At 45.8% G+C, this 71,025-nt stretch overlaps 1 protein-coding gene across 7 annotated transcripts; it reads left to right on the plus strand.

Annotated features, from left to right (window-relative positions):
- Nucleotides 1-15,631: 15,631 nt before the first annotated feature.
- Nucleotides 15,632-49,959, plus strand: WT1 (WT1 transcription factor). 7 transcript variants are annotated; one of them, XM_050337074.1, is made up of 9 exons: nucleotides 15,632-16,399; nucleotides 20,605-20,727; nucleotides 20,877-20,979; nucleotides 26,859-26,936; nucleotides 35,965-36,067; nucleotides 37,446-37,596; nucleotides 44,088-44,177; nucleotides 44,895-44,987; nucleotides 48,353-49,723. In XM_050337074.1, the coding sequence occupies exons 1-9, from the start codon at nucleotides 16,009-16,011 to the stop codon at nucleotides 48,472-48,474; spliced, it is 1,254 nt and encodes a 417-aa protein (XP_050193031.1). In that variant the 5' UTR covers nucleotides 15,632-16,008; the 3' UTR covers nucleotides 48,475-49,723. The 7 variants fall into 7 exon arrangements, with proteins under 7 accessions (XP_050193031.1, XP_050193033.1, XP_050193034.1 ...); XM_050337076.1 differs by having other exon boundaries at nucleotides 44,895-44,978; XM_050337077.1 differs by lacking the exon at nucleotides 48,353-49,723 and adding an exon at nucleotides 49,828-49,959 and having other exon boundaries at nucleotides 16,009-16,399.
- Nucleotides 49,960-71,025: the final 21,066 nt, after the last annotated feature.

Raw genomic sequence — 71,025 nt, forward strand, 5'->3', positions numbered from 1 at the left:
CTTGCTTCCCTTGCTTCTCCCCAGATGACAGCTGGGCAATGGTAGCACGTACTGTAGCTTGTTCTGATGAGTAAGTGGCGGGGGGAGCCAAACTGTGCAAGGAACTGCTGAGCTCACTCGGCAGAGCTTCCTTCGTGGGGGCACTCGCGTAGGTCCCTTTGTTTCTGTTGAGCTGCCAGTTTCTTGAACTTTGTGCTCACTCAGCATTGCTGGGAATGTCATGTCTGGACAGAATCTGGCTGGAACAGGTCTGAGGTTGGGAAGTTATTCGAGAGACAGATGGACTGGCAGTGCAATCGCACAAGCCTCGTTTCCTGAGGGAACCTGCCTTCAAATGCTTTGCTTGAACCAAGATGAAGTATTTTTGCTTTGTTTTCCAAGACTTGTTAACTGCTTGGATTAAACTAAATATGTGTATTAAATGACACTGCAAGCATGTTAGTACTTTTCTGTCAGTTTATGCATATTTTCTTGGAAAAAAAAAAAAGTAGCAGTGAATTTATTCCTTTACATATGTTACAAGCAAAACATGGCACAGCCAGTCCTGCCTAGTTTATGTTGGCTCCACGTAATTTTTGCTGTCACTATGCCATTTCTTTTGTATCCCTCCTCTTTCCCTCTGCATTTGATGCACCACCCAAATGTTGCTTTGTGGGAGGAATGCACAATATCTCTGAGCATTTGCTGCCTTCTTAACGGGTTATGGTATTAGTCCTTAGCAGGGTTTCAGGTGTTTTAGCTTTACTTAATGCAGGAGATCAAAAGTGATAAGGAAATGGCTAAATACACCTAAAGTATCAGTAAACTGCAGCCTTTTGACATGACAAGCCCCTAGTTTGCCATTTCCTTGAACTGGCATCATGTCCAATCACTCTGTTTGGACACACAGAAATGAATGCTGGGATGGAGTCTCCTGGCATGTATTGCCAGGTCATATTTAATGATAAAGGTGTTTAGGTTTCCTCTTTGTGAATCCATCAACGTTGATGGATTGCTTATCCTCATGGAAAAAAAAGAAAGATGACTCTTAAATTCACTAGACCAAGTTCATCTCAAATGTTTATCTTCCTTTTCCTAACTCATTCTACAGTTGTGAGCAGCATCTTGTACTGCACTGCAGGGCATTGTGTGATCCTGGTGTTTGTAGAGACAGCACAACATAATCAGGGTTTCTTTTCTGAGCGAGGAGCTGATTACCATGACTGTGCTATTATGTGGAAAGAACAATAATAAAAAGATAACCTTGGGAGGCCATCAATTCTCTGGCTTTAGAGTAAGAAGAGTTGTACAAAATGTAAAAAAGATGCAACTGGCAAATCAGTCAGTAACTCAGAATTGTGCTGAAATCCAGGCCCTAGCTGCATAGTGCCAGATGTTAAGATAAACTGTTAAGAATTAAGATTTTTCTAATCGTCAGTTTTCATCTGCTGCTGTTCTTTATTTGTACCACTGAAGCACCTGGGAGCTGTAGGGACAGACCAGTGCCATACTGTTCTAGGCACTGTATAAACACAGAACAGAGAGAAGGATTCCTGCATTTAAGGATTGTGAATTCTCATAAAATATCAGTGCTTTGAAGAACAGCAGGGATGGCATTATCAACTATAAATCTACACAGTAAATTATAGGTTGTCTTTTCATCTGTCTTCATTTCTAGATCCCATTCGGAAACATTTTTCTCTTGAGCATATTTATTAATTTTTGTCCTCTGTTTCATTTGACACGTTGTGTAAATGTACTCAAAGAAGTTATACTTTGAGAGAACTATCTGATCACTCCATGCTGCAGGTGAGCTTTAGTGCATTAGTCTCTGCATTGCCAGAGCAAAGAGATGATTACTGAGGCAGGTTAGAAGGAAATACAAATGTAGATTGGTAGGTTATAGTGTCTTTTATTATTACTGTATCCAAATCCAGTCTTGACTGTAGTAAATGCATCATTGTCACACTGCTAGCTGCTTGGCATCTGCTAAATGGAGTTCACAGGGTAATTCCTGCTCGCAGGAATAGCCAAACTTGATGCTAATTGCCAACTTCGTTGCCATGGTTATGCAGAACAAACATCTCCCTAACCCCCTGGGCAGGAATCAGGCATAGCACAAAGGTAGCTAATTTACTGCTCTGAATAGAAGTAGGTTGAATAGAAAGCTTTGGTCAGTGAGGGATTCTGATCCAGTTCCAGTCATTAAGCATCCCGTGTAGAGAAGTGATCTTGGGGCTTACAAGCTCTTAAAGCAGATGCACAGGTTTCCATTTTCTCTGTTACAAATATCAAGCCTATTTGTGCTTTTGGTTCAGAAGTTTGACAAAAGCAGAAACCAAGTTGTTTGGCCACGGCAAAGGAGAGGAATCATTTCTACACCTCCAACTGTCTGCCTTTGTTAATGGATGGGGGTGTTGGTTTTGTAGAAATTTGTTGCATTTTCATCCCCCTGCTCAGTTCTACCTTTACTCCCAGTAATAGCGAACTTTCAGAATGAAAACATCAGAGAGAGAGTTTTAGTGTGTTGTGGTCTACCCAGCTAAGATGTGGCTGAACGTCTGTGTCTGTTTGCTGCCACTCTGTTGTGCAAGTACAGCAAGTGGAGTTCATGACACAGGTTTGATGGGTGTGCTGCAGAGGTGAGAACGAGCTGAGGTGTTTCTTCTAAAGGTGGAGGGAAAATAAAGTGAGAGGAGAAATAAAGACTGGGGCGCACGTGGAAAGCCAAAGCAGCTGGTGAGGTGCCTGATGAGCTGGTTTGAAATGACAGAGGACCATTGTGCTTTAGGGAGGTTACCCCCTTCTCCCAGCTGTAGCTGCAGCAGCCCCTACTTCTGCAGTTCTGCTGGCTGCAAGAGCAAGTTTGGGAGATGGAAAGGAGATGAAACGGTGATAATTTTGACGTTTTGTAGGGCCCACTTGCTTTGGCAACATCCCTTCTGGCCTGTGCTTAGAGGGAGTGCTGTGCACAGCCATCGGTGCTCACAGCCATGCAGCAGATACAAAGTTGTGCCTCCAGTTCACAAGTGCAAAACCGACTCTGTCGATTGGCAGCCGTGTTATGTTCTGCCAGCAAACTGCACAGAAATATATTTTTAATGAACTTCTTCGGTTATAAAGGCCATTTAAATGACATATGACTTTCAAAACAAGATACTCTGTGGGGTCTATATATCTCTCCCCACTCCTGTGTTTGCTTTTCCTGCTTTGGCATCTGACATTAATGTCTGTCACTGAACATCTCAACCTCTGGATCTTTCTCATGGGAGACACAGATCAGAGCGTTTAAGCTTTGTAATTCGGCGTTGCTGGCATTTCTTTTTTCACCACAAATGTTTCTGATGAACCTACTGACTTTTCATCAGGTTTTTGGGGAAAGAAATCATTAAGAATGGAATAAAAAAAAAAAAAAACCTTGTTGATCTGAAGTGCTCTCTGAACGAGCTCTGGGAAGTTTAAATTCAGACACGGCATCCAACCTTTCCATTTGTACTAGAAGTGAGACTATGTGCAGATGCTGTTTGAGAGAAAACCAGCGCTGAAAACTTCAGACAAAAGGGTTTGGGTTTGTTCAACAGAGGTATGACTACTGATCAAAAATACATTCTGTGTGTTTCCAGTTTATTGAGGCATACCCAACTCCAAGAGCAAAACTGCTGTCTTTTTATTTTTACAGTCTTTGTTTGAACTGAGATCCACATTCATTGTTACTAAGCTTTAATAATCTAAGGGTCACTTGAAGGGCTTTTGTTTGAGAGACCTTTCAAGCCAAGCCAAGGCAGCAGTTTAGAGAACGTTTCTTGTTTGTAGACAAAAATATATTAAAACAACCAAGGGAGCTATTACTCTTCCACATAATTATTTTTAATGTCTCATTGGACATGTATGAAATGCCTTTCAGTTCCTGTGGGAGAATTACTTTTTTGTATTTTGCAGCGCAGCTTTTGTTAAATTTCTGTGCCGCTTTTCCATTGAGCAATGCTCACCCCAGAAGACTTTACAAACACGAACAGCATCTCCAGGAATATGCTCCCAACATAATCCACATAAGCACTTAGAGATTTGTCAGTGGTCACGGGCCTGATACCTCACATACCTTGTGCCATCTATTTTATTTTCTGGCCGTAGTCAGGAAAGAACGTGACCCCAGTTTGCAGTGGGAGAAGTCAAAGAACAGCCAAGAGTCCTGCATGAGGTGGGGCAGAGCCGTGTGCTGCAGCAGCCAGTGGTAAGGGGAGGAAGGCTAAGACTCCCTCCCACCCCCTTTCCCTTGGTAAATGCGTGCCAGGTAATCGGAGCACCTTTGTGTCTTCGCAATAAAAATGATCGGCGAACGCTCTGCGCTGCGTGTAGCTCCTTTCAGTTATCTGGGAAAGACTGGGATGGTGGGCAACCTTCCCTGTTAAAACAAGAATGCTTTCAGGGGGGAGGAGAACAAGCACAGAAGCTGAGGGGAGAGGAAAGAGTTGGCTTTATGGGAAGACAGAAACCATCCTGCAAAAATGCAGTTCTAGTAAAAGTATTTGGGCTTGACTTGGCAAATGCACATTGTGTGCTGTTTTAGCTCCACAGAGGTGCAGGCTTATCAGGTAGGGGCAGGTGTTCTACTGGGATATCTCCTTCCTATTGTGTATTCACAATCCTTTAAATCTGCCAGTTGCCCATTCGATTTGGAAAGGTGCCCAAAGATTTCTTGCTCAAGCACTGAGGGCTCCCACATAGGAGCTGTCTTAATCCTGCAGCCATCATCGCCCTTCTCCCAGGCACGGCACAGCTTTCAGTGACCCCAAATGGACTGGGGTCACTGTCCATGGGCTGCTGGGGTGGTCCTGGAACACTCTTTGGGCAAGAGCCCAGAGGGCATCAAGTCTTACTCCAAACCTGAAACCTTCCATGGGTTAAAAAAGAAGTTCTTGCTATTGCTACTTCCAGTGAATTTACCTGTCTTTTCTGCAACTGAAAGATCTGACTCTTGAGCTCAGGGCTCTGGGCCAGTTTTGGCACCTCACACAAACACGCACCGTTATCGATGCCTCATCACAAAGCTGACAAAGTTTAGCAAAAATGGGTATCTAGATAATTGTATTTGCTAACTAGATGTAAATCTAATTTCAAATATATAGTGATCCCAGGCTTCAAAGAGATGAATTACCACGGTCAGCATCTTCAGAGGACTAAATCTGAAATCTTTCAAGCTAAGCTTAGAGAACCGTAAGTTAGGTAGAAAAAGTATGATTTTCAATAACTCTGGTTTGTGGAATGACTTTGCCTTGTTTATGGATAAACCCCACACATTTCTAGCAGACTGTGGAAGCTGGATCTTTGAGCAGGATATGATGATAGAAGCAAGTTACTGGAACTGTGAAAGGCAGTGATGTTCTAGTGTTTTAAACACGACTTGCTCAACAATAAGTGATTTAATTGGGTAAAAAAATTACCTTTACATGAACTTCAGTGTCTTGGGATAATCATTATGTTATATCTCAAGAATATATTATGAGGCTGTAAGGGTAATATGCACTCACCGGTATCTGCCTGATGTCACAGTGGCAGAACACTTATAAAATATTTTGTACATAAAAATCCGTGCAAATATGTACCTAATAACATGTTGTTTGAGACAAGGATTGTAAAGCAGACCAGGGCACTTTTTTAATAGATCATTACTTGAGGGCTTCCTGTGAAGTTGATCTTGCAGTGTCATCCAAAGTTCCCTGTCCTGATTTGACAATTTTATGGCTTTGAACTCTCACTCAGTTGTTCAAGGTGATTTAATCATTGGGTTTGTGTGTCTTTACATTCAGAGACTGCCAAATGTAATTGTTTGCAGAGTATTTGTTCAGTGTGGAGTGCTTCTATTCGGGAGAGATGCTGTTAGAGGGAGCTCAGAGGAGTGGGCAGTGGGGAAAAATGAAAAGGATAGGAAAAGCTGGGGTGAAAGAACATAGTGGTCTATATGTAGCTGAAACATGTAAGCATGAGAGAGAGACAGAGGAGAATTATTTAGAGTTTGGCAGGAGGATGTAATGAGTAATAGATGGAAAGATGAAGGGGAAGTAAACCGGGCTGGATGAAGAAAAGCTTCCTGACCGCGAGATCTTGTTTGATTACTGAAGTTTCCCGGGGGACTTCTGTGATTTGGGAAAAGTTGTGCGAGACTGTTCAGAGCCTCGCAGTGCTCCACAATGCATAGCTCTGGAGTCACCTAATAACTTGGCATCCAGGAGTGGATAGTGCTTCCCACCTTTTAACTGTGTTTGAGGTTCTTTGGATTCCTTGGATTTGCCGGGCAGCCCAGAGCACCCCTTGTGTGCTGGCCTCTGGCTCCTTGTTTAGGTAGGGTTACTAAATAATATGACAGATCCTGAAGAAAACCCACCTCCTCTGAGCTTGTGCATGCAAATGTGTTTATTGTGGCTGTGAGACTGATCCTGGTTCTTTGATGCTGAGGGCAGGAGACTGCAAGGTTGGATTCAGCTGTCCAAGGCAACAGGATCTCTGAAGACACATTAGGTGGCAATTGCAAATGGCTTTGTACGTGTCCTCATGAACCTGGGCCCAACCCTTTGCAGTATCTGTGTGGATATCACTGATAGATGGGGTTGGAGTGGAGCATATTGCAAGTGTTAAATACTCTGAAATCCTTATTTGGCCAGAGAACTTACCCAAGAACTTTCATTCCATGATAAAGCATATGTAGCTATTATGAGGTGTTCATGTTACCCAATCATAGAATTATTTCGTTATAGATCTGGTGTCTGGCTAAAGCTGACTCCAGTAGTTCCTCTGAGAGAAGTTTATCTGATGAAAAATTAAGTGTGTTTCTAGCTGATATCCAACCAATTTGCTGAACTTATTTTGACTTCTGCCTAGAGGTTCTGAGAGTAAATTGATAATAATTGAGAGTCCATTTGGATTTGAACGATTAGGAGAGAAGCATGCAAAATCCCAGAGGTAGTGAAGAACACAAAGCTTCCATAAACTGGGGAGCCCAGATCATGGAGTTAGAAAAATGGGTTGACAGGTTGTTTTCCTGGTGGGTCTCTTCTGCTTGGCCTTCCAGTGTATTCTTTGTTTCCAAGCAGCTGCTCGAAGCAGTAGAACCCATTTCCTAAATACACGTAGAAATTGCAAAGGCTGCTGCTCCTCAGGGTGGAAAAAACGACATAAATTGGGAACAGCACTGTTTAACATCTTTGTCAGTGACATGGACAGTGGGATGAACTCTGTTCACCCTCAGCTGGCTGACAGCACCAAGCTGTGTGGTGCAGTCCCATGCTGGAGGGAAGGGAGGCCATCCAGGACAGGATGGAGAGGTGGGCTGATGGGAACCTCAGGAAGTTCAGCAGTCCAGGAGCAAGGCCCTGCACCTGGGCTGGGGCAATGCCAAGCACAAAGAGAGGCTGGGGGGAGAATGGATTGAGAGCAGCCCTGGGGAAAAGGACTTGGGGGGTTTTGGATGACAAGAAGCTCAAGCACTCACAGCCCAGAGAGCCAGAGGTGTCCTGGGCAGCATCCAAAGCACCGTGGGCAGCAGGTGGAGAGAGGGATTCTGCCCCTCTGCTCTGGTGAGACCCTACCTGCAGTGCTGCACCCAGCTCTGGGGCCCCCAACATGAAGGGCACAGACCTGCTGGATCTAGTCCAGAGGAGGCTACAAAGGTGCTCCAAGGGCTGGAGCACCTCTGCTATGGACACAGGCTGGGAGTGCTGGGGCTGTTCAGCCTATAGATGAGAAGACTCTTGGGAGACCTTCCCACCACCTTTCAGCACCTAAAGGGGTTAATGTGACAGCTGGAGAGGGATTTTTTATGGGGGCATGAAGTGATAGGACATGGGAGAGTGGCTTTAATCTGACAGAGGACAGGTTTGGATTAGATATCAGGAAGAAATTCTTTACTGTGAGGGCCATGAGGCACTGGAACCAGAAAATTTGTGGCTACCCCATCCCTGGAAGTGTTCAAGGCCAGCTTTGATAGGGCTTTGAGCAATCTGGTCTAATGGAAGGTGTCTCTGCCCATGAGGGGGGGTTGGAACTAAGTGATCTTTGTGGTCATTTCCAATCCAAAGCATTCTATGATTCTAAATATTGCTGAGAACTCAGTTTTGAAACTGCACACAATCCAGTGTCTGCTCTCCTCCCAAGAACTAATTGTTTGGAACTGTTGCAAGCCCTGAATTTTGAAACAAATCACACAGAAATGTGAGCTTTTTCATGTAAATTAATCCACTAGTAGATAAATTTTTTAAAGATCTTCTTATAAAGATATTCCTTCTTTGAAATATCTTCTTATTTGAATTTAATATTTATTATGTCATGGGTGCATGATTAACTCAGTATCAGTAGGTGCATAACTTGTACATTCTGAGATATATCTTAATGTCTACCAAAGGAAAAAAATAAATCATTTAGATCTGGAACAGTGATCACAATGGAAGTTTCATTTGCAAAGGATTTATGGGGACTTGAAGTGAGTATTATGTTTTGAATAAATGCACCATTGACCAGTATCAGATTTCCATAGGCTTTATCTTGTTTTTCCTAAGCAACTGCTCATAAACTTTTTTAATATCTTGACTAGCATGATAGTGCTACTTGCAAATCTGTTCATAGAGCTATTAATCTGTGATACTGCAAATCTAGAGAAAGGAATCACACTTCCTTACTTGTTCCTTTCACTATTTCATTTAAAAAACATAAATAACAAGTTGAGGGGGTTTCTTTGTGCTTCTGTCTTTCCAACTGACATGTTAAATATCTCAAGAAAGGTTTGTCAAGGCATCACAAAAGTCGGTCTCAGTTCTGATCTGAACTTTACTGAACTCTGCTTTCATGTCACAGGAAGGAAAAACAAGCGGTAGATTTGATCAGTCTGACTCAATAGCTGCAGCAAACTCTCAGTGCTTTTAACTCCTGTGTCAGAGCAGCACTCAGATGAATTTAGTGGAATCAAACGTACATAAAACCTTAAGGGAAAGGAATGTCCTGTGTCTCACGACGAAGAAATTTGACTTCTAAAGGCAAGTTCAACACGTGGGCTTCCTTCCCTCCTCTCATTTCTTCCCTCACCTCTCGCTGCGAGCTTAGTCACTAACTGTCCCTGCACGTCCCACTCGCAGCGTGAGCCTTGTCAGACAGGTCTGTTGGTGGCAGTAGGGTCAGCAGAGGCTGCAGCTGGACAGTGACAGACACAAATGTGAAAACAGCCCAGTCCTGCATTGACAGGCTGATGAGAACCATGCAGGCACCTCCAGAGCCCGGTAGGATTGTATTTGATTCTGTGGAGGACACCGGGCCTTCTTTCCTTGCTGGTAGCAAGTCTCTGTTGGGTTGATGGCCTGAAGCCATGGAGTTATCAGATGGCTGTTCAGCTCGTGGCCAGACCAGACATCCCATGCAACAGCATGTGATACCTACACAAGGAAGAGAGGCAGTTTTGAAATAAAAAACCCCAACATATTAAGTGGGAAGGCTCAGAATCAAGAGCTAGGAAAACTTTTGTTTTGGTTGGAGCTACATTTTTGCTGCCTGTTGCTTCCAACCAGCTAGATGAGAAAAATGATCTTCTTTGCTTTTTGTGTCTTGCTGCAATGCACACGTATCGGTACATGTGGTACAGAGACAGAAAAGAGAAATGCATCTTCGTGTAGCTGTGGTAATGAAGGACTGGGTTTGCTCAGTTGCTAGGGAAGCTGAAGGGCTGTGCTGGAAGAGTGGGGGCAGTGGAATCACTGCCCAGGCTGTGAAGGAGCCGTGGGTGTTGGCGGGGCTGTGCTGATGGGGCTGGGAGGAGGGACTCGCTGTGTTGCAAGAGGTCTCCAGCTCCGAGCCCTGCCACCCCCTCACGGGTCACATCACTGACACATCACACAGAGCTGTGCTGTATAATGCAGCCATCTGCATTGCTTTGCTTACCCGAGGTCTCCAAGCGCTCCACAAATACTTCTGGAGTCTCCCATGGTTCTGGCAAAACTACTGTCAGGTCCTCCAGTTCTCTGGAGCGTGCAGAAGGTATTGAACAGAACTCAGGAGCTTTTGTTTCTCTTCTGCTTTAGGCAGTAGGCACATTGTCCCCACTGCTTGTCTTCTACACTCGCCAAACATCTGTAGGCAGAGGACATGCTTGGCTTTCCCCACTGCCTGGGCGAGGTCCTGGTGGACTGACATCCTTAAGCACTGATTTCAGTGGCACCACTCTTGCTGTACAGCACCCTTAGTCAAGGGCTTACAGGGCAGAATTCCTGTGTGTAGGATGAGAACAAAACCCTGTGAAAAGGGATCCTCAGCTAAGACAGACCAGCTTGCTGGAGCCCCCTAGTTTCCCTCTGAGAAGGACTGATCAGGAGAGTATCTTTGCACAGGGCTGCAAAAGGACTTTGCAAGAGCAAGGTGAGATTTGGACGTTGCTTGCATTGTTAGTTTGTTCAAGAACGAAGTTGAAAGATAAAGGCATGGATGGTTAGTGTTTAGGAAAACATGTTCTTGGCCAGCCTGCTGGAGAAACTGGTAAAGGACAATTCATCTTCTGCCCCTGTCCTGTAACACCCAACAGTCAGTGAGACCTGAGGTACCAGGGATACTGCAGTGTGTGCTGGGGACAGCAGGTACACTTCAGCTGGAGCCTTTCTCTTTGGAATGTATAAATGTTTGGTTTATGTTTCTGATGTGTACCCATATTCAAAGGTGGTGCTCAGGTGGCTCAGTGAATTCTTTGAATTGGTGTCCGTGCAAGGTGTTGTTACTGAATTGTTTCTGTATTATTCCATTTTGAGTTCAGTGTGCCTTTAGAGTGGGATCTGCATTCTGCAGCCAGGGAGAAATTAATTCCTTAGATTTTGTCTTATGTCCATTTATAATGTACTAAGTTTTAGAATATTTTTATTTTCCCCTGCAAAACAATAATTTTAGTACTTTCAAAGCCATTAGAGGAAATGCCAAGAACTGAGCATATTACCTCAGAACCTTTCCCCCTCAAATTTCTTTTGCATGTTAATACCAAATACCTATAAAAATTCTATGTAATGGTTTTAGTATATCCCATAGTATATCTAAGACTTTAAAAACGTCACACGCGCCAGATCTGAAAGATGTTACCGATACCCGGCTTTCCATGAACTCCTATTCACCAGAACCCCGGCGAGGGCAGGATACACGGGGATGCTTTATGGCCCTGTACAGCCCCGGTGATTTATACTGAGCCTCGTCTTAGCAGCTCGCTAATAAATTTCTCGGAGTGGTACCTCGCCGCTGGCTGAAGCCCCACCTCGCAGCCCCGCGGGCACCGCCCGGGGGCAGGTGCGGGGGGCGGAGCGGGGCCGCCCCTGCGGGTTGAACGCGGGGTCAGGGCCGCGGTCCCGCCGGGGCCGGGCCGGGCCGGGCCCATCAATTTCCCGTGCTCGGTGCCTGCGTCCCGGCGCGGCACTAATGCGGAACAAATTGAGACATATCCTCTCCGTAATTAGTTCCAGCGTTTCCCAAGATTTACGGGACGGTAATGGCCCGAGCCCGGCCCGCCGCCGCTGCACGGCGGGCTCGGCGCTGGGGATGGGGGGGGGAGGCCCTCGCCGCGGCCAGCGGGGGAAGGAGCCGGGGCGAAGGGAGATGTCCAGCACCCCTCGGGCTGTTCCCCATCCCCGCCGCTGCCCGCCCGCCCCGCATCGCGCTGGGCCGGGGTCCCGCATCGGAGGGACCCGCCTGTGCCCCGCTCCCGTCAGCAGAGGGACGGGGAGAGGTCACGCATCTTCCCTTCTTTGTGCATCAAAAAAAAAGAAAAAAATCCAATTTCCCCTCACCGGATAAACAAAATGTCCTCTATCCAGCTCGAAAGCGTTCCAGTGCCCCCGTCAGCCCGGACGGGGAAGGCCGGTCCCGCCTTGCCCGCAGATCACGGCTCCCGCGGTGCCCGCAGCGCTCGGCAGCGAGGAATGCGGGATCGGGCCCGCCGTGATGGGTTCCTGCCCCTCCGCGCCCTGCGCTCCTGGAGATGCTTGGCAGCTTTGCTTCTGCTGCTCTTGGCGCTTAAATAATCAAACTCTGCTCCGCTCCCTGAGTGAAAGCAGACAGATCCCCCTGCGTGCTGGGAGCGGCGTGAGCAGGTGTGGAGGGGCTGGGGATTTATCTCTGTTTAAGTGAGTCTCCCCCACCTCCGAGCCGCGCGGGGATCATTTATGAGTTTAGTAAAAGTGTAGTAAGAATTACCGATCCTTTAATTGGTTAGTATGGCGGAGGGAAGCGGAACGGGAAAACATCGGCTGGGGAGGTGCTTCAGCGCTGCTCAGGTTGGAGCAAGTTCCCGATCCTGGTTTTCCCGCGGTCAAGTGGGAGCTCTCAGTAGAACATTCCTCCTCCGGTAAATATCTGTTGTTTAATCTTGTCGAGTATGCCTTAGAGCACAATCGAAGATTAAGCATTATCAAGAATTACCATAGCTATGGAACAACGGGCAGCACAATGAAGCCTAATTGCTGCCTGTCACAGATTTGGGTAGGGCCGTGTTTGGAGGGGAAAACGTTCCGGACCGCCTGTGTCTGAACACGGACAAAGGAAATGTTGTCCCAGAACTGCCCCCTCTCCCCGGCCATTGCTTTCAACTGGGCACCCAAGGCCGGTGTGCGGGACTTGGAGAGATTTACGCCGGGTGTGATCGGAATCGGGGTCGAGATCCCTGGGGAAGAGGCGGGCAAGCGTCCCCTGCATGGGGGGAGCAGCTCCTCTGGGCTGCCGGGGCGCTCCTGAGGGCACCTGCCGCCAGTGCTCCCGGCCTGGGCTGCAGGAGATTTTTCACTCTGCCCGGTGCTGGCTAGAAAGGAACGGCTGCGGAAGTGGCGCTGGCCGTTTCCCAGCAGTCTCCAGCCCGTCCCGGAGTAGAACGGTCCGGGCTTCCCCCCCCCCCCTCCTCCCGCTCCACCGCTGAGGGTTTCTCCCAGGATATCCTGGGACGCGCCGGCCGGGCCCTCTCGTTTCCCCGCACGGCTGAGCAGCCCTGGGTGCCGGCGCAGGGCTGGGCTGGGCTGAGCTGAGCTGAACTGGCAGTCCAGGAGTCCCCCGGCCGAGCGCCGCTTTCCCCATCCTCACTGGAGCTGCAGGCAGCCGCGGGGAGGGAGGATGCTCTGATGGACAAGGGGTCTTCTTGTTTCACCGCTGGCATATGCGAGAGAGGAGAAGATTAGGAAAGGCTTCGGCAGTTCTTCTCCCCAGGTGGAGTAACGGCAGACCTAAGCGATCAAGAAAACATTTTTTCCTTTCAGGAAGATTTATCAAGCTAGGTTATTTCAAGAAAAGAGAAAAACCCCGCAGTGGTTCAAAAAACAGCCCGCCGCGGGAAAGGCTTTTTCTGTTTTTACCAAGAGAGGTCTAGTTTTCATGGGAATTTAAATACTCTGCTTAGGCTGCCCTAAGACTTCTATTTCTGTGTGTGCATTGTCCATCGTAGAGCCGAAGATCGTAGAATCGAATATAGAATCGTTTAGGCTGTAAAAGACCTTTAAGCTATCGCGTCCCCCCAGCCTCATGTCTCCGTCCGCCACCGAAACGAGCAAACCCAGCAGCGGCTCCGCTCCCGATCCCGCACGGCCCCGCAGGGCCCCCGCGGGTACCGGGCAGGGGGTGAGCGCGGTGTGCGGGAGCCCCGGTGCGGCCAAAGCGGGAGGCAGAGCGGGAGCAAGTGCCGAGGCCGGCGGTGTCAGCGAGGGCAGCGCAGTCCCCCCGCACGGCCATGGTCTGCCTTCGCAGGCACTATCCGGGGGTGCTTTAGTTTGCTGAAGACTCTTTAGGAAGCGGCAGATCCTGTAAGCTTAGGGGATATTTACTATCGGCAAAGATAACGAATTTTTCGCACTTACGCTATGCGTAGATTTCTTGCAATAAGTAGATTTATGCATCAAAAGAGAGATTTTTAAGGGAAATTATCTGAAGACAGTTTGTGGAAAAATAATTTCACTAATAACAAAATCCGACTGTTATGGTTAAATAGTTTTAAGAGAAAATGAAATTATACTTGGCTGCACCAATAACGACCTATTTTGATTTCTTTTGCTGTAGAATTTACCCTTTGAATCTTCTAACATCGCTTCACATCGCTTCAAAATTGGCGATGCTTGCGGTAACCTTTGATGCCGCGGCGGGAAGGAAACACCGAAAGTGCACATTATCACCGGGAAGACAAGGGCGTCGGTCTGTCCTGCGGCAGGTAAGCGTTCACGGCGTCTCTGACATTGTTTTCGCTGCAGAGGAGGGTGATGTGCGGGCAGGACGCGGCTCTGCGGTGTGAGGGTGTGGGAGGAGGGGGGACCGCGGAGGCATCTGCGGTGCCGCGGTTTAAAAGCGGCCGGGGACGATGTGCAAGGCACAGAGCGGCGGGTCTGGTACTTTGCGAGTACCCTGCCCCGGGAGCAGCCCTCGAGAGCTGTCCCACGTGTGCTCGTAGAAGCAATATCCCCCACCCCGGCTGATTTTTAATGAGTAGGTCCAAAGGAAGGGGGCAGGATCCCTCTTATTGCCTGTAGCGAGAGCGTGTCCCGCGGGGGCAAGAGAGGCTGCGGGCTCGCCTCTGTCCCGGGTCCCGGCAGGCTCTGCCGCCCTCCCCGGGGGCTTCCTGGCGGGACAGTCGTTCTAGATGGACTCCCGCACCGCCAGAATCATGGCACCCCTCGCTGCCAGGGCCGACCCCAAACCCGCCGTGTCTCCCGGGAGGATGGGCCGTCCGGGGATAACGGGTAAGGTGCCCTCGGGGACCCTGGCGCCGCCGCCGCTGCCCAGGAATGCGCGCTGAGGGAGCTGCTGTCCAGGAGGCTGGGGAGGAAAGAGAGACTCCCGGGCTTCCCAGGAGCAGTGCCAGGTGAATCCCTCAAAAGCAGGTTGCTCACAGCGCTACCATCCTCCCCCGCCTGTCCAGCCCTTCCTTCCCTCTCACATGCAGACAAGTCGGAGGGACAGAGCCAGGACCGGGTACACGCCGATCCTCGTCCCCTTGCAAAGGGCGCCCACCCCTCCCCTCGCCGGCGGAGCCCTCGGTGCCCTGGCACGGCCGGCCCTGCACCTCCAGGGACAGAGAGACCCGATGTGCGGGGCGGGACCGCGAGCAGGCAGCCCGGACCCCGCAGGAGCTCGTGGAGACGCGGGTTCCTCCCGTAGCGGGAGAGAAGCACCTGGAAAGACACTTTCCCCTCTCAGGAACGGGGTCCGCCCGCACTAGGCTGTGTCACTTCCCCTGGCTCCCGCAGGGGCGGAGGTTTCCCCGGGCGGTCCCCGGGCCTGCGACCCCACTGGCCTCGGGAGTCCCCACGGACATGCACGGAGCTGGCGGGGGAAGTCATCCAGCACGTACTTACTGGCCACCTGGGTCCCTCTAACAGTGTTGCGAGACTTTCCTAAAGCGAGGGACGTTAGGGTGAGATTTAGTGGCGCTTGCACCAGAAGAAGGGTGGGAGTGATGCGTAGGGGAGATATATTCTCCCACAGTCACCTCTCCCCCTCCATCCCCGGCTCTCCTCGTCTCCCCCCTCCCCCCGGCGTGTCTGGTCCGGCTGGGTTCAGCAGAGCGGGCTGTGGGCAGCCCCTCGGTGGAGGTTGTGTGAATGGAGGATCGGCGTGCTGACTCCTCCTCCCCTGCAAGCGCCTCTATTTGAGCTTTGCAAAGTTGAGGGTGAGCAGGCATCCGAGGTGAGGCGTGCGAGGCGGCTGTGCCCCCCTAGCACGGACAGGCGGACACACGCGCAGACAGACACACGCGCGGACACACAGACACGGGCGCACCCCACCCCACCCTGCCCTGCGCTGCGAGCGGGTGCAACCCCGGAGGCGATCCTGGAGAACAACCTTTCCCTGTCGCTGCTGCCGGCTCCCGCAGGGCTGGACCCCGGGAGCTGCGTCGCGGAGCAAACTTCCCCCAAAGGGCTGAGCTCGCCGGCCTGGTGCCTGCAGCCGGACCCGGCCTCCGGCTTGGCGGGCAGGGGCCAGGTGTCCTGGAACAAGTGCGGCCCGGGGGGAGACTGGCTGCCCGGCGGCAGGCAGAAGGTCTGCGAGCAGATGGGCTCCGACGTCCGAGACCTCAACGCGCTGCTGCCCTCCGTGCCCTCCCTGCCGGGCAACAGCAACTGCACCATGCCGGTGAGCAGCGCGGCGCAGTGGGCGCCCGTCCTGGACTTCCCCCCGGGGGCCTCCTACGGCTCGCTGGGGCCGCACTCCTTCATCAAGCAGGAGCCGAGCTGGAACGGGTCGGACCCGCACGAGGAGCAATACCTGAGCGCCTTCACCGTCCACTTCTCCGGCCAGTTCACGGGCACGGCCGGCGCCTGCCGCTACGGGCCCTTCGGCGCCCCGCCGCCCAGCCAGCCGCCCTCGGGCCAGGCTCGGATGTTCCCCAACGGGCCCTACCTACCCAACTGCTTGGAGAGCCAGCAAGCGATCCGCAACCAGGGTAAGGGCCGCGCTGCCGGGCGCCCCGGGCTCGGGGTCGGCCCCCGGAGGCGCCCGCTCAGCCGGGCCGGGCCGCGAACGATGTAAACACCAAGCCCGGTCTCCGCTGCAGCCGAGCCGGGTTAGGCGAGCCAGCCTCCCCCTGCCTCCCTTCCCTCCCTGTGCGGCAGCCACGTCGCTCCGGGGAGTTTTAGGAGCCACGATTTGCTCCCTCCCACCCCTCCTGTGGGGCAGCGGATGGCTCTGCCAGGCGGCTGGAGCCCCCAGGCCCCCTGCCCGGGTTGGAGCAGCCTCTCGCCTTCGCAAAGGTTTGTTCGGGTCGGAGACAGCCAAGTCCTGGAATGGAGATGGGGCTGGAGGCTCGAGACAATTCCCTCTACATATCTTGGGGGTGATGGGGTGGGGATGTGTGTGGGGTGTACCTTCAAACCTCTCCCTGAATCCGAAAAGCGCTGTCAGCACGTTAGTGTTTTCAAGCCCCTTGCCGAATTGACCTCTGGAGGGTTGAATGCCCCCTTGCCGGAGTGCACAAGCAGGGGCTCCTCGTCGTTTCTTGTCAGCATCTCCAGGACCGGCTGCGCTGTAGCTCTCTGCGGTCCCCGGTGTTTGCACCTCCCTGAGAAAACTCCCGTGGGCTGAACGGCCGGGCGACGGGTCACCTGCCTGTGGCACCGGGATCAGCATCTAATCGTTTTTCTTCCAGTGGCTGCCGTATAAATATGTGAGGGTGCAAACGCGAGGAAGAAGGGAAGAGGGGACAGCCTGCCAGGAGCTTGCCCCAGACCTTTCGGGTCTTGTTCCCTCTCCTTCAGCTGGCCCCGGAGCCGCGGCATGTCGTGGGCTGCCCCGCACTCCCCGGGCGAGGTGCCGAGGGAGTCTGACCGAGGGGAGTGGGGCGGTGGCGGCCCCGAATCCCAAGGGACAGGGAACAGGCAAAGGGTGCGTGGCTCGGCCGGAGCGGGATGAGTCGCCGGGGTCTCGCCGCTTTTGGCAGCCCGCAGCTCGGGCTTCCTGTGCGCCGCGGGGGCAGCCGCGTACCCACGGAGAGGGGCTGGCACCGACCATCCCCGATTCGGGCTGTCCCCGCTCGCTGGCGGCAGGGCAAGGGGCAGAGCAGAGGCCGAGGCCGGGCGGACGCTCTCGATGCTGGCCGCCGAGGCGCTCAGGGGCGATGTTTGCAGCGAGGAGAAGGCGTTGGAGGGAAAGGGATTGTTCGGCAGGGCGGCCGCACACGGGCCCCCTGGGCAGTGCCGGGTCTCAGTCCCTGCCACTGCTCCGCTGCCCCTGACTCTCCCGTCCCTGCCCCCGGGGTCCGCCCGGAGCCGGGATCCGACGTCGGAAACCGCAGAGCCCTGCAGCCGATCCCGGCTTGGCTGCATCCCTGCAGCTGGGGAGGGACTCGGCCTCGCCGAGGCCCTGGAGCAGCTCCGTGCCCCGTGGGGTCCCAGGCTCCAGCTGCGGGACGGGAGGGGAGCGGCACAGAGCCCGCCGGGACAGGGGCTCTGTCGGGGGATTTCAAAAGACATCTGAAAGGATTTTAGACATCGGAGAGCATTTGTAATCGCTGGGCCGAAATAGCGACGAGAAGGTGGAGGGAAGGGTGAGGGTAAAGTAAATTCGGCCCTGGGTTAGCGAGGGACAAAACAGCTGCGACCCTTCGCCGTCCTGCTTAACCACCATCGTCCGGGTTTGACCACCCCGAGGAGAAAGGCGTGCTCGGCCCGCGGCATCGCCAGCCCCGCACACCCCCGCACCTGTGCGTGCCCGGAGAGCCGGGACAGAGGGGCTGACACCTCCGCACTTCCACCGCCCTGGGCACCGAGGCCCCGCAGGAGCCTGGAGAAGGCTCCGTGTCGGGGAGCAGGGACGGTGTCCCGGCTCCTTGCCGAGCTCTGCCAGGCCTGGGTGCCTCGGTGCGGAGCGAGGGGGTTCCCCTCGGCTCGGGGCTCTCTCCCCGCACGTGTAGCACTGCGGCTTAGCCACAATTATTTTCGGCAACACGCAGAGAGGGTGCTCCTCCTTCGGCAAGGAGGAATTCGGCAAAGGGTGTTTGCTTTCTTTTTTCTTTTTTTTTTTTTTTTCTTTTCTTTTTGTGGATGGATAAAATGTTCTTGCTTTGGCTCTCCTCAAGGTTGAACTCTTTTTTTTTTTTTTTTTTAGACGGTTCCTCCGACCGTGGGAAAGACGCTACCTTGGCTCTGTGATGACATTTCTGCCAAGTCTGGGATGGGGTGGGGGTTAGGAAACTAAGGCTTTGAAACCTCTGCCCAGTTTTCCTCTTCTCGTTCGCCTTTCATCCAGCTGGGCTCCTCCAACAACTGGATGCCTCCAGCAGGCCCCGTTCTCCAACAGATGTACAACTTTCAATTATTTTCAGCACATTTTAATCAGGACTGGTTCTGATAACGCCCTAATTAAAGAGACCTCGCTATCGGCATCTCGGTTCAGAACTCAACTTTCTTATCACATTCCTGAAGCTTTGGGTCAGGCAACACCGGAAAATGCGGCCAAAACCTCGTTCTGCTCTGAGCTGAGTTTTGAAGGTCACCGAAACTCTGTGGCGGGCCAAAAGTAACGTAGAAAGTGTCAGTGTTTTCTGAAAGTTAAAAAAGAGGCACAGGGAAATGGGGAAAAGGGAGTTGAAGGTTGAGCCTCCACCCCGAGGGCTGAGGGAGGAGATAACGAGCGAGAAACAGCTGTGGGATGGGAGCCCGTAAGGTACCGGCCTGTCAACGCTCCTCGCGTCGCCGCGACAGGAGCTCTGCTCTTAGGGTCGGGGGGATGTGAGGGACATTTGGCCGGGAACAAGTCAGTCCCACTCCTATCCTAGCCCCGCAGTCTCAGGACCGACTTTAAATCATGGCGAAGGTGAAGGTTTCAAAGTCTTCTGGCTTAATTTTTTCCCCTCCCCGTTGCTCCCTTAATTTCTCCCGCTCAGCCGTGCAGGTTAATGAAGTCCTGTGATGTCGCTGGATCCAGCCTGTCTGCAGAGAGAATAAAATGGAGAGGCAACATTCGGATGCCTTTGCTGCCTCTGCATTTTATTCTCTCTGAAACCCGCTGTGATCACCGACCGGCGGCGGTGAAGCAGAGACCTGCCCTGAGCCGAGCACCCGGCATCGAAGGCGAACTGAGAGAGGCGCCTGAAAACAGTCCCGAGTGCTCCCTCTCGACTAACAAAATCTCTCTCCAGCCACACAGCCCATCCAGACGGGTCTGTGGAGGATGGCCGTGCTGGAATAAGCAGGTTAAGGGAGAGGAGTGTGAGGGAGGAAGCGCTCGTAGTCCCTTTGGTTTCTTTTCCCAGCCCGCGTCGGACTTTTTGTTTTGTTTCGTTGGTTTTTTGTTTTGGTTTTTGGTTTGGTTTTTTTTTTTTTTTTTTTGAAGAGTGACTCTCGGAGGAGCTTGGTTCTCGGGGTAAATGCTGATGAGCTGAGAAGCCTCTGAGATAATATTACTTTGTAATTACTTTTTTAGCTGAAGTTGTTTAGCCAGCTCCAAGTCATTAATGAAAGTTGGTGTCCAAGCACCTGATTTACGATTCCGTGTCGGCCCGGGGTCAGCAGAGGTGGTCTCTTTCCATCTGAATCTGCTCGGTGTAGGAAACAAAATAGGCTGTTTATTATTTTGGAGAGCAATTTTCACTGGAAGGAGGAGTTTTATTTTTGCATGTAACATTCCGCCTCTTTATTGCAGACTCTTCAGAAAGCTGCTCTTAAAAAAAAATAAAGAAAAAAAAAAGGCAAGATTAAAGGGTAACTTCTAAATTGGAAACGCCAGATGAGTACACTGAGCAGATGGGAATCTTCCTCTTTAATATGAGCAACAATTAATGAAAACATCCTTTTTATTACCGAAGCCGATCTGTTCTCTTTAAACACGAACGAGACTTCCGACTTTCCGCCCCTCGGAGCGGGCAGCCCGGCTCGGCTCTCCCCGCAGCGGGGAGGGGGGGGTCCCGCGGGGGTCCCTGCTCCCGCAGCCTTGCGATGTGCGTGTGCCGAGAGGGGCGGTGGGAGAGTGAACGAAGGGGGCACGGTCTGGCCCTGTCTTGGCGTGGGCAGCAGCCCCGCCGGTGCGATAATCGCGAAGTATTTGGGAGCCCGCGGCGCTCGGCCGGGCGTGGGCTCCTCTCTCTCGACGCCTGCTCGGAGCGGGGGTCTTGGCGGGGGGCGCCTGCTAACCCCGCTGTGCTCTCTCCGGCAGGTTACAGCACCGTGGCGTTTGACGGGACCCCCAGCTATGGCCACACGCCGTCCCACCCCGCCGCTCAGTTTACGAACCACTCCTTCAAACACGAGGACCCCATCAGCCAGCAGCCCTCCCTAGGTAATTTCAGCCTCCGCCCGCCTCGAAGGGCTTTGCCGCCCGGCTGGCAATCCGGGGTGGCTCCGGAGTGGCACCGCTGCCCCAGCCCCCTGCAAGCGGAGGGGCGGGCGGTGGCCGCGGGGGTTAACTCTTTGCCGCTTTCTCCGCAGGGGATCAGCAGTACTCGGTGCCTCCCCCGGTGTACGGCTGTCACACCCCCACCGACAGCTGCACGGGCAGCCAGGCCCTGCTCCTCCGGACCCCCTACAACAGGTACCTCCGCCGGCAGGGGAGCTTTGCCTTCCCTCCTTTCGCGCGGGTTGTTGCCGGGACGCGGCCTCTCTCCCCCGCATGCCGTTCAAACAGCTTCTCCTTTATGCAAGGGAACAGATTTATTTTTACCCTTCTCAAAAAGAAAAAAAAAAAAAAAAAAGATTCTCACCTGAAAACCAAACGTATCAAACAAACAAACACCACCCCCCCCAACCCAAACAAGCTAAACCATAAACAAACAGGCTAAACCCCAAACAAAACAACACCCCAAACCCCACAAAACGAAAAAAAGACTCCGCGCCTTCCGCCCCGGGCCCCGACGTGTCCCGGAGATTTCCCCGGTCCCTCTCGCCCTCCCGGGCCGGAGTTCGCGGGGGACGGCGGTGCTGGCAGAGATCCCGGGGGAGCCGCTCTCCGGTGGCAGGTCCCAGTCGCTTCTGGGAGAAGGGAGCCGGGCTGCCCGTTCTCCTTGGAGCACGCCTGCCCCGTACCCCCTGGCGCAATAGGTTTGGGATTTACCCGGGACAGCCCAGCTGAGCCCCGGCGTGCAGGGCCCCGCTGCCGGCCTGGGCCCTGCGCCTTCTTCCCGCAGCCCTGGAGCTCTTCCCCGAGGCCGGGAAGGCGTGGGAGCACTGGCTGGTGAGCAGCAGTGATGGGCAGAGCGTGGTACACGCAATTAAAACTCGGCTCCGTCCGAGGGCTTCGTCTAGCGGACCAAGAGCCCTTCCGATGGCTCCCAGGAGTGATGGGAACTGGCCTGCAGGGAGGTTATTTATTGAAATCGGGGCAATAAACCTATCGGATTTCCTTGCTGGGAGAAAGGTGCATCTGGAGCTTTGCTGCAAGCAACGAAATCTCTTTGCCAACAGATGGGCCCGTGGCAAGCGCGGCTTCCCGTTTTGATTTGGGTTTTTTTTTTTTTTCGGTCTGACATGGAGGCTGGGCGTTGGAGTTTTACAACGTGTTTAGTGAGTAAAAGAAGTTTCCCAAAATTTATTCTTCAACTTTTTGTGAACTTGGAGCCAGTCCCGTATCTTGGAGTTGCTAAGTAACTCTCGCACACAAAACAATGTGCCTCTGAGAAGGAAGCCGCGAGCGGCTCCTCTTGTAGGCCGGTTATATCATCTCTGATTAATCAACACTGGACGTGAGACAACAAAATTCTGTCACTTCCAGAAGCCCCTTCGCTAATGAACGTGAGTTGACGTCAAGGGAAGGAGGGAATGAGGTAATGAAGGAAGGAAAGAAGCCTATCCAGAGAGATTAGCTTGCAGAATAATTGGCGGGGCGAACTCCTGCGCTGAAGTGACAGAGATTGCTCGCCGCGCAGGGAAATCTATAAATATGGTTTGCAGGGAGGCTCGGAGACGGCAGTCCCGAGCGGCCGCGGGCAGACCCCGTTCTCCCCAGTCCCACCGGACCCCGGGGCTCTCCGTCGCCCCGCTCCTGGAAGCGGCAACACCTGGAAGGTGTGATTCCCGTAGGAGACCGCTGATAGCGTCGAGAGCTCTCTCCTCCATGTGCCTCCACCGAGGCGGCGTCGGGCAGGGGGTGAGCACAGCGGTGTCACCGCTTTAACGCGGCCACCTCCCGCCCAGCGCTTGGGGACCCGCACCTGAGGTCGGATTTCCTCCCGACCTCAGGCTTGATCCTGCCCTGCTCCCTAGAAGGTTTACGGTTTACTCTGAGACGATAAGAATTTAAGCCCTTAAAGCTCACAGGAGCCAATACTGCTGTGTGGGGTGTAAGCCAGGCAGAACTTGTAAGTCGAGGGCAGCCCTATCGAGCTCCTGCACTGAGGCCCGCACTGAGGTGGGCGAGCTCGGTGCGGCCTCCCCTTAATAAAGGAGATTAATAAATGTCCCCCTAAAGAACATATTCAAAAACGCCTAGGAAAAAAAACCCCGATCTTCCTAACACACGTGTTCTTCCTGTGGATGAGTAGCTGTGGTGCAGAAAGGGAGGGGACTCATTTACCACATCCCCAAAGCCCTGAAAAAGGTTGCTCTGTCCTTATTCATATTTATATTGATTTGGCGATTTTTTTTTTTTTCTCCCAAGACCATATTTGTTCCACACCTCCTTTGTGAAGGTTTCTTTTCGCAGTTCAGGTAAAGTTTGACAGCTCTGCTTTGACGAGTGATTGCTCGGTCGCCGCATTCCGAGCGCCGGGGCCGGCCGTGATGGATGCTCATCCCCGGAGTCGGGGGAGGTCCGTCCTTCCTCGGGCTGGCTGGGGACGGCAGGCGCTACCGTTCGCTTTTAGCAGTGGAGAGGGGGTGATGTGGCGGAGGAGACGAGGTCGGGGCCGGGAGGTGTTGCCTCTCTCTCCCGCGGGATGCGCCGGCCGGTGTTCGCCCTGCACCGCCTCCTCTCTGGAGGAGGTTTGTGGTCCCTCACCCACCCCCAGGTGAGGCTTCGGGTCTGCTCCTCCTTGCACAGGGTCCTGTCAGGGCCACCCCTCCGTCACCCTCGTCGTGTCGAAAACGACCGGAGGTGTGATGCTTCGGCGGGCAGAGGTGAAGCGAGAGAGCACCGCGAGGAGGTGTACAGGGAGCCACCTCCATCCGATGCTCTCTTCCCGCTGCTTGCCATCTCCCCAGCTGGCTGCAAGGGACAGCTCTCGGCTTCCCTGCTCCCCGCGGGAGCCGCACAGGGTCGCTGGTGGGCGTGGGCAGGAGGGTCCCTCCGCCAGCAGAGCTCCCGGCCCGGCTGATGCCCGTCTACAGTGCGGGGGCACTCGGGGAGAGAGCTCGCCATCCCTCCCGGAGCGAGGCAAAGCAGTGGGGAAGGCGGCAGCTTGAAGGAAATGGTTAAAAGATTGTAATTCTTACACTGGAAGCAAAACCATCTCTGAAATCTCTCGCCTCGGCAACTACTTGCTCTCTGTTTACAGCACGGCCCGCTGTGCTGCCAGGGAGCCCTGCGCCTGTGGTTGGTAGCTGGCCACGGATGACAAACCCGCGCAGATCGCAAGTGTGCGTTTGTGGGTCCATTAAGATGGTGATGTGAACTTTTCTACCTCGCGCTGTTTAATGTAGTAAACATGCTCGATGTTGAAAATTTACTGTGAGTCACACTTGCAAAGACTCTAAAAGTGGAGGAGTCTCGGTTCAGATTATAGCTGTTTCTGTGCAGAGGTCAAGAACTCGGTAATACTGCAGTGCAGGCCAAAACAAACTCTATATGATCTACTACTGGTTTCCTTTTAAGTTCCCTTTTTGCTCAGCGTTGACTTCCTTTTATTCCACTCCAACTTACATTAATCCCCGTTGTAGAAATGTTCCCCCCCTTCCTCTCGTTTCTCTTTAAAAGCATCTCTGTAATGAAAATAAGTTATTTTTAGTGTCTTCTTTGTGGCCGTTAGAAGGGCCAAGGATTCAGATTGGAATCAGGGCAGGCATATCCCTGGAGACCCTGCTTTCCTCCTCATCATTCAAACCTCATCCAACGCCGAGATTTTGAGCGGAGCTGTTAATTCCATGAGATCATTTCACGGCAGTGTCAATAACAGGCCATGGCGAGGCGTAAATGGCGTTAGGGACACCCTGTTCTCTGTCACGTCAGATGCGAGGAGTTTAATCCGAGTCGGTGCCCGCTGGACCCCGGCGCGGCCGTTCCTGCCTCCGGGTTTAAGGGGCGCGAAGCCCGGCAGTGCCCACCTGCCTCCCCCCCAGGGCCGATTCCCGCGACTTAGCCAAAGCTTGGGCAGCTCCGGTTTGTTCGGGCCGTGGCTCAGCATAGAAAAAGGCTTTCTCCCCTTAACCACTGCCAGCAGCAGAGATCGCACAGACCGCCTCTGCAGCCCGTGCGAGGGGCTTGCGGGTGCCCTTCCGCGGGCATCCCTGTCCCGGGGTATTCCCCACCCGCGAGTCGGCAGCGCATCCCGCGGGAATCCGCTCTCGGGGCCTCGAGTTAAACTTCTCTTTCTGTTGCAGCCGCGCAGCTGAAACGCGCCCCCGCCGTGCCGGGCTGGCGTGGGGTCCGGCCCGAGCACCTGCTCCCCCCGCACTCATCCTGCCGCAGAGGGAGGACAAGCGGTGCGAGGAACCGGGGCCGCCCCGTTCCGGAGGCACCGGCTGTGGTAGAGCGGGGTTTTAGCCGAAGGAGCGGAATTCTGCTCGCCCTGTGTCTCCCAGTGCTTCCCACGACGCCCAGCTTTCCCGGGAGCCGCTCCGGGCTCCCTTCGGAGGCTGCAGGCAGCTCGGGCTCCGCCGTTCAGCTGCGGCTGCACAGCCAGGAGCGAAGCGCAGCCGAACCGCGGGGGGGTCTGGAGGGGGTTTGCCCGGGGGGGCTGCAGTGTCCCCTGGCCGCGGGCACTGCGCTGGTTTGTTTTGGACACTGTCACCCAAAGGCGGCATGGAATACAGTGGCTGCGAGCTGTGACAAGATGAATAAGTGTATTGCTTTATGAAAAAGCAAAGGAGAGGGAAAAAAAAAAGTGGATATTGTGGGGGAGGCTCTTATAAATGAACTGTCAAGCGAAAGAAAGTTAAAGGGAAATCTCCTGCTGTAAATGCATCGGGCGGGCACTTCTAATAAAAATCAGGGTCCTGGAGGAATTAATTACAGCAGCATTACAGGAAGAATTCGTGGAATTGCAAAACGTAGTTGGCACAGACCAGCACGGACTGCTATTGCAAATGGGGAAACTGCAGGAGAGTTTAACAATTCCTGAGCTGATATGCAGGACATTGTAGTAGCATAATAGCACTTCAGACATACTAATGAATAATAGTGTCCAGTGATACTGACAAATGATATTACGCATACTTCGAGATTGAAGTCACTTAATTTGTTTTTATATGCAAAAGCTTCCCACTGGATTCCGGCTTTTTTTAGGTCGCTTCTACCTGCCACGAAGTAAAAAAACAAAACAAAACAAAAGAAACAGAAAAAGAAAAAAACCCCCTCTTCTAACAACAGAAGGAGATAAATTCACCGCCTAAATCAAGCGATTTTAGGTGTGATTAATCAACGGGGAGACTTGCGTTTATTGTGAGCGGCTGTTCCCCGGCATCAATCACATCTCCCGGCTGAAGGGCCGGGGGCTCCCGCCTCGTCCCCCCGCCGCTCGCCGGGGAGCTGCGCTGCGGGGAGAGCCCGGAGCGGGGGAGCCCCTCAGGCGGCCCGGGGGGAGCCTGCCCCGGGGGGAGCGGCACCTCCTCGGCCCGGTGGAGATGTGCCTGGCCGGGCGAGCGCTCCCGGGGCTCCGCGTCCTCCTCCCAGCGCCCCGCACCGCGGCCGCGCTGCCCGCGTTGGCCGCTCCGGTGGCGGGGAAGCCGCGGGCTGCTTCTGCCCGGCTGCCTTCGGTGTGTACCGGCGGGGAAGGAGCCTGTTCCAGCGGCGAGCTTCGTTTATCGCTCAGCCACTCCATTTTTCTCCCTCTTGTCAAGCCCCTCTATGTAGTAACATCCATCATGAGTCACGATAGCTGTTTCGCTCCATTACCCACGTGGTCCCTCGCACTCCTGGTTAAAACAGTTAACAGATTTGCCTTTTTTTAAAACAAATAATCCGCTGCGTTAGTACGCCCGGCTGCCTACATTCGTTTCACTCATTTCAATGTGTCAATATCGGATATTATTTTTCTGTAAGGAAAAAGTTTTATGTCTCCATTTCCAGCTGTTTAAAAACCGTCAGGCTTGCAGATTCAAAGGGACTTTTCGTTCCACAGTCTTTATCTATCTTTTATTTCCTTTTATTTTTTTTAAAATTTCATAATACTTATATAAAGGGATTATATAAAATAAATTCGCTTTCTACTGTTAGATAATCATATTTAAAACCAATAACAAAGAAATTGTTGATATCTCGATGTATTGTTTTTTATTTGATATCTGTAACTTTGGTTCTAATTCTACATGTTTTCACAACAGTGACAATTTGTACCAAATGACCTCGCAGCTTGAATGCATGACATGGAATCAAATGAACCTGGGATCCACACTGAAGGGGTAAGGAGCTTTTGTTCTCTTCTAACCTGTTGCCCTGGTGTAGCTGTGTTACCGAGCTAACTTTGTCTTGTGTTTTACGATTTGAATCCCACCACTTGCACGAAAAGGATGCCGTCCTGCCCTGAGAGCGGCTCATTTGCCGGGATTTTGATAATCCCTGCAATGGGCTGGGGTGCCGCGCCCATGTGAGCCCAGCCCTGGGTGTTTCCGAGGCGAAGCAGCCGCCCTGTCCCGCCGGGGCCGGGCTGGGGTGCCCGGGCAGGGATGGGCCGTGCCCATTCCAGCTCCCTGGACCCGTCCCAGAGGAGCAGCCGCGGCCCCTTCGCGCTCTCCTCCTTGAGCTGTCGCCCCCTTCCTACCATCCCTCTTCCCTTTCCCTGCCTTCGCCAGGCCCTGCGTCCTGTGTCCCGGCCCGGCCGCCTCCCGGCTTCCTTCCTCCCGGCCATTGTCGCCCTCCCACCTGCCGGGAAGAGGCTCCGGCCCGCCTCCCCCGCGGGGCTTCCTGCGGCTGGGCGGGCAGGAAGGCTCCGAGGCGCCGCGGGGCCCCGCCGGGGTGGCGGCCCATGGGCGGCGGGTCAGGCTGCGGTGCCTGTGCCCGCTGCCTCCATCACCCCTGCCGGGCTCAGGGATCCTCCGGCGAGCGGGGCGGCACCGAGACCCTGCGAGGCTGAGGCACAACCGCGTCCTCACCATCGTTTGGTCTGCGATCACCACCCTGAGTGAAAGAGCCACCTTTCCATCTTAGCCAAGAGAAAGCCACAGAGTTTATGATTCACTGCTCTGAGTAGATAATTGGCTGCGAAAACTCTCCCCCCCCCCCCCACCACCGAAGGCAGGTATCGCCACCTTTGGGATGTTCTCGGCGTCTAAGCTTGTGGTGCCTCAAGTGAACAACGACAGAGGCCTAGGAAAGCCTCGATTAGATCTGAGCTTTCATGCGCACTCGTCCATAAATGTGAAAATTCTGGTTCAAGGTGGGCTTTGTGTACAGTGCTGTCGTGTGATGAAGGAAAAGAATGTTACGGATCTGCTTCTAGCTCATTCACAAGTGGTGCTTTGAAGGTTAGAGGGAGAAGATACTAACATAGTAAACTATCTGTGTTGAAGGGAAGGAGAGAATTGAGCCTGAAGATGTCTGTCAAGGAGCTCTCTCATGGTTAGAGAAGATCCAAAAATCCTACAGTTGTGTACAGTTCACTGTCTTTGCTGCTGATCCCCTCTTTTAAAGATTATTTCCTACTTTTTTTTTCCCCCCATAAGTGTTTTTGATTTCCTCTTTAAACTGTACCCTTTAAAGATCAGTCATTTCAGTATTAGACACTGTTTTGTCTCTTCTGAAGAAAATATCCTGCAAAATGGAGAAACACATCAACCTTGACCGAGGTCCAAGTTATTAAAGCAAGGAAGAGGTTATTCTTTGGGGAACTCAGTGAAAAAAAAAAGTCACAATAGAAATATTAAAGGAGTACTGAACAAAATAAATGGCTTCTTACTTGTCCAGGAGTCAGACTGTTAGCAGTGTAAAGTATGTGACCTAGGATGCATGAAAAAGGGGGAAAAAAAAAATCAAGATGAATGATCTATGGTAGAACAAAGCTGAACGTTTTGGTATAGGCCAAGATTGTAGAATCTGTGGAAAATCAGTGCTAGACATAGCCTCATCACTGGTAATATGAGCCAAAATAGTTATCTGTCTTTTCTGGCCGAGAGTTACAATACACAGTACCTCCAATCTCAGTTGCCATGAACATAAGGTATTCTTCCCCAGATTTACATCTTTAAAATATATGAACTGTTCATAAGTGATTCCCAGGCGTTTAGTATTTCAGATGCTTTTCTCAACCTTGTAGTTGTAATTTAAGAATTTTGGAATCAATCTTTCTGTTGAAATATAGAGCTTCTAGATTCTGTCCAACGATGACAGTCCCTGTTTAGCTCCTCGCCTTCAGTTCTCCCCAGCAGTTCTTCCTGGCTTCAGTAAGGCTTTTGCACGTTATAAGAAGGAAGAACACACTGCCAGTAGGTTCTGCAAACAGTTAGAGAACTCTGCAATGATACAAAACTTACAGGTCATACACTTTATACTTGACAGCAGCCCAGGTCAGTAGCTTGGTTTCTGGGTTCATGTTCCAGCACAAGTTTAACGCAGTGAAATGAAGCTGTTGCCATGCATTTCAGGTAGCCTTAGTTAGCAGTTTCTATGCTGAATTTACCCAGCAGTTTATCTGAGAGCATTCTGGTTTTAGCTCTTTACATTCTTGCCAATATTTAAGTGATGAGCTCCAGAATCTCCTCATCCCCAGATCGAAAGTTTGAAATTGGGCAAGGAGTACTGCCAGGTGTCCACAACTGTGTCCTTTTCGGTCGTGAAAATCGTTCTTGTTGAGTTGCAAGCTTAGGAACAGTCCTCTTTGTGTGTTGTCAGAAGCAAGAGCCTGGCATCTAAACTACTGAATGATTTTATCTGCTCAGAGCCTGCTTCAGCTTATGTCTTTAGGGCCATAGAAGTCTGCTTTTCCCAAATGTTTTTTCCTCCATGGAAATTTATTTTAATATTGGATATTGGAACTGACAGCAAGAAGTTCCTTTGTCTCAGTGGAGTTTGGTCTTTGAGTGCTTTCGGTAGCTGTAAGCCTTAGGAATCTGTGGAAGGTGTGGCCTGAGGCAAGCAGAGGTGGGAGTAAAAGGCATGGAATAGAGTCCCTGACCAGCCATTGCTAAGTGGTGAAGAGAGACATCTGAGGTGAAGTGAGATGTTGTCTTCTGGCAGAGTACAGCAACGTGACAGGCTGGCAGGGGAAGGGGAGAGAGGTGTAAGTGGGGAAGCACATAGAAAAGGCTGCAGCCGTGAGTTTTAGATGCTTCTACTTGCTGGTAAACCAAAGGGATGTCTGATGGCCCAAGATGAGCTTCTCTCCGCAAGGAGCTGTCCCTGGGGAAGAAGACAACCCACTACTTCTACTAAAGAGTCCAAGTGACTTGAATCTGCGTTTTAGATTTTCATTTAGGTTCTGAATGCCAACTCAATCGAGCTCTGATTGAGCTCAGGTCGTTCTTATAACTCATGTGAGGGAAGAACAGTGCCTTGTGAACTAATGTGTTGATTGTGTTGCTTGTTTGTCCAGGGACCTCTCTGTCACCTTCTGAACTTTGGGTAGACAAGAGGGAGGGTGGGCTTGTTGTGTGCGAGCTGGCAGCTTCAAGAATCCGAAAGGAAAGCTTCATTGCTAAGGCAATAAACACCCCTGGGAGACTGGATTTTATCTCCTCAGACTGTTTGCTGATGATTTGTTCCTAATTTTGTGGTATTTTGTTTGGAGCAGCTGAGATTAGATTTATACTGTTGCAGGAAAGTCAGTGGGTCCTTTGCTTATTACCCTGAGAACTCAGGTCCCAGACATCTCAAAATGCATGCCCCACATTAGTGGACACCTTTTCAACTTGTTTCTGCCCTTAGCATTTGTTTGTTTGTTTTTTAATTTTATTTATCCAATATGAAAAACACTGCTTCCTTGCATAGGAGTTGTAAGGGTAGACCTCATGACTATAAACCCCCCCTTGATATTTCAACGAGTTATAAAAGTGACATGAAAATAACTGATAACAAGCAGGAAATGATATGGCGTTGTAGACAAGAAGTGTAGCTACATTCCCAACAGCAATACTTGACAAAATTGTCTCTTCAGCTGCTTGAGCAAAAATCTTTGATCCATATTTCCCACAGTCATCTGAAACCGAGTGTATAACCAGACAAAATGTTGGTTTTCCCCTTTTGGTTTTGGTTGGGTGTTAAGTATTCATCATGTTCCATGGAAATTGGTATTTATTGCTGTTTTCTCATGCTCACTGGAAGGCGTATTAGGTATGATCTCTGTAGAACACTTTTAAAACTGCCTCTAAAACAAGACAGTGAAAACTTGTTTTGTTTAGGAGTGAATTGCAAAGGTTTTTCTGTTTAGCTTTGGTGGTATTATTAGTAACATTTTGAGGTGCAAAACTTCTTACTTAGGTTCAATTTTGCAGTCAAGATGAACTGGAAATGGACAATAACCTACTGTCTCTAATACTGAATTGATCCTTTCCCACTGATAGCTGAGGGTCTCATTTTGAAGGGAATTGTTGGGTGAAATCCTGATTCCACTCAGGTCAATGGTAAAAATACCCAAACCAAACAAAGACTATTGAAGTCAGAAATACGAAGGTCCCCTGAAAATCCAGAGCCTTCCTTTCATCAGCCAGCTGGTCCTCTCATTGAAGATGGCAGAAGGGCTCTAATCTGTGAAATCATGTCTTTTAATATTCCTTTGCCTTGGAAAGTACAGATAAAAATGCAGCTTTATACTCCACCCTCTGTAATAGTATTAGACAAAAACCAGGCAGAAACAGGCTCTTCTATATAACTAATCAGAATCTTTTTGCTGTCTCCATATGTATTTTTCCCAGGGTGCTAGGATGGTAAATATTTTAGCAGAGGGAATTAACTCTACTTCTCTTCCTTTATGTTCTGTTATCAACGGGACTAGCCCACACCCTCACTTTGCCTCATTTTTGGCTCTGTTTCTAAACCCTAAAATTCCTGTTCCTGCATTGAAACACAATTAAATTGAGGCTTAATGTGGTGCCTGTTTTATGTAATCTTGCTTTCTAGCTTTTTTTATTCGTCCAAGTCTGAATCTCATGAATCAATGTGTATTCACGTTTCATTTGAAATTTTCTAACTCTCCTCAGTGTGCCCTAAAGCTTCCCTTTTTTGGTTTATGAAATAATAATAAAAAGCTTAACTCTTCAGATTAAGTTGTAACTGCTTTTTACATTAGACAGGCAATTTCACTCTAACAAAGTAAAAATGGTGTGAGAGAGAAATTGCAGCTTGATTATTTTTTAAAATATTCAGATTAGAATGTCATCTTTTATGAGGTTTTTTTTTTTTATAACCACTTAGATTGATACAACCCTCTAAAGCTGCTCTGTTTTTCGTCACACATTCTCATCTGTAAAACCTTCATTTTTATTAATCTTTGTACAATCTGTACGACTTTGAGATTAATCATTTTAAAAGAGCTACTCTCCGAGTGTTAAGGATTTGCTGGGCTAATGGTAAATGCAAGCCCTTTAAATACTCTACAACTCAGAGCCTTTCCTTAGCATTCTGTGTTGTGCAAGTATCAGCCTTTGTTTCCCAGTTATCTAAAATTACATTTTATGGCTCTGTTTCCAGATCTGTTTCTGGCTGTCTAGATCCAGAGAATAAAATATACCGAGTCCTTTTTTAACCAGCTAACCCGAACTTGAAATATTTATGGTCCAGTTCTGCCTTTGTATTGAAGTTAAAGGGAGTTGTGTATTTACAAGTAAAGGCAGAACTGGACTGTGAGGCCAAATCCTCCAGTCCTTGCTCCACCAAAAATTTGTGTTGAATCCTGGCAGGCCCGTTTGGCTGCATCTGGCCTTGCTGAGCTTTGAGTCCGTTTAGGACCTGTGGAGGGATCAGTCCAGTGTTTCTCCTGACTGTAACTCTGGGCCTTACTGGGGATATTTTTTTTTTCCAATTGCTCCCTGATCACCCCCCTGGCTTTAGCTGGTTTCTCCTGGGAGCTGCTCAGCCCTGGGAGCAGGGTGAGGCACAGCGCAGGAGCCTTGGCTGTGCTCTCGGAGTGCACTTGCAGCGGGGCAGTGAGTGGCTCCACTGGCAGCTCTCCAGGCTGCTGTGGTGTTGTCTGAGCAGCCCGTCCTGCTGAGAGAGAACATGTGCTTTGGTGGAGATCTAGGCTGTCATCTGGTCCTGGGAGCCTATCAGGATAATTTTTCATTATTATTTGTATGGATTTGGTGCCCTGAGCATTTCAGGCGTTGTCTCTTTGCCTGGTTAAACACAGAGTGCCAGACCAGAAAAGATGACAGTTTAGAGATGTCCTGCCCTCTGGAGATTTCCATTTAGTTAATGTGCTGCAGATATGAATTCATCAGTTACTTGTATTGCTCACGTTTGTGGCGCTGCATCTGCTCATTATGTCTTGCATGCGATAAAGCGGCTGTTTGAGTTTAATCATGTATTTAGATTTATATCGGCTCTTCTACCACTGCTTTTATTATGGCATATAAATTCCAGCCATATGAAACAACTGTGCCAACTGTGGTGCACATTTTGGGGCATATGTCGTGGGTGCACGGAGTGAAGGATCTGGGAGAGAAAGAATTGTCTTTCACAAGGAGTTTGCAATCGATGCAGAGTGAAGGCTGAAGTTCGAGGGAGCAGCATTGTAGGGAGTGGCTTGTAGAAAAATCCTCCTTCAGTGTTCCAGTTTCCCACTGACTGGAAAGAATATCCACCTGTTAATTTCTATCTCCCCCAAGGTCAGATTATTCCACAGTGCTTCATAATGAATAAATAGTATTTTAACCAAGAAATCTCTCGTGATCCATTTTGCTGTCATCAGCCATATGGCCACGCTGAGTACCAGCCAAAGCTGATGGAAATGTGCCCAATATTAAGTGGGAATTAGGGCTTCTGATTATTAAAGTGTCTTTCCTAGGGAGCTGGTTAAGGACTTTGTATGTTATGAGTCTAGAGGCTCAGGTTTTAATCTTCACAGCTTTGCAGTTGTATGGACAGTTTAGTGAAGTATAACTAGGAATAACGTGAGGAAATATGTAAGAGGCAGAATGTTCAAGAAGGCTACCCGACTGTGCAATAAAAATTGAGATAGAGATCATCTGGAGGGTACCTCTCATTCATAGAGCCATTCCTGAGGGCACAGGCAGGGTCTTTCTTCTGTTTCTTATTCCTGGGAGGAATTATTTCAGAACTGACTGGTCTTTACAAGGAAGGTTATCACTGAAAGATGAAAACCATGAGAATCTGGAGGCACAGTGGGGCTGTGTTTTACGGTGTGAGCTTTTACTGCATATTCCTGCTTCTTCTTCTGAAGTTTCTGTCCTGGGAGTTCTTCTTATCTGACTTCGTGTCTGTTGTTTATTGTAGTGTTTAAGGTTGTTAGGACAGGTGTGAATGGGAGGTTTCATGGTTACTCAGGGTGACCAGCGCTGAAGTTCATATTTACCCTTGATTGCTGCTGTGTTACAGGTCAGCAATAGCTTCTGCTGCAGAACCTCCTCCTTATTGATGCTGGTTCTCCTTTCCTTTCTGTTTTAAAATGCACTGTGTAATTTTTGATCAACACGTGTATCACCATAGGCTGGGTGTTTTCAACACCCTTCCTCCTCCCCTTTTTCTTTTTAACATGTACAGACTCTGTGCCTTTAAATAGAGAGGAAAAATTGATGCTGGTGCTGGGAACCCGAACTGATCAAACGGTGACAGCAAATGGTAATTTGTGACTTGGTTTAGGGTGCAAAAGGCCACATCTGGGCCCTGGGGAGAGAGGAGATCCTATTTATTTGGACATGGTGCATATCTACAGAAGAGTTTAATCCATTTAAATCAGATAATGGCATCTTCTTTCTCTGTTATTACAGACATTGCTACAGATCAGAGATGCCTTCTTGCTGCCCCTCTATAACTTTTTTCATTATGGTTACCATGTTTACTGCTTAAAATTGAAATAAACAGAGCATACCCTCCCAAAAGGTGTAGGCTTTGCTTTGAATGGTCAGGTGGAGCCAGGATTTGCAGCTGGTGTTGTAAAGCAGCAGAGGAATTGACCCCAGAGAACCCATTTGCCAAGTGGCAGCCAGCGAGTCGCTGTGGGGCCGAGCGATGGGGAGTGGAGCCCACCCGCTGCAGCGAGAGCTGCTCCCAAACACTGCTCCCCTCCTCTTTACCAGGGCTCACAGACCCTTTAGACCTGTCCCATGTTCCAGTTCCACTGCCTGTTCTGTGAATCACTTAAGAGGTTTTAAAAATTCCTTGTAATTCTACTCTGCACGTGAACTTTTGAGTGAAGAGAAAGGAAGGAACCAGTGAAATGAGAGTCTGGGCCTCAGGGACCCCTTCAAATTGCTATTGCAAGCATTTGGCAAAGCCTGGGATAACATCCTATATATCCATCTTTGTCCCTAGATGTGTGCCCTTGGGCTTTGTTCTGCACTTTCTAATTTCTAGTGCTGTGTAAGACATGTACACTTAGCACTGCCAATATATATTTCTACATGTGACAATGTACACATTAATGTAACATACTCGTTCAAAAATGAAACCTAAATGTATTTATAGAATTTTGACATTAAGAAGGCTGCAAACAGGAAACACAGCAATGTTCCAACATTCTGGACAGGAGAACACAGGATTCTGAAGAACATAATTAGGCAAAACGTATGGCTGTGACACACACAAAACACAGCAAAAGTTGCAAATTTTTAAAATCAATGTGTTGCATGAGGAATCTTGAAAATTTATACTTAGTAGGGACAGGCTGATTTTAGGTTTGGTTTGTTTTTTTTTTTATAAAGGGTTAATTTGGAGTGCATCCTGCAAGCTGATATGTGGGATAAATAGTTTAGACACTGATTTGTAATCTCTGTTTATGAGTACATGACTGCTATTCTTATAAATGTCATCACTTTCTTGGTAGTATCTGGTAATATCTGAGTCATGAGGTGCTGACAAAAATCCACTGCACTTAATGTGAAACTTGAGGCATTTTGCTCATTCCAAAAGATATTAGCAATAGCCAGCCCCACATTTAACTGATAAATAATGTGTACATGTGCACATGACACTGTTATGCTGCTATGTGAATTTTTCCCTCTTACCTAAAATCTTTGTGGAGATTCATCAGAGTTCAAATCATGACAATGTCTATTTTTTCCCTTTTTTTTTTCCTGGACTGTCTTGATGGATACTAATAGATGTATGTACAGAGTCAGTGCATTGTGCCAGTGGGAGCAGATCCATCTGAAGGCAGAGCAGGTTTCCTTTGGTGAATTTAATTTGAACTTGGATAATATGGCTATAAAAGTGAACTCTGCATATGTTATCATTGACGTAAGAAATGAAACCTCTCACCTGGAGCTGAGTACTGAAAAATATTTAATTTAATTTCTCCATTATTCCCCTCTCTATTTGCAGCCATACAGCAGGATATGAAAATGAGAACCACAGTGCTCCCATGTTATACAGCTGTGGGGCCCAATACAGAATACACACCCATGGAGTTTTTAGAGGCATACAAGTGAGTATAGTGGGGCATCCTCCTTTGGAGAACAGTAAAACTGCTGCCTGTTTATAGCGTTAATTTAGTGTTTCACTGGTATTTATAAATCCATCCTTGATTTGTGGTTTCCCTGCGTTACCAAGAAATGCTTTATGTGAGTGTCCTGGCTTCACTGGAGCCATTGAACTATAACTTAAGATTTCTTTCTGGCCCAGTAATTTAAAATTACTTATTTCTTCTTCTAAAGTTTGTCTGCAAGGCAATATTCCTTCCGTGCTTCTCAGGACGGTCCCAAACACACGATCCCGTTTCCAGCTTCTGGCTCCAATCACTGTGGCCATGTGGAGCCTCTGTGGTTGCAATGGACTGTGTCTGATAACTCTATATGTGTATGAAAGTGTGAGATGACATTTTGCCTTTATGTATTTCTGAAACCTTACACATTTAAACGTATTCCCTTAAAACCAAAATAGAATATGTGACTCTGTCCTAATGGCTAAGTAATGGGTGAATATTTGGAAGGAACTTAGCGTTCAAGGGGGTTAATTTCCTCCTTTCTGAGGCAGCCATATCATTAATAAATACCATTGTAACAGATATACCTTCTTAAAACTGATGGCAAAGTCGTTACAGAATATCTGTCTCTTCTTGCTTTGTGTTGTCAGCGTACATCGGTGTTTTTAGATAGCATCTTTTCTCCTTTTCCTTTTCTGTATAGTTTAGCAAGTCATAATTCCGTGTCAAGCTCTCAGAAACAGGTTCCCGAGCCAGCTTTTGTTGAGTGAATAAAAGTAAGTGGTTGACATTGTTTAAGGAAGTTAATTGTCCCAGAAGGAGGAGATCATCTTTGATGGAACATTGTGACAGCGGCCAAAATGCATTAAGGCTGGACTGTTCATCAGCTCCACCTAGGCAGTTGTTTTTGTTTTGTTTTTAATCAGGTTGTGTTAATCCAAGATGTTATTTTCCTTGCCCTTTAACTTCATACGAGTATTTGAAATAAAGAGGATAGCAATACTCTGCCTCTGTCTCTTAGAGTGGAATAAGCTTAGAACTATTTTCTGTGCCAGTAAGAGTTCTGCCAGGATTGCGTGGCTGTACGGGAGGTCACAGTGTGAGCCATTACACATAAAATATCGGTGAGAGAATTCACTAAGTAGAGTTCACTGTATTTCACCTTCGAATAACCGTGATACTCTGCCGAGAACAGATTAAGGTATGATAAGGTCGCAGATCGTTAATGTAGGATCAAACAAAACTGCCTGTTTACAGCGCGATCTCTTTTTTTAAGTATCTCTTTGTCCTGGCGAAGTGGCTCTGATTGTTTGTCTTTGAATATGCTAAGTAAGAGCTGGAAAGCACGCAGGTTGCATTAGCAGGTCTCTTGTCACTGCAGGATGTCCGGCGGGTGCCAGGAGTCGCTCCAACCATTGTCCGATCGGCGAGTGAGACGAACGAGAAGCGTCCCTTCATGTGTGCCTACCCTGGCTGCAACAAGAGATACTTCAAGCTGTCCCACCTGCAGATGCACAGCAGAAAGCACACTGGTGGGTGCAAATCGCGGTGCAGCACTGCACGGCAAAGTGGGCGGGAGGGTGTGTGTGTGTGTGTTGAAAATAGCATAGGGGGCAAGAAATGAACTGCCAGCTCAGGGACCACGAGAATCTGTCAGAGGAGTGCCTAAATCCTCTGTCATCCGGGCAATCCCTCTTTTGGAGGCAGAAGACCCTCTGAATCTAGTGAAGAAAAACACAGAGCACCACTGACAGCAAGTAGATCACCTCCCTCCCTCCTTTGCTGCTACAGGGCATCATTCAGGGCTATGACTTGTTTTTTCACATTTAATTTTTTTTTCCTTCTTTCCCTCCTCGTTTGGGAGCATTGACTCTTTCTCCAAATCTTATCTAATGTTAACTATTAAGAAGTCTCCTCTGCAAGAGGAATCTAGACATTTAGCATCCTCTTGTTCTCCTGGGTAAGCCTTTTCTGGTAGGGGCTGGAGGCAGGGATTGGCAAACAACTTCCTGGCTATGGGATCTTTCCATGAAAAATTGAGCCTGAAGCCATTCCTTTGCAGGCTAAGGTCTGGATTCTCTCTGAGTTCAGGCAATAAAAATTACATATCAAAATGTGGAAATCAAATGCTCTCCTGCACCTTGCCAGAGAGTTATTTCCCCTTTTGAAAGATTTATTCTCCTGCTCATGTAAAATTATGATATGTCTTTAGATATGATCATTACAAATTTTTTCGGATTGCCTATCACATTTTCATTTATACAGTTCTTTCTGTGCTAATCTAGAAATCTGTGGGTAAAATCTGTGAATTTAGATGTTCAGTTACCCATTGATATGACAGAAGGTTGAAGGGCTGAAAGAGAGAACAGAAGGGCAGTCCAGGCTGTGGTGACCTAAGAGATTGTCAAATATTTCATAAAAGAGAGTTGCAGACTTTTGCTTTTGGAGGTCATGTAGTTAGCTCATTGCACAAAACACTTACAGGTGAGAAATGAACACAAAGCACTTCTAATTTCTGAATGGGCAAGTGAGAAACTATTCAGATAGCCATCTTCAGCATTGCTCAGATTGAACATTCAGGATAATTTAGACTGTAAGTGGAATTTCTTCTTTAGAGATGGACGTCTGCAGGAATGCTTTTCTGTCTTCTGTAAATAAATTGGAAACAAGAAAATTTTAGAGATCTTTTGCATTCAGTGGTTTTCTGCTGTATGCCTATCCAGCTCTGGATTTTTTCCTAATCAGTGTTTCTTTCATTCCTAAATTGATTTACTCCGTATTTTAACCGTCATTATTTGTTCTGGTCCTGTATTTTATTCCATTTAGTTGCTTGGCTTTCTCAATGTTATTTCTGGATGAATCACAAGGACCTCAGCTTATATATTTCAATTTTTTTTTTCCTTAGCTGTAGAAGGTTTTGCAGAATGATACCACATACAATCTAGGCTTGTAGAGTCACAAAAGCCCCCAAAGACATTGGGGATATGCTTGTGGCTGCCTAACAACCCTAGAGAGACTTCTCCCATTGTCTTTGAGGTCATCCATGCCCCACATTTGGTTTATGCTGTAGTGGAACAAGGTAGAGGAAAGACATTTTTTTCCCCTCAAATATCTTTTCTGTACAGGTGGGCCCCAGACCTTTCTGCCCGCACATTTTGATAGGTCGACAGCAAAATTTATTTATTTCTCAAATCTTTTCGAGTTGCTTTCCACAAGAGGCCAACTTGTTTCACAAGGCTTGGATTTGCTGATGCAAACATTGCTGCGCAAGCTTTTAGGGTTGGGTGCAGCTAAACAGAGGAAGCAGGGGATGGTGCACTGCTGGTGTGAAAATTGCTTGGGTTACTTGCCTGGCTGATGCATTCAGATTTAGGATTAGAAAGGAGTTCTCCCCTCTATCAGCTGGCAGGGTGTTGTCCTCAGCCTGTTGTCTGGGCACTAGACATTTCCTATAATTACGATCTGGAAATTCAACTTGCCGAATTCCCAGGTGCTCTAGAGGCTTAGAATACGATGCCCTTCATTTCCTCTCCCCTGCTGTGGTCTTAGTTCTTGGGAGTTTTTGGGAGTGCTTGGGGTGAACTGTACTGTATGGGAGCATCTGGAGTGTGTAGTCTGCAAACACTCCTGAATTAACTTATTTTCTTGGCTGCTTGGTGTGTGGATGGTCTGGACTTAGGGGCCATAATGGTCATTTCCAGTCCCATGCTCTTCAGGGCAGCTGGACTGACTGTTGTGATGCAAATCCGTTTCCAGTCTCCTTTGTAATTTCATGTCCTTGTCTAACCCTGATTTGTGTCTCCTGCACGCCAAAAGCAAAATTTGGAAACCAGTTTTGCCCAAGGGCAGATCAGTCATCACTATGAAGAATGTGTCTCGTTGATACAGGTTATGGTAGATACAGTTCACACTTCTCTGCACCTTCTTTCTTTTCTCCATCTGCTGTTTTTATCTGTCAGGGGCTACCTTAAGAGGCCAGTTCAGTGAGGCTGTTGGTTTATGTTGATAATTGTGGGGGTGTCCCTTGGGCTTTCTGATCATCTTTCTGTTTGTAACCCAATGAACTCCAAACCCCAACTCTAGAGTTCTCCACTAGGTAGAAAATTGGGCTTGGTGGAGTTAACCTGTTAGACAGAAAGCAGTTGGCAACCATAACACCTAATATTCTTAATAAACAAAGGGATGTGTCTCTTCCCCTTCTGTTTCATTGTTTTGATGAGAGTTGAGCCAGTCTCAAATCAGGAGAGCTGTCAAAAGTCAGATGAAGGGGAGGATAATTGGGCTGTGGGGTTGTTTATTTTTTTTTAACCTCTCCTCAGCCAACATAAAACTTTGCTAGTCCTCCTGTAAGGTGGTCCTGGGTTCACTCATGGGTTTGAAGCTCTTCCACCTTGAAGTTTTTAAAATTATGAGCACGTGATTTGAAAACAAGCTGTTACATATATCTAATATTAAACCAACAGATATTATCTTTGCAGAATAATGTTTGCTTTAAACGAAAATGTTTGGGTTTTTTTCTTTTCTTTTTTTTTTTCCTATAATAGATACATACAGAGACTGGCTCATCAGATCTTCCATTCTTCGCCAGTTGCAATATTGCAAAACCAAACAAGGCCCTGAAACACAAAGTTGGATTCTGTAATCAGTTCTTACCAATGTTTCAAACAGCCTTATTTGAAAATATGTTAACATTTTGTACCCTGCAAGACTGCTTATTCATTCTTAACAATGCCTTTATTGAAACATGTACAGCCAAAAAAGCTTTTTTCTTATCTTGGTCTATTTTGCTGCAGCAGATAGGCCTCTGAAAGGAATTGCAAAAATACATCTAACTTTTCAACAGTACAGCAAATAACGTGAGTTGTCATTCTGTGGCAGACTTCAGACACTTCCTTTCAGAAACAAACTGATGTCTAGGCCTCCATAAATTTCACTTGTGGTGGGAACATCAGCATTCTTGCCAGAGACCCTTTGGGTTCAGTGCCACTCACTGGAAAAACGAGATTTCTTCTACACAAAGCTGAGCACATTTGCAGAGGAAATATGCTCTGCCAGGGATATTCTTTTGCCTAAATGTGTTCAACTCCAGGCATGATCTTCTACAGGGAAGCATGAGAACCTGTAGATCAGGAGGGTTGTCCTTTCTTTGGTAGGGGACTCAGGTCTTGGTGGGGAATTTCTGAGGCTCTGGGAGATGTAAGTGGTGAAGTCCAATAATCATCTAACGATGATTTCTTTGCTTGGACAAAAGGAAATACCCTTTTCCTAGGGCGTGTGTGCCACTGTGGTGCTGAATGCTTCACAGTCATCAGTGCAGTTCATCACTGCAACACCTGGGGAAGACAGAGCTGTGTCCTCTGTACACAGGGATGATGGATTGGTCAATTGATGTGCTTGTGCCCGAGCTGGGGCTCTTAGGAGTCTGGAGTAGCAACTCCTAGGATAGCACCTTTTCACTGATGTTGCTTTGAAATGCTGACCTTCACAGCTGAGCCATGGAATACCATCCCTGGAAGCTGAAAGGTTGCTTGGGTTAAGGAAACAACTGGGCAAATTATTGGAAAGAAGCTTCACTAACAAGTGTTAAACAGAAAGCCCTCTTTGGCTTAGAAAGCTGATAACTCATGAGCTGCTGGGATCTAGGACAGCGTCCAGGGAAAGTACTGCTGCATCCTTGCTGTCTTCTGCTCTCCTGCAGGCATCTTGGGTGAGCCAAGGTGGGAGACTGCTGGGCTGGATGGGCCTTTGGCCTCACCCAGCGTGGACTGCTTTTAGGCTGTCATTTCTACAGAATAAAATAGGAATACTTTTGAATTTAAAGTACAAGATTAGTTTCAACACAGCAATGACATTCACAGCTGAACTATGGTGTGAAGACGACAGAAAATCTTATCTATAAATGCTCCTTACTAACTAAATAAATATATATTTTATCTAAGTTTGCTAAACCAAATTATATTAAATAGAAAAATGTTATATTACCAAGGCAAAGTTGTGATCATGAGGTTCTGTAAGAGCAGAAGCCCATCACTAATAAAGGGAAATTAGGATTTCTGTCCAAATACTGCCCCTCTTTTTGTTTATTTGCTTTTTGTTTTCCTCGCAGTGTCACCATATCCCTACGTAAACATTTTGGATTGATTCCTTTAATACATGCATCTGGTGAAATTTGTCTTTAACTCAATCAAAACTATTTTTGGGAGTATTTAAAGAAATACTTTCATGTGCATGCCATCAGACCTGCTATGCTGTTTTGTTCAAATACTTCCTTAACCATCTTTTGCGTTTATATTGCAATTAGCAGACAATCATCCTGTCACTGCATTCTGCTCTGCTGACATTCCCCCTCTTAAATCTGCCAAAGGGCTGAATTCCTTGGAAGTAAGTGGTTTCTGAAAAGCAGGCACCCCCCAGGGAGTCCTTGCGGTCAAAGTGTATGGAACTATTTCAAACACCTGTGGCAACTTTAATCTCTCCTGCTAATAAATTAAGCACAGCAGACATGGAAATTGTCCACACCTAGGTCTGAGAATCAGTAAAACTCCTCTGGGTGACTGTCACAGGAAGTTAGCTTGTTTTGATTTTAGCTGTACCAGTATGAATTTGGAATGCTCTCCTTGATATGCTTCTTATTCCTTGTCACCTGGATTGGAAGGCATCTGCTCTAAACTCAGCTTGCTTTGGTGGCTCAGAATACCCATGAAAGCAGAGTACATTTCCTCACCATAGTAGAATCAGAAATGTAGACGTTTGCTACGGACATTTATCAAACTCTGATATGTTTTTAAAATTGTACAGAGAGAGATTAAACCCACTGATTTAATAATAAACCACTTCAGCTGATGTTTTTTCTGTAGGTGCTTCCTACTGAACCTTTGGTTTACATCTCAGCTTCCCACAGTAGACAAAGCAGGTCCCAGCTGCACTTGTGTGTACCTTCCAGATAAAGCCCAGGATCCTCCCAGTTTTGCAGTGGGAGATGTTTCATTACTGCTTGTGCTGAGGCCTCTGTGCTGTGGCTCTGTAACCAGGCTTCATGTGGGTATAAATGTAACTCTATCTGAGGCTTTGGAAGGTATTTCAGTGTTGTGCAAAGGGACCTTAGATGAGAATCAGATCTGTTTTGGTCTGTGCTGGCCAAATTTCCCCAACTCTGTGCTCTGCTACATGCTGGCAGTATTTCCCTTTTCCCCTCAAACTCCTTGGTTGCTGCATTTCTTTTTTGCCCATTTGTGTGGTTGGTGAAGTCCCTTGCATTGCAAACCACGTTCATTTGACACCAGCTTGTAGGGATTTCATTCTCTAAACAATTCAGAATCTCACTTTTCGTCCCGGAGAAAACCCACCCTGGGAATCTCTGCTGACCTGGATGGGAGGAGGGGAAGATTTTATATTTACATGAGGCTTTGCAATAATTCATAGCCTTGATGTGGGAGCTGCACAACTACATGAGAAATTCCACTGAATGGAATTCTTCTTTATGGAAGAAACCTAATTTGTGTTTTGAGGAAGAATATGCATTTTTCCGTGGTTGAATTTTGCTCAGTTTCTTTTAATTAATTCAGTGTGGTTAATATTGCCACCTACATGGATGTTATTTGTTTCATTTTTGCTTTAAATCCAGTTTCGAGCAAACTATGAGTTGATCCTTTGTAGAAATGACGATTTACTGAGATAGCTGGAAAGGGTTTAATGTGGTTTTTGCAGAAATATAAACCAAGAGATTCCTCTTCTTTTCCAGCAGGAAAAACAAAACCTAAAAAAAAAAAAAGGCAACCCGAAATTTTTTTGTAGCTTTAACCTAATAGACTATTTTCTTAGAATGGGCAGATTTAGTATCAGTGTCAATGCAGTAGAATTATGCCAGCCTTTCCAAGATGATTTAAAGCAAATGAGACCTGGTGTACCACTAGACTGCTACAGAGAGAGAAGACTTTCAGAGGAACAAGTTTCATCTTCTGATTCTAGTTGACATGTTCGCTTGTTTAGCCGCATTTTCTGATAATCTGTTTTTCCTTTACAGGTGAAAAACCTTATCAGTGTGATTTTAAGGACTGTGAACGAAGATTTTCTCGTTCAGACCAACTCAAACGGCACCAAAGGCGACACACAGGTTTGTTGACAAGACTTCCCTACTAATTACTCAGCTCATTTTTATATGTGGGTTGTGATCCCAAAGAATACTCCTGAGCAGTAGTTCCTCACAGGGTGATTTCTGCCTTTGAAAGATGTTCTATCTCACTCAGACAGTGTCACTGAGAGATGTAGGAAGTGTCTCTGAAAGCTGGTGGTAAAATTACTCTATTGGCATGACAGATTTTTAGCAACTGCATGCTAGAACACACCTGTGTGAAGCAGCACCCAAGACCTGTGTGTCATGTGTAAAAGTAGAAATGTGGAGTAAGTTAAACCTGGTGGGAGCATAAGAAAATACACTTGTGCACCTCGATTCTTCTCATGGCACATCTGCTCATCCACGACACCGGCACTGCCAAACCACAGGATCAGGACTAACAACGTTTTGCAGATCCTCCTTTAGTCCAGCAGTGCAAGTGGGTGTTTGTTTATGATGTTCAGATGCCAGACACTGGAAGATGAGGTTACAAAGGGGTGGTAGCCTGATTAATGACTAATTTAACTTTCTGTAATGTGTAGGCACAGAGCAGGGAGGAGCAGTTACAGTAACTAGTACAACAACAAAAAAAAACACAACAAAAAAAACCCCCAAAAATCCAGGCTTTTGAAATTTCAGAAATATATGATTTCACCTACCCTTCTAAAAGGTGTTGGGATATAAAAATAGATTTTTTTTTCTTTTTTTGTCTCTTAGGTGTGAAGCCCTTCCAGTGTAAAACCTGTCAGAGAAAGTTCTCCAGATCTGATCATCTGAAGACTCATACCAGGACTCATACAGGTAAAACAAGTGCGTAAACTTTTCTTCACATTTATATTTCATTATTTTTTTAATTTTTAAACCAATGTTGTTGTATGTTACGTGATTAGAAAGTCTCTGAACCAGGAGTTAAGTATTCAATATTAACAGAAAGATTTTCAGGGTGTGCTGATTTTTCAGTGTGACTGTATTCCCCAAGCATGATAGTCACTTTTCACAGAGGGATTTAGGTGATTTTGGAAACTATGCTTTCTTCCTTCGTGTTTAAAGAAATTTCAGCTTGGCAAAATAAATTTTGTCAGCTAGTATGAAGTGAACGTCATGGTCTCAGCCCACAAATGTCAAGTTGATCTACTGCCTTTACTGAAAAAACCCTACAAGATAGAAATTTTAATTCTGGCTTCAGCCAAAGGTCTGTAATCTAAAGTATTCCTGCCTACTCATGCTTCTCCTAAGTGTCAGTTGAGCCTAATGCAGGATAGCACGGCAAAGCTCTTGCTGTTGCTGCTTGTACTGTAATCTCTCCAGAAGATAAAAGGAGTGCCTTTTGCAAACTCACACTGACAGACACTAAAGTAAAAGCTTACTCAAATATTCAAGGGCCTTTTCTGTAGGAACCGTAGTATTTCATAGAAATACAGGGGGAGGGGGAAAAAGGAGGCCATTTCAGTCTGCTCTGTCCTCACATAAATGTAAACACCATTAAGGAGCAACTGCAGCAACCTCTATTTTAGTTTTTAAGTTTTAGAATGATTCCTGTGAACCGACATTTTCTGTTCCCTCCTCTATGTATGCAGTGTTTTTACCAAGTAATTGTTTACTGACCACTTTTGGCATGTTATTAGATTTTCTATACTGGTGTTAACCTTTTAAATTCAGTCTCTGTACAGATGGACAAGGAGCCTGAAAATCTTTTTCTCCCCGCTATGAATTCTTTTTTCTCTTCCGGACCATAAAAACACATATTTCAGACCTTCAAAAAAAAAAAAAAAAAAGAGAAATCTTAATAAAGGAAATGATTCACCCGAGAGAACCAATGGCATTTTCTGTGGCACTGGCCAAATAAATGCTTCACCTAATGGCCATATCTACACTCGCAGTCCGCACACGGCAAAGGGCACAGCCGTGTTCCTGGGCTCTCCCCACGGTCTCCTGCCGAGCTGCAGGGCCTGGGTCTCTGTGCATTTGCCTGAAGAAAGATGTTTTCTTAACCAGCAAGAGGTAACGTTGTGGGAGAGACAGAGTGGCAAGACGTGGTGGTCACGTGCCAGCCAAGCTGGGATGAGCCACAATTCTCCATCACGTTTCTTTGCTAACTGATCTGCCAGTTCAGGACTTGCATGACTCCAGTGGGGTTTTTTTTTTACCCCAGATTAGCTAAAGTGAGGAACTTGCTCTCTTTTTTTCCCCAGTAAACCTCATCTCCCCGTTCTAGTTCCTCCTTGCTCCCTGTGGTCCGGGCCGCTGTTGCTGCCTGCAGGTTCTGTGCAGCCCAGCTGGGCGCTGCTGTGGGGGTGCTCCTGCTGGCATTTGGATGTTGTCGTGCTCCTCTGACTGTAAAATACACATGTCCTGAGGGGAATGAGCACGAGTGGTGGGTGGGGATTTTTCATATCCATCTAGCCCTGTAGCTTTGTTCCTCTTCCTTTCTTGTACCCCCTAAGTCGTGCAACGAAGCACCGAGCCCAAGTTAGCTTGCTCCGTGTTAAATCTTGATGAACCAAAGCACAGGTGTCTTCCATCTAATTCCAACCTAATTTTAAGTCAACTGCCAAACTATTCGTTCAGCTAAAAATTCAGGCTCTTTTTTTCCCCACGAGCAATTTTACTGTGACAGCGATCTTTGCTGTAGAAAGCAAAAAAATTAATTAGAGGAAAGTTCTCTGCATCCATATACATGTTTAGCAGTGAAAGCATGATTTCTGATACCAGTCCCACGAAGCTGTACAAAATAATTTGTGCCCAGCACAGAACTAATAGAGATTGCTAGCCCCGTGTTGTGAGAGGACAACCAGGGCTGCTTGTGAAACAGCAAAACTCTGTGCTGCTCTTGCTGTGTTGGTGCATGAAAAGCTGGCCAGCAATAGGTAACTCACATCAGTCCATAGGATGGTTTTGCTAAGCTGCTTGGATGAAAAAAAGACCAGTTTATACAATCTGTGATTTTAATCAGTAGCTCTGACCAGATCAGTTTTGTCCCATACTGTTTTATGTGCTCGTGTGAGAGATTTGTTGCTTTGTCCAGCATGTATGTTAAGTGGATAAAGTAGATTTTAGGCACCTTTCGTCCTGCCTAAAATATAGTGCATGGGAGTTTGCAGTCAGAAATACTCATCTATGCCAATCCCAGATCCCCTTTAGCCTGAATGTGGATGTTTGTGAAGTGCACAAAGTGTGAGGCAAATAAGAAGATGTCTGGATGAGCTTGTACCACTCCAGTGTGTCTTGAGTGCAAGGTGTGTAGACAGAACTGAAAAGCCCAGCCCTGGAGCTGAATCCACTTTAAAATATTGCATTTATTTTGAGGGGAAAAGAAAGAAAATGAAAGAAAGAAGCATGAGTCACCAGGCACTGCTCTGAGCTAATGAAAGCATTCCATCAGCATTCCTGCGGCATCAGAAACCCAGCCTGAAATTCCACTTAAACGTTGTAGAAAATCAAGAGACCAGATTAAACTGCTAAAAAGGGATAGCATTTCTTGTTGAATTTGAATGTGCTTCGCTTGTAGAAATTTGTAGTGAATACTATGCTCACGGAAATGTTAGAACCATACCATTCTGAGCGTTTAACATCTCCCATAGATGGGAATCCACTTTATTTAGGCAGCAGTGGAAAACTTCGAGTCTGGCTCAGCAGACTTCATGCTGAACCCTGCCGCTTCTACCCCATTCACTTACACTCACCAGTTTCAAAGAACTTCAGCCAAAACTCATTGAATTAGCTGGAAAAAACTCTCCTTGACTGGAGGTCAAGCTCTAAATAGTCACTGGCAGTTTTCACAGTGACTAACAGTATGTCTGCACCACGGCCCGAGGTGCGGCTGAAGCTTGTGCGAATGCCAGAGTGACTTTTAAACTCGTTCACTGGAGAGCTGAGAGTAGCATAGACATGGTGTTCAGCAAGGGCCTCTCTCCAGGAATGAACCACTGCAAAGTGTTTGCACGTCATCCGAAAAGGCTGTTGTTAAACATCAGCTGAGGGAGATGCAGGAAAGCACCGAGCGCTGGCGCGAGCGGGAATTTGGGGCAGTCCCACACCCTCTCAGGACAGCCCAGGGTGCCTTCCCTCCTGACAGGGGCCCTGCCCAGCTCCTCGCAACCCCACAGAGAGAACAAAAATAGCAGTGTCTCAGACGAGCTGTGTGCTCAGTTAATAACAGGGTGTTTTGTTAACAGGTGAAAAGCCTTTCAGTTGCCGGTGGCCCAGCTGTCAAAAAAAATTTGCCAGGTCTGATGAATTAGTTCGTCATCACAACATGCACCAGAGGAACATGACTAAGCTGCAGTTGGCCCTTTAGACAGTTCAAACAAGTGAATAAACCAGATGGGACATTATGAGCTACTGCAAACTTTGTCAGCCACCTTCGATCACCTCTGTCAGAGCTGCAGCTGTCTTCGCATCCCATTTGACACAAGTTAACTAAACCGTAGGATTCTGCTCAGCCTTGCCTTCCATTTGGAGTTACACAAGTTCCTACTCCATAAGTTCAAGAGGTTTTTTACCTGTGGTTTTGTTAAAAAGTAAGCAAGATTGCCTCAGTTTCAAGATTTCCGTAAGCTGTTCTTAGCTTCACGTCTGTCTCCATTTTTTTGGGTTTTTTTTTTTGGTGTTATCCTCACTTGAACTTTTCCGGGTACAAATTGTTGTACCTTTTTAAGTCCTGCAGTGGGTAGGGTGATTCCTCCCTGTTGAAGGTTAGTTCTGTGCTTACATCACCTGTGCACATGCTGAGGTTTCCAAATGCTAGTCCATCTATCCTCAGAAAACGAGACGGAACAGTCACCTGAGATACTTTTGGTAAACTTTGTACTCGTGCTGCCAAAGGGCAGGCTTTTAAAGTTGGAAGCTCTGCTTTTGAATTTCACAAATCAAACCTTTTTTAAAGGATGTCTTTTTAGAGCAGCTAAAGCTGGGTGAACCAGAGCCTCTCTGTACAGAAAATAAGAATCTTACCATTAAGTTAACTTGTTTTTTAAATAATCACATATTTGATCTCTCAAAACTGTTTTGTTTGTCAGTTAACTCTTTCCCTTTCTCTCTCTCTTTTTAATGTATTGGTTTAAATTTATTCTATCATAGATCTCCTTTACACAAAACTAATTCAGATCATTGTAGACATTTGGGATTTGTTTACAATGTAAAGCCACACTGGTTATGTGGCTCACAAGCTGTATAAACTTAAAACTGAACTTTTAATGGGGCTGGTCCAGGATCTCCATTTAACAGATTACTCTTAAGATAAGTAACTTAAAAAGACTCTTTGTCAAGTATATGTGAAAAAGACATTATTAGTGTAAGGAAATATATTATTTCAGGGTTTTGGGAGGAGGGGTTTATTATTTACTTTTAATTGCTTGAAATTGTGTGTATATATATATATCTGATAATGTATTGCTCTTAGACATCTCCAATTAGAAAGTGTATAAATATTAGAAGCATCACTGTTCTGATGTTGTTGCTGTTAAAAAAAACTATGGATAACACTAAGAATGTAACCTGCATTTTTCACTGAGCTTTCAATTAAAGCCCATTCAAAGAGAAACAAATGAGAGTCCAACAGATGTCTTGTTTCATGTCTGGTATTAAATTTCAAATGCCCTGTCCAATAGTATCCTTTTTTTTTTTTTTTTTTTTTTTTTTGTATATAAAGGTACCACCAGCACTGATGACCACTAGTTAACCTGTCCAGGTCTTGACCACAATTTATCCATCTCACTTGGGAATCATACTGGCAGCAGAAAACAGTGTCAAGTTTCATATTGTGCTATAAAGCAGTTGCTTCAATCGTTCGTCTTCTCTTACCCAACTCTTCCTTCTCTTTCGACCCGTGAGATTTGTATAAGAACTTTATAGAACAGTAAAAAAATCCCATTTATAAATAGCAGTACTGGCCTTCTGTAGAACCGGGCTGAAACCATAAGCACAGATAACTTCTTAGATTAGGATGTCATGGACCGACTTTTAAGTAAAAGTTAATTTAGGGTTGGGGTGGCTTAAATCAGTTCAGCAGGTTGAAAAAGACAGTCCTTCTTAGATGATGAAGTGTGAAAATGAAGATAAAAAAATATTACTGTTTCTTTGTCATACTGCCTACTTTTCTCTGGAAGTAAGTACAGCCTGCCTCAGCGCCCTCTGCCCTTGCAAAATATTTGTATCTCTTTAGCAAAAATCTTTAATGTATCTTGCCAAGCTTTTTTTTTTCCTCTAATGTACACAATGGAGTTCTATGATGGGTCGAGCTTTCTCTCTTAAAGTGCAGCTGCATCGTCAAGAAAACTCAACAGTTAATTCTTCAAGTCCTCTTTTTCGCATGGGTATTGCATCACTGTTAATTACTGTCGGGGTACTGTGAGTCATTTGTATCAGTCAGCTTTATCTTTTGCTGTCAGAAGACCGCATCTCTCTGGAGAAACTCATAACAAGTGTGGCAAACATCAAATATTTGGAGCGAGCGGTGTACATAAAACTGCACAGAATTAAAAAAAAAAAATAAAGCAACTCCTCCTGCTTTCTTGAAAGAAAAGTTCAGCTGCAATAACAATGTCCTGTGGTTTACCCAGCAGCCTCCTGCAACTACAAAACAATCTGTTTTTGGGTCAGCATCCAAAACAGAGAGCTGCCACGAGTGTTTACACTGAAAGCCAAAAAAAAAGAAAAATCAGCCTCCAGTTGTGCCTGCATCAGTCAAACATAAATAAAGCCATCTTTTGTGAAATACAACCAAAACTCCACTGCAGCACAGGCCAGACTTCCAGTGACCTGTAAATAGCTACAGCCTTGGTTTGCTGCTTGGGGAATCACATGCCAAATAATAACGGTAGATGGCTACAAAAAATGAAGCGTGGGTTGATGAGTGACAGAGCATGTCCTTTTGCTTCTGCTGTTGCCACTTTTCCAATGAAAGACTTACTGCTACTCTGCTACTTGATGAGCATTACATCCCCCAAACCGCCAAGAACGGTGAGGACAAGGGTAAATGTTTACAAGATTTTTGAAACTTTTATTCCTAGTTATTTTACAGTCTCTGTCATGAGAGACATTTTATCTCTCTCCCTCTCCTTTCCCTTCCCTGGTTTTCAGGATTCTATCAGCAAGGTAAGGCACCTTTATGGAAGTGCTTTACTACACGAATTTCTCAGAAGCAGCCCCCAGATTCTGGCTCTTTGCAGCATGCAATTCCTCAGTTTGGGACAAGCAGAGACTGCTCAGCAGGCCGAGTTTCTGTGAGCTTGACCTCCATAAGAAAGATGTGGGGGCTGCGCTCTATTATATCTTACAAGTATCCTTAGCTCTCTGGAAAACTTTCAATCCCACGATTAACTGAGCAAATCTTTTATGCCCCTGCCCTCTGTTCTTAGACTGAAAAGGGTGACATGTAATTTTGGCTGATGGTTAATGTCTTATTGGTATTGGCACACTGTTCCTGTCCTGTGGCTTCCATAGCCCCCCACCCCCCGCATGGTAAATGGTAATTATATAGATAACACTTCCACTTTTGCTTGCCACTTCATGAGGTACAGTGTGTTAAGTAGGAAAGGGAATGTGATCTCTTCCCTCTCTGATGGTGCCAGCTGGGATCCAGGGGTTGACCTGGACCAATATGTTTAAGGTAGGTGAATCCAGCAAAGTGCCTGTCTGCTTTAGGAGAGCACAGGAGGGTTGTAACATGCCTGGGTTGTAGCCACATGATCTTCTTCTGGTGCACGTCATGGTCTTCAGGGCTATGGATTGTAGTGGCCAAACAGGAGGTACCAGGGTGTTGTCTTGCTTCAATTAGGCAGCCCACCTGAAGGCAATCTGTCCTTTCAGGCAGGTGATGATTCCTGTAAGGGAAGGGGAGGGACTTGTAAAGAAGTAGCTCTTTCCTTCTCTCTCCGAGGTGTGTTAAGCAAGTTGCTGGTTTTAGGAGCCGCTCCAACCAGGCCTGTCTGTTTCAGGATGTCAGTAGGATTCATTTCACTGCTCCAACAACTTACAGCAACTGGGAACAGTTCCTGAGGATGCAGGTAGGTGCCTTAAACCAGAGTTTCTTCCTCCTTTCCTTTCCCCAGACAGTGACCTGCACCTTGTCTAAAAGCCCAACAAAAAACTCTGGAGTGGATCAAGGGACTCCAAGAAGGTCCACTCCAAGGTGGGTACATAAAGGCCACCAGCAGGATGCTCCCAGAGCACATGAAAAAGTTCTACTGCTTGGTCTTGCTCTTGCCCTGTTTGTACCTTCCCCTTGGAGCAAATACAGGCAGGGAGAATCACTCAGCTTTTCCTGGCTTGAGGAAAATCCTTGTTCCCCTCCCTGCCCTCCAATTAACCAAAAAGTAATTAAAGGCAGTGTGTGTGCAGTTCAGAATGGCACTAATGGACAAGAAAGCCCAGCTGCAATATTTGGGAAGATCCAATAAAAGATTCATTAGGATTCTTTGAGTTATTGGAAGTCCTGATGACACAAAGGAGCCTAGTGAAACAGAAGACCTGGTCACAAGAGTGATGAGTTTAAAAAAAAAAAGCCCAAACCCAAAGCCCAACCCCACTGACACCATTCTAAAAATTAGACAATTAAGAGTAAAACCAGGAATGTAGCCAGAACTATTCCACCTCAAATAATAAACACAGGGATAAGTTGCCAAGTGAGGTCAAAGAAGCAAATGGTAAAGTGAGTTTAAGAGACAGCTAGACACTTTTATGGGGAGAGAGGGGATTGAAGGATACAGTGACAAAACCGGGGGTAGAGTTGAGATAAACCCAGAGGACAGTGGTGGGCCAATAGCCTCAGAGAGTGCTCAGAGCCCCAGTTGCTCTGCAGAGAGGCAGAGCAGCTCTTGCCATTCAAGGGAGACTTCCCAGGGCTGTCGGCCCTACCCAAGAAGCTTGTCTACTTGCAGGTTCCCAGTGCAAAGCACAGAAAGAGATACCAAAAGGAAAAAAACCCACATAAACCAGAAACAAACCCCCCTTTTTTTTTTTTCTTTAAATTTTCAACTAAAGACTAATTGTAATGCAGGAAAGAACAGGGGTGACTAGAATATAATTCAAATGAGGCAAAGACAAAACATCCAGAGGTTGTATTTTTCTCTTCTTGTGTGAAGCTTTGCATATTTTCATGTTGTTAGCACAGCCTGGGTCGATTCCCATAAAATAAGCTGGCAGAACTTCCTTGGCTTCACACAGCAGGATGATGAAGCCTGGTTTGATGTGCTCAGCTTGGCCATCTGTGTGCTCTGACAAGCAGGTGTGGTTCCACCAGCACAGTGGAGTTGTTAAGTGATGGTGGTGAGCGAACCAGGACCAGCACAGCCAGTGGAAGTAAGACAGAGCATCAAATAAGTGCAGATTTCTGCATAGGTTGCAATCCAAACACCGGCTTCTGCTGTTAAAAATGTTAGCTCTGACAGCTCAAGGGCTCTGAGCTGTGAGGATGGTCTGAAAGATGGTGTTGTTGTCCTAGAAATCACAGATAACATGGACAGATCTTGTGCTAGGTGCTATAGGAGCACTGAGGAGCAGGAAGACTCTGCCCTAAAGAGGTTGCAAGCCACAGATAAGGCTTTAAAAGACAGGTGTTGAAAGGGTTCAACGCTTCAATACCCATCCCATAGGTATAAATATAATTTAACTGCATCACTTATTTATTTATTTATTTTTAAATGATAAACAGGCTAGTTGTTTATTTTCTGGTGAGCTCTGGCAGAACCAAGATCCTAATCTGCAAAAATAGGCTGAGCAGTAACAGAAAGTCCTGGCTGATCATGCTGGCTTGAATGACTAGATAATTCTAATATAAAACTATTTGTCCTTCCCAGCATCAAGCAAGCCCTTTTAGTGCAAAGGAGTTAAAAGAAAACACAGGGCACTGAGACACCTCAGCATGGAGGCGCAGGAGAGAAATACAGCTGTGTTTGTTCTCAGGCTGTTCCTTTTTATGGCTCATTCTCATCTGAGTCATGCTCCAGAACTCCCATTCATTTGAATGAAATGTTGAAAAACATAACCACAAGAAAAAAAAAAAAAAAAAAAAGTAACCTCCCTGCCCGGAAAAAACCCTGCCCCAGAGTTTCTTGGGAAATGGTGTGTCCTCATGCATGTGCTCCGCTCGTACAGTAACCACATCTGCTTAGTGTTTCCTCTCAGGAAGGTCTCTGACACTTTTAACTCTATCGCTGAGGTTTTGAGGTTAAGTTATCGGGGGAGCTGTGCAGTAAAGGTACATTGTAAAGGCAAATAAGGAGGGTTTTTATCTGCTGCGTGGCGGCCACTCCAGCCTAACAAAGCCGTGTTCAGCTCAGTGATTTCCCTCTCAGCCACTAGACGGCCCGGCCCGGAGGGTTTGCTCTCTGCAGGGAACAGGGATGCAGCCAATCCATCTGCCGGAGCTGGAGGAGTTTCCCAGCTTGCCACAAAGTTGCCGGCCTCGCAAAGCAGCGGTCAGAGCCGAAGAGCATCGTGCAGTACAGCTCGAACCGTGGTTCAGAGCCCGAGCGTGGTGCTGTGCTGCTGTTGTAATTACAGCGTTTGTCCCAGTGAATCTGGGTAGCTTCTGAGGATGAGAGAGTTTCAGAAATCTGTTTGCCTGGAGCGTTCTTCAAAGGCCAAAGCCCCTGCTGTCCTTGAGGCTGCCTGGGATGGTGCTTGGTGCTCTGCAGTGGTGAGTGGTGAACCACTCCCTGCTCGTTGCCTCAGGAGTGTGGAGATGCGTGCCTCTGTTGTTAGGAGGGAGGATTAATCAAGAATCAGAGAAAGGAAAGGCCACGTGGCAGCAGGATTTGAACTGCCTGCAGTGGATATTGCCCTGGTGAAAAATCCACCGGCCCATCTGAGATACAAACCTCCGATTAGTTTTGGTGCTCTTGTGGAATGGGTGAAACCCTTCAGTGAGCGAGCTGCCTCCTCACCAGCCCTGAGCTGCAGGAGCTCTGTGTGCCTCACTCCAGGCTGCCCTTTTGTGAAGCCAGGCTGGGCAGGGTGAGCTGCAGTTTGCAACACTGAAGGTCATCACACAGGACAGGCAACCTAACAAACAGTCCAATATTTCTAAGCCGTGTAAATTCCTGGTGTCTGCTGCAGGCAGAATCCAAACACTTGTGTCAATTCTGTACCATGCCCCAGACTGCCAAAAAACATTAATATAAGCATATTTATCTGGGCTGCAGTGTGTTACAAGAATTCATTAGGACAATATGTGATATGGTGCTGAAACAGAAGGCTGGGTTTCTCTGGCCAGAGATGAGGAAGTCTAGTCCCTGCTGAACTTTTACTACTGATAAAGACAATGTCTGCTGGCAGCATTCATTTTTTACTAGGCCATCTGCGTCTAGTCAAGGATAACTTGACTTTCTGAAAAAGCCATTCATCAGAATCAACCCTGTACAACTTTCTCTTGATGAGTAAAGCAACACAAAGGAAGACCAAGATGGTTAATAAACTTCTTTGGGAGCAAAAGGTCAATGCTGGTGTAAACAAAGCAGTGTCATAGTACTATACAGAAGCATTGAAGTTTCCTGTGTGTTTATATGGCTGATGCCCCATTTCTTTTTTATCAGTGTTTGTTATCATTTATTTTGCTCTGCTTTAGCTGATCTATAAATCTTTATAACAGTGTTCTTTATTTTCTTAATTTTGTCATCTCTCTTATCGCCTTTTATCACCTGTTTGTGTCCAGTATGTTTGCTACTCTCTGCTGCTTGATGGCTGCCCATGATTAGTTTTTTTTAACCCTTTAGTTCTCATCTACCACACACAGCTCTAATAGGTAAGTCTTTCAGAACTTTTTTTTTCTCTAAAGCTGAATCAAACACTGAAGAAATTTCCATTGTCTCATTAACAAATCATTAACTATTAAAGGCAAGAAATGAGTGAGTGCACTGTTGGGGAAATATTCCTACCCCAGGTGACAGAGCCTTGCTTTTAGCTACACAACACAGAGAGTAGGCAATAACCAGGTATTTTTCACTTCAGGCCTGTACAGCTGTACTTCAAGTCCAGTTGGAGAGTCCTAGACTCTGTGGGAAGGTAACAGGTTGCTTTTCCTGCCCTCCCAGTCTTTGGCTTTTGTGCTTTGTGTTTGTGTTGAGAACACAGCCACTGGAAGCTGAAACGAAGTCCCCAGGCTCCCTTGACATCAACCACCGATCCTCCAGCCAAATATTTTATTATGAGCTTGGTCCAAATTAAAGGCAGGAGAAGATTTCAGATGCGCAGTGACAAAGGTGAAGCAGCTCATACCTTGGCAATGTTGTTTGGCTACTCAGCAATGATGTGCTATAGAGCCATAGCATTTTAAACCTCATAGGTACATGGATGACATTTGCTTAGAGAACAAATATTTTCTTGAACATTTCAGGGAGAACTAAAATTCTTCATTAAATAATGTCACAGAAATACAGAGAGCGAATTTTTCACAATGAAGAACCTCTAGACTTCACCTTTCTTCCTTTGATGTGCTCTTTCGTTTTTATGGGATTAGATTACAGAAAGTTTTGTGTAGACTGGATATCCAAAATCACATAAAAAAATTGTATGACCCAAACCAATTTTTGAGGGATAGCCTCAGCAAAACATTTACTGCTCTTTTTAAGGATTTACATCTTGAAATGTTTTGCTTAATAGACACTTGGCAACGTAATTCCTAATTGCACTGGAGTGTTTATCGAGGCTGGGTACTACAGGGAACCAAAAAATGCCAAAGGCTCTGAATTTCACAATTAACCATGGATTTTGAGACCAGCCAGTTAAAACATTCTTTTCCCTTGTTAATAAATGTAATATAGTGTAATACACTTCTGAATAGTATGAGCCTCTGCTGGAATTGCATTCTTAGACGCCCTGCTTAGAAATGCTCCGTGTTCACAAAGTTAATACAAGTAAGGCTTTTAACTGAGAAAAAAAAATTGCTGACTTGAGATTCAAAACTCACTGGTTATTCCAGATTTAGTGTCCTAGTTGTTCCACATGAGTATACAGTTAGAGGATGTTCTGTCAGATTGATAGCAAGACTAGAGGAAGATCTATGTGTTGGGATTATATTCTGGATGTTTTATAGTGCAGCTGGATTCCAGTGCCTCTGGTATGAGTTTTTTCTGCATTTAACATGCTAAGACTTGCAAATTATATAAGTAGAATAAAATTTCAGGTGATGGAGAAATCTAGGGCAGGGGTTTTGTTGGTTTTGTCAGGTTTTTTTTAACACCCTCCTCCCCTTTCTGCCTGGAATGAGTATTTAATTTTAGAAGACAGTGGTGAGCTAATCTTCAGACCCAGTTGAAATACTGGCCCAAAAGCTGAAGTCACTTCACAAGCAGTGTAGTGAATAATCATGAAGTATATAACATTGTTTTTAGCCAGGGGAAATTTGGTCAGTTTGTGTTGTTTAACTTGGCCATTTGCTGGAAATATCTTAGTACATTCCTGGCTCTTTTTGCAGAGATTCATCTTTAAAGGCATGCTGTTGTTTTAGATTTAAAACCAAAAAAAAAAAATCTCCTAAGTAACACAACTGTATTTTTCAGTTATAATTTTAACTCAGAGATTATTGTGATTTAATTTTTAATTCTCCTCCTTTGTATCAGCGCAATTAGAATTCTGACCTTTTCTGAAAACGTTTATAACTGGTGAAAACAATTTTGCCTTCTAGTGGAGACTCAGGATTTCTGCACACTGCACAGATTGCTTGAGCTGACTGACATAAAATTTAATCTGCATCAGTCAGCCACAGGCAAGGGCAAAATGAAACGACTGTGACCCACGAGTGTAGGATTTCAGAGCACTTACAAAATTCTGCTTCTGAGCAGCATGGAGAACCAATGGCTGGTGCAGGGCACGCTCTGCCTGATTCATGAAGTGAATCACCCTCATCCAGCCTGGTTGTCAGAAGAATTTGGGCTGTGTTCCTTGAGCCAGGGCCCCTTCAGCTGCGGTTTGACAGCGAACATAGGGTGTGACACTGGGGGGAGAATCTGCCACGGTGAATACAGGTTTAAACCCTGCAGTTTCAGCAGGTGTGTAAACCCCCAAATTAATTGAGACGTGAAGTTTTCCACCGTATCCCAGTGCTAAGTCCAGCCAATGTTTATATACTGCAGTATAAATATATACATGTCTTTGTAAGTACCTACCAGACTAAAGTATTCTTGGAGAGCTTTTTCAACCACACTTGGTTTCCTTTCTACACTTTACCCAGAGCCTGCACCAGTCACAGACTACGTAACAAGCAGTGGATAAAGAGTGTTTTAGAGATACAGAATGTAATTGTGAACACTTCACAGAGCTGAACATTATGGTGACTGTTCATTGCATTTGGTGCTGCTCAGTGTAATTGTGCAAGGAAAACATCACCACTGTGTTTCTATAGGGAGATATTAATTTGATCCATAGCATTAATTCTTCTTAGCTTCTGGTGGGGAGTTGATGGGTTGTTGTGGCCTTGATGTGGCTGTGAACCCTGAAACACTGCAGTGTGAAGTACATTGCTAAGTTAATTAAAGGTATGAATTAATGTTTCAGATGAGCAGCCAGTCTTAGCTATCCAGGTATCCATCCCAGATTTCAATTTCTTTGGGCCGAATTTTAATTTAATCTTTTGGGTCTTTTTTTTTTTTTTTTAAAGAAAAAAATGCTGAAAAGTGTCAAGTCAAGTTGAACAAAATGTTTCTCTCAAACCCCAAACTGAATGTTTTGTTTCAGTATCTTGTGAGAAAAGCAAAGGGATTGAAGGGTACAGCCCTGCTTAACAAAGAAGTCTTGTATTCAGAACTATGGAATGAGAGCATTTAGGCTGCAGAACGTGCAAGTTCAATTTTTTTTCTTTTCCTTTCTCTTGTGTAATTCCAGTGAATCATTTTCATAACAAACAAGTACAACATGGAGATTTCCACCAGGCAAGCAAATCACATTTTTATCTACAGATACAGGAATGCTGGTGGTTTTTTTATTTTTTTTTTTTTTTTTCATTGCACCAGATAAATCAGCAAAACTGATACTGGTGGTGCTGGAAGAGCTTGGTCAATGACCGCCTACTCCAGAGCTGGCAGGCACTGAATCTGTCAGGTAACAAGACTGCAGACACTCATGGTATCGTTAGTGAATTACACCTCAAATCACTTCGTTTTGATTTACTGGTCGAGGTCTCGGTGAGAACAAAGACGAACAGGAATTGTTGCTCTCGTTGGTGCACCTGAAACGAGGCTTTTAGTCTGTGCTGAGCTCTTCACAGCTGAGTTCTGTTTGACAGCACAGTGAAACTCCAGAGCTGAACTGCTGATGTCACCACAACCTCAGTCCACGCATACCTGCAGTTAAGAAACTGTCTCAGTGCTTGAAATATGAAAGGTGCATCATTTACAGAACAGTAGCATTTCACCTTTCAGAGGTCTACTGCTTCCTACAATAAACGAACAAAAATAGATCATGGTAAAACATGGATAGGTGACACAGTGGGAAAAGTATCTGCTGGAGAAAGCTTTGGATAGGGGTCACTAACTTGAGGGAAGTGCTGATCTCCTTTATTTGTTTCCATTCTGTAACAAGCAGTGCACAATAACACTCCAGTATCCCATTGTTCCTGAGTTTTGTTTTTTTTTTCAAAATAGAGCTCACAGATGTGCCTCTATGACAGTTCTCTGCAGCAAACTTTTTTTTCTCTTAGTTAGGATATACATTGCTTAATGTATACCAACGTTTTAATAAGAACTAGGTGATGATCTGAAAGGCTGTTTCCCTTTGCAATTTTTTTTTTTTTTTTTTGAAAGTCATGGAAGCAAACAATTTTTGTAAGTGGCATCTCTCATTTCACTCTGCTCTGGTAATTTATAGAGGCTCACAGCCAACATTATTTCAAAAGATTAATATTGTTTAAATAGACAATTGAGCAGAGCAAGACGTTAGTGGGATAGTTAGCTACGTGTCACAATATACTAGATAAAGGATTATACCCCACTTAAGAATTAATAACATTTTAAACCTCTACATAAACTATTTTTTTTATCAATAAACATGTCTCTGACAGAGGGCCAGATGCACTCACAGGTCTTAATTGTTCAGTCCAGTGACTAATCCCCACTTGATCAAGATTTTACTGACTTAGCAGCTGTCTGGAGAGTGACAAATTTATGATTCAATTGCAATTTCATCTTAAACTTGAAACTGCCACGATCATTTGTGGGAATTAGCTACCTGATAAGATAACGAGGGTGGAAGAAGCGCACATAATTCTGTGCAGCAGAACCAGAGTGTTGCAGAATTCCTTAGGATGCAATGGAGAGACACAAATGGCCATTAAGGGATTAGCCCATCACTGATTGAGTGGCTGCACAGAGTTGAGGTTTGCTAAATCACTGGAGGGCTAGGTCATTATCCTTGGATACAGGAGACAGTTGAGTCTGTGTCCAAACACATGAACAGTAAATTGGAGTGAATGGATCGTGCCAAAAAATGAAAAATAAAAAAAATGCTGAACCCTCGCTCTTCGAGTGTTCAAATTTCCAGGTCATACCCCAAGTTTTTTCTTTCTTGGCATAAAAAACATTTTTTTTTAAACTGCCTTTAGTATCAGCATATTCTTGTCTCTGTAATCTCTTTTGAGTGTATTGCTTCCCCTCAATGCTATCAAATTTGTGCTTAGTTAACAAATGCTGAAACTTAGATAACATTTTAGAAACCGATTAGGAAAGCAATGCTAGGAGTTTCCCCTCTCCAGTTTTGATGGCTCATGCACAGTTACCATGAAATATGTAATTAAAATAAATGAGCTTTCCTCATTTGGGTTTTTTTAAATGATAACAGTTTGGTAAGCCTCTTCAATTGTTTTATGTGCTATTGAAGTGAATCAATAGCGTGCCGTGATAGTTTTGTTTATTTTGAAGAGCTACAACAAAAGCAATGCTTTTGTTATAAATAAATACAGACCCAAGTGTTTGGGGTGTTTTTTCTCCTGGTGGAGGTAATAATAAAATGTTGCAGGAACAGCACAGCACTCCTGCCTTCCTTGAGCATGTGTCGATGCAGCTGATGAGTAAAATGAACTGCTGAGCAACTCCACTTCAGGGCTCTGTAACAATATGTCTAAAGACTATTTGGCAATTCAAATGAATAGCTTAAATATGTCAAATTTTGGAATTTTTGCAGTGCTGGCTGTGGCCTTTGGCCAGCCTGAATAAGCCCAAGCTCCCTTGGGGCTATTTCTCTGTGAGTTGAACTTAGTGATCTCTGTTCCCAAGGTATAGATGCATCTAATGTTGTTCAACTTATCTCAGTCTAGAGGGACACATAAGTTAAGAGGGGGCTCATTTCCTGAAACATTTCACTAGAAATTTGTGAGCTGATAGATCGGAAAATTCACCTTCACAGAAATAGAGTTAATTTTTATCGTGCAATGAACAGTTTTCACTTCTTAACATGACAATAGAATCTGCAATATGGAACAGAGATGGAGCTGGAGGCCAAACTTGAATATTTTACTCACCTGTAAGTAAATGTGGTTTTTTTTTAATATAACTGTACTTTGCTGAGATTAGCAGAAGAGGAAGGTGAAAGTGTTCAGCAATAAAGGTCTTAGGTAAGCTTACTTACATAAGCCCAAAAATGTCCTGTTTGGGCCAGCATTCATCAGATGGTACCAGTAATGTTGTGCTATTTCCCAGTTCTTTTTCCCTCTATCAGTCCCAGTCTAAATGCTGAAAAACTGCTTAAGGTGCCTGGGTCTTTGGGGACATGCTAATACCTAAAATAGAAAGTAGAAGAATCCAGTCCAACCAACTTTAGTGAGAATAGAAGAAAGATGAAACAGGGTCTAAGATAAGTTTTGGGGAAATAAATTCAAAGGAAAAATTAATATGCCAAAAAAAAAAAAATCACAGAGGAAATGATTGTTTTGTCTGTTTGAACATCACTCTGAGGGCAAGCCTGAAGGTTTAAACTACCTGAAAAGCTTTATCCACTTTTTAAATGTTGAAGTTCTTGGCCAGCTCTACTTTCTAAGATTCCACTGATGCCCAGAAAATTTGGATGAGTAGATGGTGAGACCAGGACTGGGAGAACAAGCTAAAAGGAAGGAAAGTGCAAGAAGAAAATCAATCTGCCAAATTAGACAGAGCAAAGGAACAGGAAGAAAAACAGGAAATAACCTAGTAAAATATAGTGGAAAATAAATAACTTCCAGTGCCCCAACAATTTCCTCTTACGAAAAGTATTGGCACTATAAAGCAAATTACGGGCACATTTCTGTCTGGCTATGGAAAGTAAGCTATTTAGGGACAACATATGGCATTTTCCCCTCAGCTCCCCCACTACCAAATGCTGATCTCAACTCTGTTAGGTAGCAAAGAGGCCAGATAGAGGCTTACTCTCCCCCAGGTGGATTCTCAGAGATAGCATTTATTTAGGAACGGTGCCACGGGCGCCATCTGCACGGTGCCACCGAGTTATTGAAGCAGCTCAGCCAGCAGTTACGTGCAGAGACACCTCACCAAGAGCAGCAATCCTCCCCGACGTGCAGGAAGTTTGGCAAATAAGTCATGAATCTATTTTTCAAGTGGAATCCTCGTTGTGCGGTGTTTACGGTTTTTTTCCACCCTGCAGAGTGTGATTTTAAAGAGGCTCAGAGATTACTTCAAATTATTAAAGTAAACATTGTAGCATAAGCTTTTAGCCAAAACCAACAGAAATATAATTAACTTGAGTAACTCTGTAGTGAGCAACAACACAGATGATTTACTTATTTCCCTGTGTTTAACTGATCTTCCGTGGAAGCAGAAAAGCACATTGGAGGTGCAGCTCAGTCATGTGAAAGTTTAAGTGTGTGCTTAAAGGGAACCAGTAATTTTTTATGAAGGATTCCACAGGTGAATGAAAACACAGTGTTAATAGTGTGATTATTTACAGATGTTTCGTCCTGTGCATAGGTGCTGTGGGATACAGAAGAAACCAAATTAAACCACAATTAAAGCGAATGCAGAATGCGCTTTATGGAATCAGAACCTTTAAAAACGCACCCCTGTTTTCAACTTTGAGTTTGTCGTTCACTGAAGCAGAATAAAATCGCTGTCTTTCACAATACCAAAAAAAAAAAGAGAGCTGCTTTTATATTTACATCATTTCTAGCTTCAGAATGACAAAATGAACCAGGGCGTACCATGCTACGATTTCCCCCCGTTGACACAAACGGAAAGGATAGAACAGACATAATACATCTGGTTTACGACTTTTAATTGCCTTTGTGACCCAGTTCATACCAAATCCTCTCAAGGCGAAGTCTCTTTCTTTGTATGCATCGTGGGGCTAAATCTCTATCTGAAATATGTTGCTTGAAAAAACACCGCCACGTTAAAAAGTAACGATATTTCTTGCTCACATAAATCTTTAGTACTTGCAGGTGACCCGAGAAAGTGAGAAGTGGAGAGTTCAGTTGTCTGGTAAATGAGTATGTTAAACTTTCCAAATAAAAGCTACTCCTAAAGCACCAGATTCTTTCAGCAATTAATCACTATACTGTTGTTTATTGGGAAGACACGCCTGGAATTTTTTAGTAACTCAGGTAACCTTTCATGGTTTGATGGATACAAAAGATAATTGTGTCTGCAGTGATTTAATGAGGCTCTCTGATGTAATAGAGTAGTCTGTGACTACTGAGTTGGTATCTCTGTCCTGGGAATAGGGAAGGGATATTGGAGGAGGGCATGTGTACAGAAACACACCGTAATAAAAACAATCTCTCGCTAATCAGTTGCAAGAAATATTTTCTCTGTCATGTAGCAAGCCAGAACAGACTGCTGGGATAACAGCTCTGAGCTTTACTAGCAGACTGGAAATCCTGTGGCAATGCTGAGTAACTTCAGCAAAGGAGATTTGATTGAATCAAGAAATGAACAAAGTGCTCAATGCAGTGTCTCATGGACACACAATACTTTGATTTTCCTGAACTCTGAGTATTGGCACTCTTTGGAGGTGTGGGAGCAGGGATCCTAAAAAACTTTGCTGTAATCAGGGGGCTGAGTCACTGCGTGTGCTGCAGGTTTTGCATCAGATGATGGTGATGATGGTTACTTTTGGAAAAATCTACAGGGTGCTGAAATGTAAACAGTACCATCCTCTCTAAGAGCCAGGCACTGGATCTCTCCCTCACACGTGGCACAGATGGGATTTAACTGCGCTCTGTGTCCAGCAGTGCCGGTTTCCTAACAACATCAAATGGAATTTAACAAAATCTTACTGTCTCCTTGAGGCAGTCTCTCTAAAACTCATTCCTAAACTCCCAGTTTTTTAAAATCTGCATTCAGGTAACTACTGTTGTTTCACTCAGCTATTCAAGTCCTGTCTGACTTTCTAGAATGGCAGTGTAAAATTGCTCATTCAAGGAACTTGTTCCTTCATTTTTATCTAGCAATTTTGTTTCTAAATAATATATTTCCTTTGGGATTTTTGTTTGGGGTTTTTTTGTGTGTGTGTGTGTTTGTTTTGTGTGTGTGCTTTTTCCTAGAACAGTTAAGCCTGGGAAGACTGGATATAATTCTTTCTTGTGCTGCATGGCATATTTAGTAGGTTCCAGCTGTATGGTCTGTAGGAAATCATCCCCATTCATAAAATCACTGAACATGTCTGTAGTCTACACACTGTTTAGAAATGATGGATTTGCTGAAGTGCATTCCTGAATTAGAAGCAGAGAGGTTGAAATGGAGGTGGTGAGCCCTCACAAATGTACCTGAACAATTATGGTCTGCAATAATGTGAAAAGCATAAAAAAAAATCTCTCCTGTAAATATGAAGATCCAAGTGACCCTGGAAAGCTGGCAGCAGAGAAAGATGAGGTTCTTATTTCCAAGCTGAACACAGAACAAGAAGCAGTCAGCACAAGAATCCACAGTGGGTCTAGACGTGCCCAACTTATTCATGGTAGCTAGAAAACTTGGAATGCTTCCATTTTTTGGGCAGCCAAGTAGAGGCAAACTAAAGATGTATTGTTTTCTAAAAGGAAGACTAAATGCTATCTGGAACTATTCATCTGCCCTCTGAAAAAATCCCATCATTTATTTCATACTGTAGAACCAAAATCATGACCAGCACTAGGAACTTTGGAGACACGAACATCAGGAAATACATTTCATATGTTGTTTACATGTGCTCTGAATTGCCTTTATTTAAACAGTGTTTTAAACTAGATAGTTGAAATAGTTAATTCTTCAGATAATTCAGTGTCTCTAAATATTTAGTATACGTATTCAGAAGCAAAAACTGCAAAGGCGTGCAAAGATCCCCAAATTCACAGTGCTAGTGAATCCAGGAAATGTGACACACATCAAAGCATTGATATTTTAAGAGAAAGCAAGGAGCATCAAATCCATTAGGGTTTTGGAATTCTGCAGATTCCTTGGCTTCTCAGCCTTTGCAATACATCTGTCCCCACTTGCAAAGGCATTTTCTGCCAGTGCTTTCCCAGCTTTATCATTTTAGAGGATCCTTATAGCCAAAAATACCAGTTCTAATAGGTTAAGGATGTCTAAGTGTTTTGTAGGGAAAAAACCATCAGAAAGAAGAATTTGGTCTGAAAGCAAAATCGACAAAAAGAGTGTGTCATAGGGGAAAAAAACAACCAAACAAGCAAACAAAAAGGGAGACTAAAACTTTGAATGTGGTATAAAACCAGATATATCTGGCTTACCATGTGTCAGAATAACAACTGCTCTCCACTGCACTTTCTGGGAAATATAGGAGAATTTGCAGGTAAATATTTGCCAAATTTGCAAGAATTCCAGGTATGATTTTTTGATACTTCAACTCTGTCAGTTAACATCACTACATATGAAACAAATAACTGTTCTTTTTCTTGTCTCATTGAGATATTAACTACAGATTTTCAAAGCTCAAGTAATATTTTTATTCTGATTTCAAACAAACATGGATTTATCCTGCAAGATATCGGACACCGCCCATTCCCAGTCATCATTTCCCAGGAGTGCTTGGAACCTCCCAGCTTTTGCTGCCTTCTTTTGGGAATAAAGTCTTTGCAGGCAAGAAGGTGACTTTGGGATCCGTTGTCGGTGTCTTTCACCCAGCAGCAATACATGCTGAAGGTGCAGAGGTACTTCCAAGAAACTCTCATTACAAAACCCCTCTCCTTCCATATAAACTCTTACAGTAGTTGGGAACTTGGCAAAGGTGGGAGAGCTATTTGTACAACAGGTCACCTTCCATGTCTTCTCCAGCATACTGTTATGTGACAGAATGGTTTATATCTTAATGCATGAAATTTATTTTTTACTGTAAAACAAATGATAATGAGCAGCTCTTTAAACTAATGCTTTATTTCCACTGAGTCAAAGTTTTGGCATTAGTTTCGTGGAAAAAAACATTAATCTCCACGATTGAAATAGAAAGCTGGTTGACTAAATATGACCCGACAAAATTAATTCTGAAAACTGTTAACAGATCTTTCTCATCAAATTTTAAACCGTTCTTATTTGTTCTTGACTTTTAAGGATTAATAATTTTTATTTTTTTTTTTCTGTTTAGGTTCAGTTGCCACGTCATTTGAAACATTCACTTCCAGAACCGAGAGGAAAGCAGATATTTAAATATCTGCTGAGATGTTTGTGTATGTGCAAGGAACTGTCGGATGCAGTGGGAACAAACATTTGTTACTTACATTTAACCTTTGGTTAACTAATAAATGTCGTGAGTTGTAGTTCACAGGAGGAAGAGATGTTTGTTCCCAGCTGTGTAACAGAGACAAGCCTTGAGGGCTGCTGTGAAGTTCCTTGAATTTTTTTTTTTTTTCTCTCCTCTGTCCTGCTGGGAAATGCACAGAAATTGATACAAGACCCCGCTATCATTCATGTGGCAGCAGACTGGGAATGACTGCTAGAATGTCCGGGACATGCTTTATGTTTAGCGCTGACAATCTAAGCAAGACAAATATGATTTATGGGACAATAGTTCAGATGGGGAATGAATGGAGATGTCTTGGTGAAAATATCAGCCTAAGTAGGCTGTGAGAAGGAAGTGGTTTTAAGGAAGGATCTAAAGAGAGATTTGGCATGTGGCAGATGGGAAGTTATTCAAACTCTTAAGAGGCAGCATGGAAAAAGAAGCGAAGCTGAGAGTGGGAGAAAAAGATGAAAGGAACAGTAGGACAGAGGGGCACTGGAAAAGTCTGCTGTTCCTTTCCACGTGGAACTAATCAAATATGTCTTCGCAGCCTGAAAAGGTGACTAATGAACTTCTGGTGAATTTTGGTGTATCCCCAATAGATAATAATTAATAACATTTCAGCAAATGTCATCAAGTCTTTCAGACATGGATATTTCTCCTTACCAAAGAACTTGAAGGCTGAAACAAACTCAGGAATCATTATTTTCATTACTGTACCACTTTTGTGCAGCAGGCTGTCCTTGTTCAGAAGAGTGTGTTGCCTGCACTGACAAAAAATAGGCAAAGGGAAATATTGCCAACAATAATATTACCATTACAATTCTTTGTATTACAGAAGAACAAAGAGGCCTGCCAGGATCAGTTGATTTGCCCAAGGACATGAAGGAAGCTGAAATGGTGGTGAAACTGAGACTTAGTATGAGAACCTGCAATGCTTCCATCAAGTCGTAATTGCGATACCAGCAATTCCCAACAGCTGAAGGTCATTCATATCCCTTCCTGGTTGGAGAACAGACCCCATGTACTCACTCGATACACTTTAGGGAAGTCCTAGATCACCTTGGAAGGTTAAATGTATATAAGGTCTGTAAGAAACTTAATTTTACAGATTTCTCTAGTAGACTTTTTATTCAACTTTCTCTCCATGTACAGTTTTGCCTGTCCCTTCCTAACTAATATGGTCCCCAGTCCTTTCTCCCTGCCTTGTTTTGCTGGTGATACAAGCTTTGTCAATTCAGTTGTTTCCTTCTTCTCCACCTAATTTTTCAGGGTGTGCCATGCTGATCAGACGGTGAGGAATCCTCTCCCTGAGCTGACCCCTGTTGTTCAGCACCTCTACATTCCCAAGCTCTCCATCTCCAGTGGATTAACTGATGATCATCATTAGGCCAAGATGTACGTGGGTAGAAATTATGTATAGGTAATGAAGAAAGGAAGGAAGTTAACATTATTTGTATGTAAGGGTTTACACAGCTACCACCCTCTCTGTGGTTGTTGCCTTTTCTTGAGGGGGATTTAAAACCAGAATGACTGCGGTAAAAGAGCACAAAGGAAGGAATAAATGTAATGTCCAGGTAGATAAAATCAGAGGGACGTGTAAAGAGCATAAAAAAGTGAATTCTCCCACAGCTGCAGAATAAGGGCTGCCAGAATCCCCAGTGGTGTAAGTGTGCCAGGACTTACACCCCACAGCAGCACACGCTGTGTACAGTAAGCCCAGTTTACCCTGGTACTTAAATAACTTGGTTAGGAATCTTCTGGTGTGGGGCTAGTGTAGCCATAAAATCTTTCTCTGCACTATTCTGAGAATGAACTTTATTCCATATCTTATCTTCTGCTTGAAAATGAACATCCTTTCTATTCTTATCATGTTTCTGCTTTTTTTTTTTATTTGAATTGTTGAGTGTCAGCCATATTCTGCTTGGCAGTTTCGTGAAGTTGTTCCTGCTCGGCTCTGCGTTGTGCTGAGTTACCTTTGAAATCCATCCCTCTTTTTATGACTGCGCTCCAGAGGCCCTTTTAACAACCTGCCCAGGGCTAATACTTCCATGAAAGCCAGGCTTGCTCTGATGCACTCACTGCTTTCTCATTAGATCATGCAAATCCTTCACTGGGATACAACATAGTTTATAGGGAAGAAAACTCCAGATAACCGTGTACCACAGCTCTGCTTCCTGCTGTTGGCTAGAACTAGTCTTGGATCAGGTGACAGCATGGAGACAGCCCTCCTTTGTACCATCCAATCTAGATAAAACAAGTGTCCTTTTCCTTCCTAGGCACATCAGGGATGTCAGCATCGCTGTGGGGACTGGACTCATCGAGTGGTGCAGTGTAACACACGGGGTGCTGTGTGATGCAAGTGTGTCACGGATGGTTCGGGGCATGCCCCTTTAATTTCTCTATTTTCCTGATGATGCACGTATTTAGAACAAGTTATCCTTTAAAATGAAAGGGCAGTCCTTCAGACTACAGCATTTTCCTGAGGTAAGGAGGTCAAATGCAAGGCCTAAAGAGGCTGCCCCTTTCCTTAAAACACACACTCACAGGTCAAGACCTTTTCCCTACCCCCAGCCATTTCTCAGCCCTCTCTGGCAGCGGGCCCTGCTCTCCCCCTCCCACCTCCGGCTCCAGGTCCACGCCCATGGGAGCTGACGGTATTTCTGAGCAAAACCTTGGGTCTTCCTCACAAAAAACCCCAAGAAACAACCTGTGGGTGATGGGGGGAGCGGTGCCACGGGTGGAGGCACAGCCACAGCCCTGGAGCTGGGCTGTATCCTGAGTGGAACACCGCTCCAGGACCCCTGCCCGGGCTGGGGCTTCACTGCCACCACAGCCCCTGGGGTGCTTGGGGCTTCCCTGTCCTTGAGGAAAGGTGTGTGTCTGCCTTGGGCACTGAGCACACGGAATCCTTAGGAGAGAAAATAAATTCCAAAGGAAATGTCTTTTTTTTTTTTTTTCTTGGGGAAAAAAAAAAAAAGCTGGATAGATTTCCTTGCTTAGTGGTAGAAAGCACAGTTCTTGGCAAGCTGGGCCCTGTCAAGGCTTCACTTGGAACTTCCAAGAGATACTTTGGTTAAAAACCCCTTAAATCTTTCCTCTGGTTAGCAACAGCATGCAGCAAGTAAAAAACAAAAAGGAGAACGTGAATTTAAATGACTGAAGTTTTTCTTCCAGATGAAAATCTTCATGTAACCTACAGAAGTAAGAACACAGCTTACGTTCACTTTATCCCGAGGAAAGCCTGTAACTAATTGGCCTATCTGTAATGTTTTTGGAATGATTCCACTACAAATATGCTCTTTATAATTAAACTAACCGGCTGATTTATTGGACCTTCAGTTCAGATGCTGCTGCACTTAAGGGATTTCGTTGCATTTCTTTTAATGATGATCATGGTCTTCTCAGCTGGCAAAACTTAACCATCAGCAATTCTTTGGAGATAAAAATTGCTTGCAGGTGTTGCAGAGTAGTACTTTAAAGGTTTGGCTGGGGTGGTGATCCTTTCAATCTATGAGAAGGCTTATGTAAAACTGACTGCAAGAAGTGAAAAGGTGTGGCTTTTTTTTTTTTTTTTATTATTTTTTAAATGATGTAGTCTATCCTACCTGAGCAGGAAGCTTTAGTATTTTAGTGGCTTTCTTTCAAAATGCTGATGGGTGGATTGTGGTTTGTGGTGTAGTGAGCAGTGTGAAGTCAGTGAAGTTCTCTCATGCTTCTGTGGAAGGAGTTACACTGGCTTCTGTGGAATTTGGGTGGGGTTTTGTGCTTATGAATTTGTGTCATAAAGTTATCTGGGAAGTGGAATAAGTACTAGCAAGAATAATAGCCGGATGGAGGATTTTTACATCTGGTAACTTAACAGTTTTTTTTCTTCGAAGTTGTTATGAAGACTTAAATATAATAGTATAAATTAATTTATGAAATATATCTGCTACGTAGAAAGCAGTTATTAATTGAACCTCTGGATTAGAAATTAACTCTGCCTGCTTCACTGCTTCTTATCTATTTTTCCAATCTATTTACTTGCTTGGTTTCTCTTTTTTTTTTTTTTTTAAATCAGTTTTCATTAGGCACCTGGGCGCAAAATTTACTTCTTTTACAGGGATAATTACACTTCTAGCTTTTTTTTTTTCTTTTTGAAATAGTGTTTAGCTGTAGTGGCAAAGTTCTCTAGTCTCTAACAGAGGGCGGTTGTGTTTTATGTTATGTTTCGCAAATA

The sequence above is a fragment of the Myiozetetes cayanensis genome, unplaced genomic scaffold (assembly GCF_022539395.1).
Source record: "Myiozetetes cayanensis isolate MyiCay16 unplaced genomic scaffold, myiCay2020 scf6-25, whole genome shotgun sequence".
In the NCBI taxonomy this organism is placed as follows: Eukaryota; Metazoa; Chordata; class Aves; order Passeriformes; family Tyrannidae; genus Myiozetetes; species Myiozetetes cayanensis.

Excerpts from the sequence above, each read along its gene's own strand:
- WT1 (XM_050337074.1), top strand. The coding sequence starts at position 16,009 with ATGGGCTCCGACGTCCGAGACCTCAACGCGCTGCTGCCCTCCGTGCCC. Across the intron at positions 37,597-44,087 it reads GCACAGCAGAAAGCACACTG|GTGAAAAACCTTATCAGTGT; the intron begins GTGGGTGCAAAT and ends TTTCCTTTACAG. Across the intron at positions 44,178-44,894 it reads GCACCAAAGGCGACACACAG|GTGTGAAGCCCTTCCAGTGT; the intron begins GTTTGTTGACAA and ends TTTGTCTCTTAG.